We start from the raw sequence: 71,131 nt of genomic DNA on the forward strand, positions 1-71,131 counted from the left end.
AATCCTGTCATGTAATTAAATAATTAGGATTGGTGTTACAAACACTAAATGCACACTTTGAGGAGGAGTTCATCCTATGGTTTGTGATTTTGGAGACTAACATGTTTGCAAGTTTATCTTTTGTAGTCTCTTTTCGGAGTTAACACTCTTAGAGAATGTTGCTCACGCTCAATGTGAATTAACAACTCTATAAGAGTGATTAGATAAAGTAGTGTGCTTTCATGCATATTGAGCTAGGCCTTATTGAACTTAAATTTCTATATCTAAGTTCATAGGTTATGTGCTCATACATTTGTTCACCTTGGCATACCCAAGTACCTCTCACTTTTCTTTTCAAGTGGTACAAACAAGGTAACTAAGTGACCCCCGGAGGTAAGCAAGGTTCTAAAAACTCTTTCATTTGGTATGCAAGGTTCCAAAAACTCTTTCATTTGGTATATTTATTATTTCTTTATTCTTTAGAGCTACCTCTGTGTATGATATGATCTAAGCTTTCTTGGTCTAAATACCTAGTTGTGTACTTAATTTTCACATTATCATTTTCGTACACACACTTGTGGAAAGTTTAGCACATGTCATGCAAGTTTCATGTTTTGTGATCCACCTTAGTAATCATTCAAGTGGTATCTTCATTGATATCATACACATGGATCATGACTCATGGAACTAACTCCCTAGGCTACTAACTTTTCCCTTTGAGCTATATTATTTTGCAATGCCTTTTTAGGTGATTTGACTCCAAAGGGGAAGAAATGTGGATCAAAGCAAGTATCTCCCATAGGGGGAGGAATATCTTCCAATGGGGGAGAAATATGGGGAGAAGAAAAGGGGAGAAAATCATGGATTTAGGGGGAGGTCAAGTCGACATTGGATGGTGGTAAGCATCCAAGCAAGTGTAAGTGGTTCAAATTGTCAATTTTTGCAAATTTATGCTTTGCTTTGATTGTGTTGTCATCAATCACCAAAAAGAGGGAGATTGTAACGAACAAGGCCCTATTTAGGCCATTTCGAGTGATTTTGGTGATCGTATGACAACGCAATCAATGGGACTAACGAGTTTGCGAGATCATACTTGTAGGATTTCTTAGGTCACTTGGATGATGTCCAAACCATATCTGAGACGTCCAAAGCGCCGTCGAGACGAGATGTCCAATGCACCGTCGAGTCGAGATGCCCAATGCACCGCCGAGACGAGACGTTCAATGCACCGTCGAGACGAAGCGTCCAACCCACCGCAGAGATATCAAGTCGCAGTAAAAAAGCAGAGACGAAGCCTTGTGCTGAAAATCTGGGTTCCCCTCCTCACTTCGTCTAGCACAACCACGTCGCCAGCATCGCCATCTCGTCCCTGACTACTTCGTCTACTCCAGCAACAGCAGGCGTTGGCACCTTCTACCTCGCCTTCTTCTACGCTTGCGACCGCCATGGAGGCCTTCTCTGCTGGTCCCCCTCGGCGACAGCATCTGGTTGTGCATCCTCCCTTGCATGTCCGGTATTGGCAACACCGGTGCGTGCCCATCGTCCCCGATGCGTTCTCGAGCCTGGCAAACTCGGGCATGTGTCGCCCGATGGCCTAACTGCATCGACTTCAGCGTCGCCCCCCTCTACGACTGCCTCAACGCGTTGCTATCTTTGTCTCCGGCGTCTTCTCCATTACGCCACCACCATGGCGCCTCCTCGTGCGCCCACGGCTTCATGTGCAGCTATCTCGTCTTCGGCTACCTCGACAGCTCTACGTTGACCACGGCTATCCTATGCACGGCATCTTCAACCATGGCTCCTCGCCCTCAAGCTCGGCTACCTCGACATCGGCACAAAGGGCTACCATCCGCATGAGTTACTCGCCGGTTTTCTCTCCAGTCACAGCATCCGCACCGCACCGACGTTATGACTGCGGGGGGATGTTAGTCCGTTGGCTTCTGCTTTCGGCTTCTTCTCCAGTCTCAGCATTTGCGGTGCTCCCGCTGTGACTGCGGGGGAGTATTAGAGTATATTTGGTAGTTGTAGATATACGTATCGTAAACTGCTATATGTATCCCGGGGAGCCTTGCCCCCCAAGTCTTGTACTCTTATATATACCGGCCGAGGCCTCAATGCAATACATCCACAACATTACACCAATCCTATTATTCTACAGTGTCCAAATGACCGCTGCAACGAGTTGGACAAGTGGAACAAGAAATAGGAAATTTCCAGTGGGGTCGGATAATCCGAATGTGCAGGGTCGGATAAACACTTCAAAGCAGCTAGATTATCCGACGCCTTGAAAACACAAGTCGGAATTTGACTCGTAGCATTCTGCAGAGAGGCTGTCACTTGGCTTGGAAAATTGTCAGTTGGTTAGGATTATCTGAATGGGTCAAATGAGCACGTCGAACGAATACTCGGATGATGTACCAGAGAGCATGTTTCTCAAATGGAAAACTCTCTGTTGGACCGGATGATCCGACACGAATGCTTCTGAGCGTCGGACTAATGCTTAGGTGCAATGATCAGTGAACGTTGCAAATGGAATTCAAATTTGGCACTGCTCCGGATGATCCGACGCATTGATCAAGTATGGGTCGGATAAACACGTCGGATCAATGACATCAGCAAAGGGCAACGGTCACTGGGGAACCATAGTGGGATCGGATTATCCGAACATACCTAGTCGGATTATCCGACGCCCTACGCAGAAAAAAGATCAACGGCTCTAAAACGGCTAATTCACATTGAGGGCTATATATATGGGTTCCCCCCGGTCATTTGAAGTTTGCTGGAGTTCAGTGAAGACCTGGACACATTGAAGAACATCTCCAAGCCAACCCAAGAGCAAAGTGATCAAATCCTTTAGGTTTAGCACATCCTTATAAGTGAGAGTGCTAGGATAGCTCATGAGTGAGTGTACTAGCAAGGTGTTGTACCTTGTGGCTGGTTCTTGAGTGAGCCAACAAGAAGATCTCGGTAAGCTGGCCATCCTTGGAGTCTTGGTGACTCGCCGGCACGTCTTCGACCCTCCGGCTTGGTGTGGAGCGGCGACGACAAGCTTTGTGCGGGGGACGTGGAGACCCCCTTTCTTGGTGGAGAAACTCCTTAGTGGCACCCGGGTCCAAGGTGACCGTGAGTGTTCATGGAAGAGACTTGGTGGTCGAGAAGCAATACTCTTTGTGAGTGCTTCAACAACATGGATGTAGGTGTGCCTTTATGGCTAACCGAACCACGGGATAAATCCTCGTGTCACAAGAGTTTGCTTTCTCTCATCCCTCTTTAAGCTTCCGCATTTACTTATTGCAATTCTTGTTTGCCTTTACTTTCTAGAGTAGAATCTTGATAGGATTGGCTATAGGTTGCATAACTCTTTTGGGGTGAGGGTTTTCACACTAGTTGAACACTAGTTGCACATCTAGGTAGCATAATCTTAGTTTAATTTATGTGCAAGTAGTTGGAGCTTGAGGTTAAGGTTTTTAGTTTGCCTAATTCACCCCCTTCCCCTCTTAGGCTACGAGCACCCGATTCCTTTCATACTCGGGACCATGTTGGGACACCAGTGAACATATGTTGAACCCTCACCATGGTTCTGTGGGGTGCACATCTATAGATTTCAGGCCTCCAATAGTAAACAAGGGAAATCTCGGAGCATCCTATACAATGTGACTGTCAGCCTTAGAGATGCTCCAATATAAGAAAATATAGAAAGAGTAAGGGAAAGTGGAGAAATAAATCTCCCCTGTAAACCAACATTAAATACAAAAGAAAGAAAACAAGAAGCTATTTTACCAGACATGATATACTACTAACACGTGGCTCTAATTTCCCGATTGTTGTGTCCGCGTCACAGTTTACAGTCAGCAAAGACACCTTGTGCGCCTCACCTCCTTTCTCCCTGATCTGCCCACACAGATTGTCCAGCAGGATTGTGGTGTTTGAGTTGATGTCCAAATTAATATGCTTTGGGATATGATTCCGACTCCAGGTGTTCATGAACAGGATCTGAAGACCATCCATATCTGAAGGTGGCTTCAGTTGCTCTTGAATTGTCACATAGAAAACATGAGTGGAATGTGGTAACACATTGCATTCATTTACGCAGATGTACCTCTCCGAGCTGTTTGGGATAATAAGAAAGAAAATTTCATCTTCTGTCTTGTTGATTAGGCTTACTGTGCACTGGATGGGTTTATTTGGTTTGAATACTAAGTGGAGCTCCTTGGGATACACCTCAACCAACTCAGTGCGAATGTACCCATGGCTTCTCTGCAATTAAGAACCCATACAGTTAAAGCAGCATACAAGATAGACCACAACGACAATTACAAAAAAACTACTGTTAATCTGTAATTTGCGATACATCCTCGTAAACCTTTAGTTCTCAGCGACTATGAGAGACAATCTATAGTTTTATGAAATTTACTCAAACTTTATGTGGTAGCCATAATTTTCCTGTGAAGCCAACAGTGATAATTAGGTATATAATTTGCCATTCAGACAAGGGTGCTGACATCAGGCAGTCCTATTGCAGGTATATGCAACTCCTCCTTTTTTGTCATTCCTTTTGTTCTATGAAGGGTTTACCATCATAGTTAGGATAGACAAATGACATCAGACATCAAAGAGCAACTTTGAGGACTTGTTCAACTTGATGTGCCCCATATTGCCAGGCGACAATATTTGGTTTTAAGACAAAATATAATTACAGAGAAGGTTGGACTATTTGAGAACATATTCATTTTCTGTCGACGTAGTATGAATAAAAGGATTAAAAGAAAGTCGATTAGATTATTTGACTGTAAACAATGTCCCTATGCCCCTTTACCTCCTGAAATGAAGTGTCATCGAATAAATATTTTTGTGCAGTGATAGCATAGCTAGCTACAGCTTCTCATGCCAATGCTGATGATGTGACAAGAAAAATTCAAATTTAGGATTATATGTTCTGAGCTTTACTTAGCACTAGAAGCATAGATTAATTTATTTTCTTTTGCAGAAACGTTAAAAACAATGGTGGACTTGGAGTCACTCATGGCACAGGAGGTGGGCTTAAAGGCTTGTATTTATTAGAGTATATTTGGTAGTTGTAGATATACATGTCGTAAACTGCCATATGTATCCCGGGGAGCCTTGCCCCCCAAGTCTTGTACTCTTATATATACTGGCCGAGGCCTCAATGCAATATATCCACAACATTACACCAATCCTATTATTCTACATGGTATCACGAGTTTAGAGTTTGAGATCCTAGGCAACCTTCCGCTGCCCTAACCCTAGCGCCGCCGGCGCCCCTCCTCTCGCGCCGCCGCCTTCACCCTGTTTCCCACGGCGCCCCTCCAGGGCGCCCCCTCGTCAGCCTTCTAGCGCGCCCCCGGGGAGGTCGCTCATGACCTCCGCCGGGGGCAGCGCCCTCCTCGATTTCCATGGCGGATCCTATTAGTCCGCCGCCTCAGTAGTGTCTAGCAGCAGCAGATAGGGATTACCTCATCATCCGCCATGGAGACGTCAATGACAACTCCGCACCGCGCTGTCGTGGTGGCAGTCGCGGCCTCCAAGAGATGCTCACGCTCTACCCGGCGCTGTCGTGGTGGCAGCAGGGGCCCGTGCGCGGCTCATGCACCTCATCGCCGGTGGATTCCCTGCAGGCCCCTCCGATTCCCCCCCCCCCCCCCCCCCGTCGCCGTCATCGCCGGCAGAGATCCGCTCGCCCCGGCAGGATCTGCCGCCGCCGCCCCTGGCGGGATCCGTCGCCGGCCGTAGCCGCCTGCGGGCGGGATCCGCCCCAAGCCGCGGCTCTCCGCCCGCCTTGGCGGGATCCGTCGCCGGGCGCCGCCGCCTCCGGGCGAGATCCGCCCCAAGCCGCCGCTTGCTGCCCGCCCTGGCGGGACTCGCTGCCAAGTGCCGCCGCCTTCAGGCGAGATCCTCTGCCGCTCCAGGTGGGGAGCCGCCCGATCTGGCGGGATCTGCCCTGGCACCTCCACCATCCACCGCTCCTCTTTTCCTTCGTTTTCCCCCTCTCACACTATGGTGTGTTTCACCGTGGTGGGCAGATAGGGGAGAGGGTAAGGGAGGGGGGTTGGGCAGATAGGGGAGAGGGTAAGGGAGGGGGGTTCTGTGCTACGCGCACCCGGAGGTCCACACGAGATGTTGCTGCTGATTAGTTTTTTTGGTAATTTCTCTAATTTTTTACTCGATCACTGATCGTGATTGCGTCGCCCACCGCCTGTCGACCACATGCCTCTTCTTCGACATCGTCACCGGCCGTTCTTCTTCAACACCCGTTTCGCCCGGGCTGGCGTGCGGTGCGCGTCGGTGCACCACCCGCAGCGCCGCCAGGCCCCTCCGCGACACGGTCTCCAAGCCGATCGTCCCTGACTTCTCCACCATGTTTCCGATCTGTGCGGCATCATCGTCCGTCGTCTCGTGTGTGCACCCTCGGTCTGATCATCCGATCAGCATACACGCACGGATCTGGGATGGCTGTTCTCAGTACGCGTGCATCTTCCCTGAACATGGAGGGCTGCCGCTGTGCCGTCTCTTCGAGAAGCAGCGGTTCCACACATGGTCTTCTCCGCTGTTGCTTCTTCACTGCCGTCGAACATCCCCGACCTCATCGTCGACTCGTCACTGTGCGCCTCGCCGTCTCTTTCGAGCACCGCCGCTGCGTCATCCGGATCATTCGGCCTTGTGCTGAAAATCTGGGTTCCCCTCCTCACTTCGTCTAGCACAACCACGTCGCCAGCATCGCCATCTCGTCCCTGACTACTTCGTCTACTCCAGCAACAGCAGGCGTTGGCACCTTCTACCTCGCCTTCTTCTACGCTTGCGACCGCCATGGAGGCCTTCTCTGCTGGTCCCCCTCGGCGACAGCATCTGGTTGTGCATCCTCCCTTGCATGTCCGGTATTGGCAACACCGGTGCGTGCCCATCGTCCCCGATGCGTTCTCGAGCCTGGCAAACTCGGGCATGTGTCGCCCGATGGCCTAACTGCATCGACTTCAGCGTCGCCCCCCTCTACGACTGCCTCAACGCATTGCTATCTTTGTCTCCGGCGTCTTCTCCATTACGCCACCACCATGGCGCCTCCTCGTGCGCCCACGGCTTCATGTGCAGCTATCTCGTCTTCGGCTACCTCGACAGCTCTACGTTGACCACGGCTATCCTATGCACGGCATCTTCAACCATGGCTCCTCGCCCTCAAGCTCGGCTACCTCGACATCGGCACAAAGGGCTACCATCCGCATGAGTTACTCGCCGGTTTTCTCTCCAGTCACAGCATCCGCACCGCACCGACGTTATGACTGCGGGGGGATGTTAGTCCGTTGGCTTCTGCTTTCGGCTTCTTCTCCAGTCTCAGCATTTGCGGTGCTCCCGCTGTGACTGCGGGGGAGTATTAGAGTATATTTGGTAGTTGTAGATATACGTATCGTAAACTGCCATATGTATCCCGGGGAGCCTTGCCCCCCAAGTCTTGTACTCTTATATATACCGGCCGAGGCCTCAATGCAATACATCCACAACATTACACCAATCCTATTATTCTACAGTATTATTGTAAGAGTATATTGGGTTGCAGATGAGGTGGTGCAGGTGAAGAAAGAAAAACATGATAAGTTTTGTATGGCTTAGGACATGGTTTTCTAGGAAGGGAAGTCTCAAAGAAGTACTTGAAAGGCTAGGCATGGTGTGGAATCTCGGTGGCATTTATTTAGCTGGAATACATTTGACATCCTACAAAATTGTGTTTGTGGGACCATGCTATTTCTCATGATTGAACGTACCTCTGCCACTGACAATGTATTCATGCCAGTTCTGAAAAACTCCTTGCTACATACTCTTACTACTATACTGCGTGGAGAGGGAAGGCTGGGAGCAACCGGGTGCTCCCAGAGCAACACGTGGCTTTGGGGAGGGAAAGCTGAGACCAGCCACGGAGAGAGAGACGCCCGACGCGGGCCATGCATTCGCCGCGCCGACCTGCCGCAGCCACAGCGCCTCAGCTGCGCGTTGGGGCCACTGGGGTCCCCCAAACCCATCTCCACGCGCGCGCCAACCTGCCGCACCACCTTGCCTGCGCATGGGTCCCCGCGCACCGCCGCCCCTCTGACCCCGTCGTTCGCTCCGCCCCGCCGCCGATGGGGGATCCGATTGGCGGCGTCCCAGTGGAGGATTGGTCTGCTCCGTCGCCGCCATCCCCATCCTGCTCCATCCCGATCGTCGTCCACCGAGGTCCACGCCCCCTTCCCATTCCCCCTCCTGCTCCATCCCAGTCGCCACTGGCCTCGGCCTTGGTGGATCCCGGCGTAGAGGCGGGGGATCCGACCGGTGGCGGATCTCGCCAGCAACGTGGAGGAGGAGGCGCGCGGGCCGTGGATCCAACCGTTAGTGGCGGCATCTAGTGGACCTGCGCTGGATTTCTATTTAGTCCCTGGAGGCAGTGAGTTCTTGCGGCGGCGGCGAGGCGGAGGCACGGGGGCGGCGGCCTGGAGGCAGAGGTGCCGGGCGGTGGGTTTGGGTTGACACCTATCCAGCACCACCACGCATCTGTGGAGTGGAACCTACAGACGTACTTGCCTCGACCTATCATCATCAAGGTCCTTCACGGGAGCAACCTCCTGCTGCAGCTTACGTCTCCAGTCGTGCTAGCCAAGGTTATCTTCCTCAATTCATCTAATCAGGCCTAAACCACCTTTATCACATTTGCTCATCACGAGTTCAGTGCCAATTCTGGGTACAGGTAGCCCTCTCTCTCTCCACAAATGGTGTAGTAGTTCTGTAGTTGATTGAAATCCTTTTTGTATACTCTTTTGTTTCCCCAAATTGATCTGCAATTCCTAACTGCAGCATTTTGTGAGCTCATGATTTGCTACAGGTCTGTCAAGCATATGTGATAGAGAGCATGCTGCATGCAGCGATTCCCAATGAGGCATCTCTGTGGGTGATGAATACATTGAATAGCAAAAGGATAGATGATAACCTACATCTATTTCATCATTCATCTTAATACATTGAATAGCAAAAGGAAAGGTGATAACCTACATCTATTTCATCGCTTTTGCCAATGTTGCATATCTTATTACAACATGATACAAATATGTTCATCTACCTATTTCTATGGTTCTGAAATCAGTTTCTTTTTAATTAACTCTGCAATCTTGTGGTCGGTACGCCTGGAATGCTTCCGCTGCCGTTAGCTGCTTCGCTTCGGTCTCAAGAGCGGGTTTGTCGTGCTGCTCCCGCTGGTTCGGTCGCCGTTGTCTGACAGCTCCTCCTGTCTGGATTTGGTTGGGCCTCTTGCTCTGCCTGCTCTGTTCTTCGTTTCTTATTTTCTGCTTATTTGGTGTTTGTTCCTGATGGTGCGCGTGCTATATCTAGTTGGTCTGCTTGTGGGACGCCTTGCCCGTGCCGAACTTCTGCTGCAGGTTATAAGGTGTGTGCTCTTTCCATTGTTGAGGTCTCGACTGTGCAACCTGCAGATATGTGCTCAGTATGCCTGTCATTGCAATGTTCCCGGTCCTTCAGACTGCTCTGCCTATTCTTTGTTTCCCTGCTGTGTGGTCTGTTTGGTTTGGCCCCTTGTGACCCTTGTGCTTGATCTGTTCTTGCCGTTCCCAGCAAAAAAATATGGTAGATTGGTAAAGGGTTAGCATGCATTGTCCATTACAGTTTGGCACTTGCCTTTAACAGGTGGCAGGACCTACAAGGCCTACAACACTATTTTGTGAGGGTGTTGCATAATGAAGCACCACTCAGAACAATGATCCGAAACATGGTTCAGAGAACAGCTCTGCAGCAACTTCACACACAAAGACTTAGAAACCAGCTTCCAGATCTTTTTGGTTGTTTATTTTGGCAACAAAACCTGAATCATAACGCTGCAGCAAACTGCCTGTGTTACACAATTTCTCAACTGAGGATACCGCTGCAGAAAAACATTAGCTTTGTGTGTGTTTAGTTGACCAAAATTGGTATTGCACCTGCAATTCACAATATGTCTGTTCTGTGGTACCACATCTGGCCTCATCATAGCAGCTATGCTTATTGGATGTGGCTAGGAACTTCTGAATGAAAATGTATTGTAGTCACCGAACTGCATGGTGCATATGATCCTGTAAACTAAACCCGAATCATATATGCACAGGTATTCCTTTTGAAATATAATGATCATCTCTGCTGTTGTTTATGCCAAGTGCTATACTTGAGTACTGTGGCCAGTTTTCTTTCATTTTGTATAACCTTTCGTTTTGTGGATAGGTATTTCGTTCTGTGTCATAAACTACAGATTGGTATGCATGGCGTCAAAAATAATCTACTGACATAGAAATTCAAATCTTTATATCCATACGACCATACAGCCAGATCAACTCGATTACCCATTCCAGGGCAAACAAAACGTTGCTAAACATTCTGGATAATCAAACAAACACCTACAGAAACTGAATGGCACACAAACAAAAAGAACCATATTAGTTTTCATCCATGACGTCCAGGGACAGCTCTTCCATCGCAGCAGTGGCAGTCCAAACATTCTCTTCGGCCCAAACCGCAACTCCATGAGCAAGTATTCCAATAGACGTTCTCGAAGAACCGCCAATGGCATCGATGGTGATCTGTTCGAGCATTTTTTGAACCACGGCCAGGTGATCCACTGAGCGAACCCAACCAGACTTGAGCAGGAGGTTGTTCCTACGAAGATTTTCATTCTCCTTCGCCAGAAGCTCTGCAGCATTCATAGAAGGATTATTCACCACAATACCGAAATCATGCTTTGCTGCAGTAATCAATGCACTCGCAGCGGCCTCCTCTGCTGCATCCTTCGTCGTTGATGCATGGCCTATTGCCTCCAGAAAAGTAAATTCATCAAACTCATCAGGTAATGGAACGATCACAAAACCCGTGGCCACATAGAGACTGTGAACTCTGCTGAATGAATAGAAAGGACTCGAACCCTCTAAAGCCTTGACCACATCATTCAAAATACAACGGCAGCAAACATGAGAACAGAGAACTCCTAAAAGAATACAAGAACGCGTTACTTCCAGAACACTAACATAGCATAATATCGTCTCGACTTCGAATTGGAAAAGGATAAGTTCAGTGTACACACCGCCGGCTAACGCCATGGCCTCAACACAAAAATGCACACCCTATCTTCAGAGACAATTCCAATGGCTGGGCCTCAAAAAAGAAGCCCTCTCTTCTGTCCTGCAAACTGGAGGGCACTCTCTATTAAAGCACAGGCCCTGCCATGGCACCAGCGAAATCATAGACGGTAACCGCCCTGCTCCACACCGCCCCCTGTCTCATCGCCGGCAGGGAACCGAACTCCTTCGTGTTACATAGCAGAAACAGCAAAGGCAACATGTAGAAGCGGCCCAGTACACAAGCATACACAAAGCCCAACCCACAAGCGACCTCAAAAGAACCCAGTCCACAACGCTATTCCAATTCAGACAAAATATCAAACTGCAGCCCGCTGCCAGGCGCGGCGTAGCGCGCTGTTGACCTAGTTCTTCTACATCAAACATCTCAATTATTTGCTGTATATCTGGTCTCTTTGCTGGGTTCAAGTCCATGCAATCTATGCTTATCTTAGCACAAACTCTTATTTGTTCCAACACTGCTTGTGTCGTTGATGACATCCCTAACCTCTTTCTCCAGATTTCAAGTACCTATGAGATTAAAACGACCAGTTATAATTTATGAAATGGAGCAACATGTTTCCAAACAGGAATTTGAACAATATATAGTGTTCTACTATAAAGTATTCCATATTTCTGGTGAGAAAACTAATGGCAACATATTTATTTCTGGTAAGTGAGAAAACTAATGGTAATATCTTAAGCAATGGGAAATCTGGTGGACGAGCAGGGTGAATCCAGGCCTCATTGGTGAGTGGTGACACGTGGCATCAGTGAAAATTTTTGTACTGTTTTGTAATTTTCTTATTCAAAATGAATTACTTATGGATTTCTAGATATTAAAAGGTTTTTTTATATTTTTGGAAAATACATAAATAGGCAAAAGCACCTTTGAAACTAGCTAGAGGGCCAAATTTGTTCAGTTCCATTGTTCGATGCTCAATGAAATTTGGTTTGCAGGTTCCATGGTGAAAATCAGACTCTGACAAAGAAAAAATGGAGTTCTTTGAATAAAGATGGCTAAATGTTGTGAAATTTGATTTCATGATTAATCTAGTAATGTGTATCTTACATAGTAAATCTACATGATTCTCCAAATATTTAGTCAAACAAAGTTCGATGGATAGGAATCCGATAAAATTTTGAATTGCGGGGATTGCCATTTATAAATGTCTAAGTTCCCCTAATTTTTTCAGTAGTGCAAAGTCATCTTAGAACACATGTCAAGTTTTCTCTGAAAGAAAAAAATTGTTGTACTTTCGAACTTCAAAAATTTTCGAACTTCAAAAAATACGATTTGACATTATGCAACAAATCCTGTACACTCAGGATGTTCTACAAACAGTATAACTATGTAATTCTTTTATAGGAAATTCATTTAAAGTTAATAAAAATAACATGGCAAAGTCATGGAAAATGGTTATACCTGCTCAACTTCAGAATATCCCTTCTGTCCTGTCAGTATCTCTTGGACAATAACACCAAGACTATATAGGTCACACTTGAATGTCATCACATGATTATAGGATTCTGGTGCCAAATATCCCCTGCACCGTAATTTGTATAGACTAATAATTAGATATGTATAGCCTCGCGTGTATAGTTTCCATACATATATATATATATGTGCATTTTTCGTTGGGGATTCCCTGGAATTAAACGTCGCATCTTCCTATGATTCCTTGTGCGCGATATCCAATCAATTCGAATTCAGGTTAAAGAGGGTCTTTATCCTCGTCGTATCCTTTATATGAAAATCTTGGGCCAGGGGGTCATTCTCTTAACTCGTACTGATGAGAAGTTTTTTACTCCACGAGAAATTGAACAAAAATCTGCCAAATTGGCCTATTTCTTGCGCGTGCCAATTGAAGTATTTTGAATACCAATTGCAATTTTTTTGCAATTGTAAGGGGACTTTCGAGTATTTATCTAAAGAAAAGAACAAACGAGGATAAGAGAAAATTACTTCTAATTTGTTTTGTCGAAGTAAGATAGCAAGGTTGAGATTGTTTGATTAGTCATCATATCTTGAAGCGGGCAAGAATAAAGGATTCGCGATATGAAATTCCATTACTGGAATATTTTGAGTTACTTCCTCCATCCAAATATCCAAGGCCCATTAAAAAATCTAAAAAATCTAAGAATGCAAGGCCTATTCCCATTTTCCCTCGGAGTCAGACGACGCTGGACGCTTCGTTTCTCGCCACGGCAGTAACTCCACCACCCGCGCGTGCACCAAGGCTTGGCAACAGATCAGATGTGCCCAAGAATGCAGAGCCGATCCCAGCTGCCGTCGTCTCATTTAAGGTGGGATTAAGCCCCGTCGTCTCAACCGAGGAAGTAAATACTCTTCTCTCCTTGCTAATTCCTCCTTGGTCTTTGAGCCATCAACAAATAGGCCTTGGATAGTTGGATGGAGGGAGTATTACTATAACTTATAACCATAAGGTAATCCCTCAAAAGTCAGTGAGGGGTTAGAAACAGTAAAGTACATACAGGTTTAGTAATGAGAGAATCTAAATTTTTAGATATTTTTCCTCATAAAAGGAATCGTAATAAGGACTTGAAATTGGTGGAAATGATCAAGCAGTACTTTCTTCGGATTCCGGTCTAGAGTATGTTCCCATTCAATTGTTAAAGAAATGGCTATCGAGAACGAATTAACCCTTTATTCTTTTTTTCTTTTTAAGTATACCCTTCCATGGGAAAGAAGAATAGGACAAAAGATATGGAATGCATTACAAAAAAAAGGATGAGGTCACCCCCCTATTATGGTGTGTGGTGCTTACCCTAATCATATCTCTCTACATGGTACCTTTAGTCCAGGACAAATCTAATCCCAGACCTTCCTTCTGCTACCCTGCATCATGATTCCCACCCCTGCGATGCCCTAGGTCGACGTCTCCTCTGTGGCCCACTGCCCGTCGGCCCCTACCCCCTATTACTTGCGCCGCCTCCCCTCGCCGCCCCTCCTCCATGTCGACCGAATCCTCCGCCGACTCTGCTGTGCTGGGTGCTAGCCATGGCACCATACTCACCTCCGATCTGGGCACCATGGCTGCTGCTGGAGGTGGCTTCGCCCCTGCTGCACCACTGCCGATCATCGTACACCACAGTCTGTGAAGCGCACATCCTTGTCACACGTTGGAGATAAAGAACTCTAACTACTCCAAGTGGGCATATTACAATCCCATGTGCGGCAAGTTTGGCCTCAAGCCACACATCGACGGCTCACTTCCTACGCGCCCCACTGATCCCTAGTGGGATCAAGCCGACTGCTATGTTCGCAATTGGATCTTCAGCTCCATCGACGACTCCGTCCAGGACATCACCAGGGAAGGCGACGACTAGACTACTCACGATCTATGGCTCCCCATTGAGGGTCTCTTCCGTGCCAACAAGGAGATGCGGGCCATCTTCCTCAACCACGAGTTCGACTCCATACAGCAAGGCAACTCTTCCATCTCTGAGTTCTGCCAGCGCATGAAGATGGTGACTGACTCCCTCCGCGACATCGGCCACGGAGTTCCAGACTCGCAACTCATCCTCAACCTCCTTCGTGGTGTCGACCCTCGCTTCACCACCATCGTTGACGACATCGCCAACTCCACAGGCTTCCCCACCTTCGCCCAGGCTCGCGACATCCTTGTTCTCAAGGAATTGTGCCTGGCGAACTCGGACAAGGTGGCCTCCAGCACCGCCTGCTCGCTTCCTCCGGCTCCTTGTCCAGCAGCTGCACCAGCCTAGGATGCCGCTCCTCCTCCAGTGATCCTGCTCCCGGCTCTGCCTGCGGTGCTTACGCGGCGCAACAGCGGTGATGGCAACGGAGGCATGCAACGGCGGCAATTGCAGCGGCAGTGGCAACTTCGGTGGCAACGACGGCGGCAAGCGCAACGAGGGCAAGGGGCACTAGTAGGCCGGCGGCGCCTGCAACCCTATAGATAGCCAAGGCCCAACATGCCTTGGTTCTACTTCAACCTGGAGCTGCAGTGTGGCAAGCGGCAGGCGGCTGGCACGACTCGGCTCTTAGGCTGCTCGGCGCAGCACCCCAAGCCCACCACGGCATTTGCCCTATGCAGGTGTCGTCCCCAGCCCAATCCTGGGATCAGGCTGGGCTCATTGTTGTGCTCAACCAGATGGCACTCCAGCAGTCTAGCTGGGTGATGGGACTCCGGCACCTCCAATCACATGTCCTCGATGGATGGTATACTCCTCTCATGCCTACCCACTTCTCATTCTTTCATCACCGTAGGCAACGGTCATCCTTGTCACATGCCATGGCAATTCCGTTCTCTCCACCAGCACATCAAACTTTGCTCTTAACAATGTTCTAGTTGTTCCATCACTCATCTATAACCTACTTTCTGTTACACTATTTACATGTGATAATAACGGTTCCATAGAGTTTGACGCCATTGGTTTTTCTGTCAAGAATATCCAGACCAGACGCGTGATGCTTAGCTGCAATAGTGACGGTGACCTCTACACCTTCCCAGCCGCCACTTCCACTGCTCCACACGCTAGTCTCGCCGTCACATCCACCCTTTGGCATCATCGCCTTGGTCATCTCAGCTCGGCAACTTTAGAAACTCTTCAGAATAATTCTTCTATAAGTTGTGATAAGACAGCTCATACTATTTGGCATTCATGTCAGTTAGGAAAACATGTGCGTCTCCATTTTTCGAACTCTAGTTCACGGAGTAGTGTTCCCTTTGAGCTTGTTCATTGTGATGTTTGGACCTCTCCTGTCGCAAGCATATTTGGTTATCGGAGGTATCTAGTCATTCTAGATGATTATACTCATTATTGCTGGACTTTTCCTCTTGCCCACAAATCAGATGTCCTCTCTAACATTACCAATTTTTGCCCCTCCATCCAAACTCAGTTCGGTCTCCCTATTAGAACTTCCAAGCAGATAACAGCACAACGTTTGTCAACAGTCTGACTTTTCTGTTCTCCTCGTTGGGTATCCACTTACGGTTGTCTTGCCCTTACACTTCTCCACAGAACGGGAAAGCCGAACGTGTTCTATGCACCCTGAACAACATCAGCCGCACCCTACTCATCCATGCGCACATGCCTCAACACTACTAGGCTGAGGCTCTTGCCAAAGCCACCTATCTCCTAGATAGGTGGCCCTGCACCTTGATCCAGAATGCCATCCCCTATGAGCTGTTGTACCGCAAGGCCCTCGACTATATTCACTTTCGCGTTTTCGGCTGCCTTTGCTACCTGAACCTCGGCACCTCACAAATTCACTCCACGTTCCACCGCCTGTGTCTTTCTCGGTTACCCGACATCTCACAAAGGCTATTGCTGCCTTATCTCTAGACAAGGCGTGTTATTATCTCTCGTCATGTCGTATTCGACGAGACGTGCTTTCCTTTCGGTTCGCACGCCCCCTGTAACGAACATGGCACCATTGATGCCATTTCGAGTGATTTTGGTGATCGAATGACAACACAACACTTGGACTAATATGATTGTTAAGATGATCATTCTCAGGCTTTTAGGTTCAAGTGATGACAAAGAGAAAGAGAAGATAGGCGTAGCAAGGCCTGATGGACTGCCCCTACGGGGGTTCCGCTGTAATGACGTCAGCATCCAGGAGAAGATTCTTTCAGCACCAGTTGAACCGGTGAGGCATCGGTGCATTGCATCGGTTCAACCGGTGGTCTCTGCGTCAGCTGTCAGGACTTCAACGGCTACTTCATGTTGTGAGTGACCGGATGAACCGACGCTACCCTGCCAAGAGGCATCGGTTCTTCCGGTGGTAGCAGATTTTCAGCTGACCGTTGGAGCAACGGCTACAAGACTTGGTGGCCTATATATACGCCTCACCCCGGCCATTTGAAGTGTGCTGGAGTTGCTGAACATCCCAAACACACCCAAGAACATCTCCAACCACCATAGAGCTTCATTGTACATCATATAGGCTTAAGCACACTTGTGAGAGTGCTTAGTGCTTGTTTAGGGATTAGTTCTTGCGAGAGCTCCCTTGAGAGAAGTCTTGCTGCGGCAAGCAACTTGTGATCCGTCGTGTGACCCTCCGTCTTGGTGTGGAGTGGCAACGACACTTTGTGCGGGGGAAGAGGAGGCCCCCTCCTTGGTGGAGAAGCTCCGTAGTGGATTTCGGCCGGGTGACCGAGAGAGACGGTGGCGGTGCTCTAGACTCGGTGTCTTGTGCGCACTTGCCTTTGCTTGCCGGCATCGCTTTGGTGGCGTAGTGCAAGACGTTGATCGGAAGAGCCTCGGTGTCCCGTGGACGTAGGCGTTTGTGCCGAACCACGTTACATGACCGTGTCTACTCGGGAGTTTGCATCACTCTTGCACTTATCTCTTTACTTACCTTATTACGTTTCCGCATTTACTCTTTCTTGTGTGCCTTTACTTTCCTAGTTAATTTGATTAGGATTGGCTATAGGTTGCAAGTTTTTAGGGGTAAGTAGAGAGTTGCATAGATAAACCTTAGTCATAACTAGCATGTGTAGGACGTGTTAGGTTTATCGTTTGCAAGTAGATTGAGCCCTAGGTTAAAAAGCGATTAGCGACCCTATTCACCCCCTCCCCCTCTAGGGTCGGACACCCCGGTGATCCTTACACCCCCTTCTCCTCTTCTAGCCTCAACTTCTTCCTCGCTGGTCGTGTTGCGCCGGTGCCTTGTACTGCTGCAATAGCCGCCTTCCCCATAGAAGCTCCATCGCTTGCTAATGTTGAGCGACCACGCTCGTCGCCCTAGCTTCTTGATGAGCCGCCTAAGGATCTCGCGATCCTCTACCATGGCCTGGTGCTATTCAGCCCTTCGACCTCGCTGCATGGCTTCTTCACCTCCGGGGCGGGTCAGGTGAACCCCTTCCCCCCTCCCCCACATGCTTAGCAGCACTTTCGAGTGGGTCAGGTGGACCCCCACACGCCCAGCAGCCACGGCCGGGCCACACCCTGCTGCCGTCGATGTTCCTCTGCTGCCGATCCACAGTAGCATCCAGCTCGTGTACAGCCGACGCATGAGGGATGCTGCTGCTGCGGGTCACGCGACATCTCCTACTACACCCGCACCAGTCGCCTATCGGCTTGCGACTCGGTCGCAGACCGGCTCTCTTCATCAGGTTCATCTGATGATCCTATCTACGACGATCACCCTCATCTCATCGGCAACCACAGTGGATTGACAGACCCCACTAGCATGCTGCGGTGGCGGAGGAGTTCCAGGCCCACGTCGACAATGGCACTTGGTGACTTGTCCCACAGCCTCCTAGTACTATCGTCGTGAGGGGCAAGTGGATCTTCAAGCATAAGTTCCACTTTGACGACACCCTTTTAGGGGAGAGGGAGGTGTATTTTGATGATTATCAAAACTTATAGGTAATGAAGATTGATTGGTAATCTACTGGAGCACTTCCATCACCAAAATATTAATTTTTTAGTATTTGACAGAGGGATGAGTAATTTGTTGGAGATGCTCTACCAGGCTAGACCATCGATATTGCTGGCCACGTGGAGCTGAGACACAATAAAAAAAAAGAAAAAAACCTTTTTCCAGCGCTCCTCGATTCCTACATCCGACAGCTCCAGGAAACGTTGCTCTGTGATTGCGGCAAGCAGGCCATAAGCTAGCGCCGAAACAGCTGCTAGCGTAGCAAGGTTCGCAGGATTTTACGACGCCACCTCGGCCCAGGCAGACCATATGGTTACCTGTTGGAGGAGGCGCCGCGTGCCAGCCCACTTGATGAGTCGTCCAATGGCAACTTGCCCGGAAACAGCGCCAGCGGAACATGTGCCACCGGTGTCTGGCCCTGGCCAACTGGTTGCTGCTGCGTCCTGCATACCGTCGACGACTTTGCCAAGTCTTCGCAATGAAATTTCAAGATCTATTTTCATGACAGGAAGCGACAACGAAGCACGACTCGACCCAGAACAAATCAGAAAGAGAAATTATGAAGGCATAATAATGCAGGAAGGAGCCATGAGCCATCCATCAGCATAGCTGGCTCATTGGCATTGCTTCTCCTTCCACATCCAGGTCAAGGTCTCCCCTGCCTTCACCCTCTCCAGCAGGCTCAACCTCCATTGCTAGAAGCAGCAGGTGCGTGCAAGTTTCATCCTTGTGTTAGCTCGTGTATGAGCCGAGTTTCAGTTTCAGATTCTTGTTCTTTTCGTGCGAATTAGCCATTCTGGATTCCCAGAGTCAGATTCTGATGTGCTGTGAGGTGTTTTCGGTCGGAGTGTCTCCCCTCTGAAAGCCCTGTCGTCTGTGCCTGCCAAGCTACCACAGCTAGGCTCTGTATGTAGATCCATGTATCCAAAATGATATTCCCCCTTACCATTTCCGCCTTGATTTGCTGAAGACAATTTTCTAGTGTTTGTTAGAATATCTTAGAAGAAGGAAATCATGGTTCGTCCGGTTCGATCTGCATGTTACGCTTCTTATATAAGTTACGGTAACACTCATTCGATCTGCAAATGCTTAGCAATTTTTCCGAATTTAGCATTTTAACCTACCTTTGATGTCTCTTTTGGCTTTGTTTGGTAATAGAACACCCAGCTCCACGTTAGATCTGAAGTTGTCAGGTTAAGTTCATTTCTCGTAAATAAAAAGTTTTTTTAGTGGGACGGTACGAGAAGCGCCTACCAATTTCTTTATTTAAATATATAAAAAAGGAAAAATACAAAACGGAATTTGTAAATGCTGCAAGCCTGCAAGCCCAAATAGGGCCCACAATAACTCACCCAAACATTTCCTATGTACATCGGCTCTGGAGCTATAATACCTAGTTCTATGAATTTTAAGGCTCAACTCTACCAAAATTACATGCATTGACCTTTTATTTTGTGATATAATTTTTTTTTGAAAAATCCAAAACCTTGCGGTTCGGCGTATATTAATAAGAAGAAGAGAATTGACCCTGTTTATAGATAAACCGGGCCCAAAAACCACACAATAGAAACTACAAAACATACCACTACAACACCTACAACTAGCAACATCTGCCGGTTGGATTGGGACATCAACCGGGACTCACTCGACTTTGTCTGGTCGGATTGGGACATCGAAAAGCCACACCAACCTACCAACTTATACTCCGCACGGTCGGATTGGGACATCGACACGAGTCACCACAACTCTCCACTCGGTCAGATTGGGACATCGACACGAGCCACCTATATCTACACTCTGCCTGGTCGGATTGGGACCTTGACCAGAGTCGCCGCGAACTCTGCCCGGTCGGATTGGGACATCGACACGAGCCACCACAACCCACAAGACAACCCAAAACAAGAGAGAAAGGAAGGAAAAAGAAGTGAAAGCCCTTTCGGAAGCCGCCAACGCCGAAGGATGCCTCCAAGTCGAAAAAGGCCGACATCGCCTTCAAGACGCCGAAGACGTCGTCGATGCCAGCCCAAGAAGGGTTGGGCTTACACCCGCCACATCTGACATGGGAGACCGACGCCCAAGACACTGTCCATGTCCACAGACAGGAGCAATGTCCGAGCCAGAGATGCTCGACAACGCCTTCAGGAAGGAAAATGACGCCAATGGCGCCATCGACGCCGTCCCAAGGAGGGATGGGTTTTCACCCGCATCATCACCACGGTGAAAAGACGGCTGGCCTCACCAGACCACCACCATGTGTTGCTGGCGAGCCTCCGCACGGCCGTAGCCCACGACGCCACCACGGCGACACTAGCGTACGCCCGAGCAAAATTGACGTCGACACATGCCACCATGGCGCCGCCGACACACCGCAATACATGCTGACCAGGCGCAGTCGAGAGCGCAGTCGCGAGCGGGGCGTCGAGCAACACTGAAGCCGCAGGCACCAAGTCGTGCATCCCCCAAACGCCGACATCCACGCCCCAGCGACGCGCCAACACAGGGGCTGCCGCCGCCGCACCCCGCCGCGAGCGCCGCCGCACCGCGCCAGGCCATGGGCACCGCAGCCGAGGCGCAGCAGCGCCTGGGCGCGCGCCCCGCGCCCGGCCACGAGCGCTGCCGCTGCCGTCGCGCCCCGCCGTGCCGAGCCCCAGGGAGGGCAGATCGGCGACCAGGGAGCCACCCCAGCAGCCCAGCCGCAGAAGCCGTCGCCACCGCGGAAGGTGCCGCCGCCGCCGCGCCGAGGCCCAGGGATGGCGGATCCGGCGGCCAAGGCCCGCCGCGCCGTGACGAGTCCCACCATGCCGAGGCCCAAGGAGGGCGGATCTGGTGGCCGAAGGCGCAGATCCGGCCGCACCGGAGGTGAAACCGGCCGCAGGAAGCTAGGGATGGTCGCTGGCGCCATGGATGGGGCAGCAACCGAGAGAGGGCGAGGGGAGGAAGGAAGAGAAAAAGGAGGAGTTGGAGCCCCGCGCTGCCCTCCTTGCAGCCGCACGGACTTCCGGCGGCTTCTTGGGCGGCGGCGAGATGGGGATGTGAGGGGTGGGGGGCAGAGTGAGGGCCGCGGTGCTCGGGGAGGCGGGCTCCGCCCGAGCCTCCCCTAGGAGGAGCGACGCGGATTCCCTAGGATTTTTGTGTTGCAGGGAAAGGGAAGTTTGTGATATAATTTCAAAGTATAAATAAATTAGAAATCTTCTCCAGAGGAGATTCAACAATTTCTTCTGGACTGAGGTGAGAGAAAGCAATTTTGAGTGATATGTTTCGGGCTGTCCTCTACGACTGGACTGGGCTGGGCCGGGCTCACCTCCCCCCGAAGGGTCCACAGTACCGACCCTTCGTCTTCTTCCCTCAAACAGGCATGTCTTGCCGTCTTGCGCCGCCGGCCATAATGGAACCCGCGGTCGAGAGGCCAGCCTCAAGCCGCCGTTACGCCGCCGGTGAACTGATAGATATGCGCAGCCTTCACTCCCTGTGCCGCGCCTGCGTGCTGCGCAGGGATGGCCAGTTAGTTGCTGTAACAGCCCGTGAAAATGGTTCCCGGCTAGTTAGATCCATCCGATTCTTGCCCTTTATTTTCTTTATTAGCAACAATCTCTTCTGTCATCACTCCATCTTTAATCTTGATGCTTGCCTCGACTGTATTTTCATCCCTTCTTACTTGATGCTGCAGAGTTTTGCTGACCTGAGCGCTTGGAGCCCTGGATTGTTGCCCCCTTTTTTAGTCCGCCGGTGAGTCTCCAGCATGTGAGCTTCTAGATCTATCATACGTATCTCCATTTACGACAGCAATTGTGTTGAACTTTCAGATCATAGTTTCCTGCCTACTAGTTGACCTGATGAATTTCTTGGACAATTGCAGCCGTGTTCCTAGGGCCTATTGACTCATGAGTCATGACAGTTCATTTCTTAATGGGAAAAAATGGATCTGCCTTGCTGATTCTTTTGTTCATTTCAATCTTCCTTCAGTGGTGTAAATCGCGCGCGTTTCATTTCAATCTTCCTTCAGTGGGGTAATCGCGTGGACTGACACCTGTGTAACTAGGCTGGCCTAGGCGCCCACCTAGAGGAACCATTTATAGTAGAGTCAAGAGTGTAGTTTCAGAAAATAAGTGTTATTTTGATTTAAAGGAGAAATTGCCTAGCATCTATTTTGATAGTGTCGAGCAAGTCGTATTTTGTAGTCAATGCATTCCATCTTTCACATTTAACTCCATTAAATACAATTTCATTTCTACTAGCTACTTGTTACGATAACTATAGCTGAGCTACTTTATTGGATATTAGGAAAATTTAAAAAATGACTTACACTGTATTTGCCATCAGGTTTGAGCTTGCAAGTTACGCTATCCTGATTGCTTTGCATATAAAGATATATGCCCTATATGATGCCACAAACATAGCAAATATGATGCCACAAAAGTAGCACAACCTGGATTAGAGAATTCAAGAGATACCATGATAGTTTTGTCCAGCTTTTATGCTTGCCTGACCTATATTTCATTACTCTCAAAGATATTTTGAACTGAACATTTTTCATTATACTCCCTCCATTCATCTATGCAAGGCCCCTTAGGAGTTAGGATTTCTGAAAAATTCAGATTTGGAAGGCCTATTCCCTCTAAAACGCTTCGAGGTCAATGCCGCTGTTACTTTGTCGCTCGCTTGCCTCGGGACTAAAAGAGGACTGCGACTTCAACCGGATCTGCTGCTTCGTCCTCTTTTTATTCCCGTACCGCAGCGAGCGGGAGGCCGATGTGTTTAGCGATCGGGGCGGGTTTTAGCGCTGCACTTTGGATCCCGGCCGCCGAACTCAATTAAGGCAGGCCATCAGAAATGGGGAGGAAGTAAATGGGCCTCTCTCCATGCTAATTGTTCCTTGGTCTTTGAGTCAATGATAAATGGGCCTTGGATAGTTGAATGGAGGGAGTACAATTTATTGATGATATTAAGGCTGATTAGCTAAACTCCTGTATGTAATGATTTTCAGTAAAAAGGGTTCTACTTTAGAGGTTGCATTAGAGAATTACATTAGCCACTCATTGCCTATTAGATCTCAGATGATGAAGCCTGGTTATACATTTTCTGCTGTACTGACACATTGTACTCTGTTGATTGATATGGTTCTATTCAGTATCACCACGCCTTGAGTTTTTGCAAAAATAAGAAAGCGAACAAGCTACACATTCACACCGTAAAAATTAGAATTAAATATCAAAGAAGCCGCAAGTTATCCAGGAAAACTACCAGTTATAAATAACAGTATTCAAGAAAAATGCTATCTGGACTTGCAAGTTAAACTTACATTTCAATGAAAATTTTCTTTGTATGCTGTAACATGATTGATTTCATTTTCTTCAGCAGACATGGCAGAAGCTGTACTCCTTGCTCTCACAAAGATCGGTAGCGTTTTAGCTGATGAAACGGCCAAGACCATGCTGGCCAAACTGTCTGAAAAGGTTAATAATCTGAGAGATCTGGAAGACAAGATCGAGCAAATAAGGATGCAACTGACTGCCATGAACAACGTTATACGGAAGATTGGTACAGTATACATAACTGATGAAGTTGTCAGGGGTTGGATTGGGGAAGTGCGAAAGCTGGCCTACTGTGTTGAGGATGTAATGGACAAGTACTCATATCACACACTTCAAATGGAGGAAGAATGGTTTCTGAAGAAGTATTTCATAAAAGGATCACATTATGTCTTGGTTTTTAGTCAAATTGCAGATGAGGTGGTCAAGATCGAAAAGGAGATCAAGAATGTTATAGAACTTAAAGAGCAGTGGTTGCAGCCATCACAGCTTGTTCCTGACCAGTTTATTGAGATGGAAAGACAACGGTCCCAAGACAGCTTCCCTCTACTTGTCAAAGATGAAGATCTTGTTGGGATTGAAGATAACAGGAGAACACTCACCGAATGGCTGTATTCTGACGAGCTTGACAGCACGGTGATAACGATATCAGGTATGGGCGGACTTGGAAAAACCACCCTTGTTACAAATGTTTATGAACGTGAAAAAATCAACTTTTCTGCTCCTGCATGGATGGTTGTGTCCCAGACCTACACTATGGATGCTCTGCTTAGGAAGTTACTCATGAAGGTTGGTGATGAACAACAGAATATTGACAAACTGGATGTGCATGATTTGAAAGAAAAAATAAAGCAAAAGCTCAAAAATAGGAAATGCTTGATTGTATTGGACGATGTCTGGGACCAAGATGTGTACTTTCAAATGTCTGATGCATTCCAAAATCTCCAGGCAAGCCGCATCATAATCACAACAAGGAAGAATCATGTGGCTGCTCTTGCTCACCCAACACGTCGCCTTGATCTCCCGCCTCTGAGCAACATTCATGCGTTTGATCTCTTCTGCAGAAGGACTTTTTATAACAAGAAGGACCACACATGCCCCAATGACCTTGTGAAGATTGCTACTTCTATAGTAGATAGGTGCCAGGGATTGCCACTAGCAATTGTATCAATTGCCAGCCTATTATCTTCAAGGCCACGGACATATTACATATGGAATCAGTTGTACAATCAGCTTCGAAGTGAGCTATCAAAAAATGATCATGTCCGAGCAATTTTGAACCTGAGCTACCATGATCTATCAGGAGATATCAGAAATTGCTTCTTGTACTGCAGCCTCTTCCCTGAAGATTACCCAATCTCACGTGAGAGCTTGGTGAGGCTTTGGGTTGCAGAAGGCTTTGTGGTGAGCAAAGAAAACAATACATCGGAGGAGGTAGCTGAGGGAAACCTTATGGAACTAATCCACCGCAATATGCTGGTAACAATGGAAACTGATGAGCAGGGAAGGGTGAGTACATGTACAATGCATGATATCGTGCGAGATCTTGCCCTTGCTGTTGCAAAAGATGAGAGGTTTGGCACTGCAAATAATTATAGAGCAATGATACTGATGGATAAGGATAAGGATGTTCGACGCCTATCGTCTTATGGGTGGAAAGACAATGCATCACTAAAAGTTAAACTTCCACGTCTTCGAACTCTAGTGTCACTTGGGACAATTTCATCCTCCCCAGACATGTTATTGTCAATTTTGTGTGAATCCAGTTACCTAACTGTTCTTGAGCTACAAGATTCTGAAATTACTGAAGTGCCAGCATCTATAGGGACTCTGTTCAACCTACGTTACATCGGCTTGCGCCGTACCAAGGTCAGATCACTCCCTGATTCTGTTGAGAAGCTCTTGAACCTTCAGACTCTAGACATCAAGCAAACAAAAATAGAGAGACTGCCACGAGGGATCTCTAAGATTAAGAAGCTACGACACCTTTTAGCTGACAGATATGCTGATGAGAAGCAGCCGCAGTTTCGGTACTTCATTGGGATGCAAGCACCTAAAGATCTGTCGAACTTGGAGGAACTGCAGACTCTTGAGACTGTGGAAGCCAGCAAGGATTTGGCTCAACAACTGAAGAAACTGATGCAGCTAAGGACTGTGTGGATTGACAACATTTGTGCTTCTGATTGTGCCAATATATTTGCCGCCCTATCAAATATGCCACTACTTTCCAGCTTGCTTCTTTCTGCAAAGGATGAAAATGAGGCACTTTGCTTTGAGGCTCTCAAACCAAGGTCGACAGAACTTCGTAGGTTGATTATCAGAGGGCAGTGGGCTAAGGGAACACTACAGTGCCCAATATTTCGAGGCCAGGGGACACATCTCAGGTATTTAGCCTTAAGTTGGTGTGAACTTGGGGAAGATCCACTGGAGATGCTCGCACCACACTTGCCAAACCTCACAAACCTGAGACTTAACAACATTCGTAGTGCAAAGACTTTGGTTCTTCCTGAAGGATCATTTCCCCACCTTAAGATGCTTGTGTTGAAGCACATGCCTAATGTCAACCAGCTGGTGATAGGGAAAGGTGCCCTCCCTTGCATTGAAGGTCTGTACATTGTGTCGCTGTTGGAGCTAGATAAGGTCCCTCAAGGCATCGAATTGCTTCGCTCCCTGAAGAAGCTCTGGCTGGTGAACCTGCACAAGGGCTTTCTACCTCAGTGGAACAAGAGCGAGATGCGCCATAAGATGCAGCATGTCCTAGAGATTCGTATTTAGGCGTGGTGGATTGGTTCCTTCTGCATTACTATTCTTCTATGGATCTAGTACTTGCAACCATCTCCAACATACTGTTACTGAGTCATTGACATCTTCGACTGTGCTCCACATTTCAATCTGGATCAAATTACTGGTGACTATAGCAGTGCTTAAAAATTGTGAAATGTTTATGTTTGTTGTCTTTGGGAAGCTCGCCCAAGTATTTGTACTGCTTATTCAGTTGCTCTCTGTTTTATTTTATTGTAAGAACAAGTGCCATTTGAATTTGATTCAATTATGTCAATGACGCATTCAATATTTCATCTCCATGCTATGGGGAATCTCTCAATCTGTTCTATAGAATCCAAAGATCACGACTTCTAGTGAGTTTGGGTGAAGAGAAAACTTGTAACTTCCAAATAGCACTGAATGGAGGGGGCCTGCACCGTGCGGCAATCTTAGGTCGATGGCTTGCACATGCTGGTAGCGGTCACAACTGCAGGCTGCAGGTGGCGACTGGCGGGTGGCGGCAATGGTGACATGGTGTGATGTTGCTTGGCTTGCAACAGTTCGGGAGACATAGGCGACGACGGTTTGCTCATTTTTAGTAATTAGTGGGGTATACACCATCTGCCGATACCAAACTCTATCCCTTCAGGGAAGAACTCTATGAGCAAGCACTTTATAAAGTGAAGAATAGAGTCACGTAAGTCGAAGACCTATACCTGCCTCTATAGGAACGAACAACACAACATAGCCTTTTTTCCCAAGCAAATTGGGATAGACTAGAGATGAAACACGAAAGAAATAAGTTCAAGGTTCAGGCACATTGATAACTAGTCTCCAAGCGCTCCTATCCAAAACTATCTCTTTAGAGATATTCCAATCCTTAAGGTATCTCTTAACCGACTCATCTCACGTCAGTTTAGGTCTACCTCTACCCCTCTTTACATTATCGACCCGCTCAAGAACCTCATTACGCACCGGCATCTCAGGAGGCCTTCATTGGACATGTGCAAACCATCTCAGCCGATGCTGGGTAAGTTTCTCCTCAATTGGTGCCACCCCGACCCTATCCCGAATAACTTCGTTCCGGACTCTATCCCTCTTTGTGTGCCCGCAAAACCACCGCAACATCCGCATCTCTACAACACTCAGTTGCTGGATATGTCGCTGGATAGTAACGAATGCTGGACAGGAACGAGCAACAAAAAAGAAGAAATCAGTAATTGATACGACGATTGATCAATCACAGTAAGAAAGAAAGAGCATGCGTTTACCTAAGTATTGGCGTGGATCTTCTTCGGTCGAGTCCGGATTTTCCTTAATTATTAAAAAGAGTAAAATGCACTGTATGTTCTTAAACTAGTTGAGCTGTTCTGTCCAGGTCCATCAACTTTGAAAATATATTTTTAGGTTCAGGATCTATTTAAGTGAGTTACTTGAGGTCCAAAACTTGCCACGCCATCGCCCGCATCCGATGTGGACGTGCCACGGTGGCAGCTAGAGGGCGCCCTCGCTGGTCCACGCAGGGCGTGCGTCAACCTGGCACCTGGCCCGGTGAGCGCGAGCGTGGCGTACGCGAGCGCGCCGCCGGGCAGAGCTCGCCGGCGCCCTTCGCCCCCTTCCCTTGTTGCGCGGCGGTCGTGGGCTGGACGGGCTGAGCGGCGCGCACGGTGGCAAGCCGGGCTCCACGCCGCGCGGGGCTCCGGCGTTCCGCGGCGGGCGGTGGCGCGGCCTGCAGCATCCGGGCGGAGGCGGCTCGCAGAGACCGCGGAGCGGCGGCGGCGCGCGGGTGAGTGGGAGGAGGTGGAGAAGGAGCAGGGGCGGCCACGAGTGAGCCGAGCGAGGCGCCGTGCCACTGAGTTCAAGCTCGTCCGATCCCAATCGCAGCGGAGCAGGGGCCTCGCGGCGGAGCAGAGCACCTAGAAGACTGCGCGCCGCCTCCTTCCTCTTCCCTCGCAGCGGCCTCGGCTCGGCTCCGGCCGTGGCGCCGCTCCTTCCTCCTCCCTCGCAGCGGCCCCGGCTCGGCTCCGGCTGCGGCGGTGGAGCTCCAGCTCGAGCGCCGGCGAGCCATGGGGGCGTGCGGCGGGGCAGAGGACGCTCTGCTCCGAGCACCTCGCCGGCTCCCCCTCCGTACGGCGCCAAGGACCCGCCGGCCTCAAATTGACCACGCAAACGGCATGGGCATGCTAAGAGACTCACCCCAAAGCAGCACAACACGACAGCAGGGCCCCAAATCGACTGGAACACGGTCGACCACGACGGAGGCGGCGGCGGAAAGCTGAACGTCGACGAGCTTTGTGTTCCGGCCAACCTGCTGCACAAATCGACCAACGGTCAAGCCAGAGATCACTACGGCATCAAGACGAGCATGAGACAAAAGCAAGGAGGAAGAGAACGCGGCCAGAGAAAGCGGGCCACAGCAAGGCGGTCCGCGGTAGTGCGCCGGCCGGCCGTGAGGAAGAACGGGGCGGGTAAGCGGCTCCGGTACTGCGGGGCGCAATTGAGCGGTGCAAGAGGTGCACAAGGATGAGGAGAACACATTGACATAGCCAATTTGGATGGAGGGTGAACGGAGTGGCTGGATTATGCCGGCGCGGTGGAGCTCGGCTAGGCCGCCGGTGTGCGCGGGGGAGCTCCGGCCGGCCGCCGCGGGCTTGCGCGCAGACGAGCTCTGCCCAGCAGCCGCGAGCGTGCGTGCCGAGGAGCTCCGCCACGTCCACCGTGGGCGCAGGCAAGCTCCGCCCGGAGTCCGCCCGGCCGGCGCGAGCGCGCTCCGGGGGAGCTCCGCCCTAGCCGCCATGGGTGCGTGTGGAGGGCAGCTGCGCCCCGGCTGCCGCAGGTGCAGGCAAAGGCAAGCTCGGCTCGGCCGCCGGTACGCGCGAGGGAGCTCCGGCCAGCCGGCACGGGCGCGGGCGCAGGCGAGCTCTGCCCGGCGGCACGCTCGCGCTCACCGGGCCAGGTGCCACCGTGGCACGTCCACGTCGGATGCGGGCGATGGCGTGGAAAGTTTTGGACCTCAAGTGACTCACTTAAATAGATTCTGGACCTAAAAATATATTTTCAAAGTTCATGGACCTGAACAGAACAGCTCAACTAGTTTAAGAACCTACAGTGCATTTTACTCTATGAAAAAACTAACTACAAGTAAGAACATCTCCAGGCTGAATTTGGTTGAGCCGTGCGCCTCCTCCGTCTAGGGCCAGTGTTTATTGACGTTGCTTTTCTTTAAAATTCAACCCCTTTTCCCCTCTTTCATAAATGCAAAGTGTGTCATATCATCTTCTAAAATTTCAACTTAAAAATCCACCTATACATAGAGAAATTAAAAAGACAAATTGTACTAGGGGTTAATTTGAACAAAAGAGTATAGTTTGGTTGATAAAATGAACCAAACAATAGTTTAGCGGTTATATCCGGACTTTGGATATAGTTAAGGGAGTATATTAGACTTTTTTGACCCAAAAAAATCATTGGCACTAGCAAGGGTACATGATGAGGTGATTTATTGGTTGATATATAAGATTGTTTTCTCCGATCGGATTGCTATGCATACCAAGCACTCCCAAGAAAATGCCACCCCACTCCCCCCGCTCGCAATAAGTTCATGCTGTGTCCGCGTCTCACCACTCCTGCTGTGCAGCACGAAACGATCCGCCACGATGGCGGTAGCAAGTAGCTTGCTTGTGGCTACCATGGTGGGTGTGGAGGGCCTCAGCCCTCGGGTAGTAGATTTCATAGGGTACTTGTCGCGGTTTTCATTGGCAAAAATTGGATTTGGGAAGAAAGGTAGGAGGATGGAGATGATGTAGCAGGGCTACATGTCAGTGAGATGGAGATAGAAATGTAGCGGGGTATTCTAGTCTATATGGAAATATCAGATCATGCAGGTGGATCTATATGCATAATAAATGATGTACATGTACAGAATGACATATTTGAAGTAGAGATAATTATTGAGCGCGTTGGGTCAAGCTCAAGACACGCGCGCCCTACTGTGGTCCCGTTGGAAATATTTGGGCTGCTTCAGCGCATGTGTTTTTATGTATTTTACTTCTTTAAAATGCAACAGCTTTCTTCTCGAGTGTCCTTTTTGAAATCCGTTTGTACCAGTGCATTTTTCTTACCCTAAGATATATGATGGTCAGGTGTTGATTGGTTGGTAGGCTTAGTCCCTAGCTAGTCTAGGACCAATCCAAGCTATCCTTCACCAGGCTAATAAATCAATGCAAGTTATGCTGGTGTTACATTTATGTCTATATAAGGCCCTGTTTAGTTCCAAAAAAATTTTGCACAGTGCCCGTCACATCGAATTTTCAGACACATGCATGTAGCATTAAATGCAGTTGAAAAAAAACTAATTACACAGTCTAACTGATTAGCACGAGCTAAATCTTTTAAGCCTAATTAGTCCATAATTAGATATTATTTGTCAAGTAACAATGAAATGTGCTACAGTACCAAAACCCAAATTTTTTCACCAACTAAACACACTCTAAGTTGATACATTATCGTCCCTTCATAAGCTGTTACATTGTTTTATCGTCTTCTACCTTCACATCTTTGAGGAATAGAAGACAGGGCTGCCGCACACAGCGCGCGCATGCCTCTGCGAGCCACCGGCCTCCACGCCAGTGATCTTATTGCTCCCCTGTGAGCATCAATTACCATAACATTTTCTAATTTATAAGTATGTGTGTACACGTGAATTGTCCCCCGACTATCTCCTGATACAGCCCATTCTTGTCTTGCAATAAACTTCACTGCAAGATAACGACGCTTGCCCTCTGTTATAATGTGGAATGTATCAAATGCATTTGACTGCCAATGACATGAACAGAAGTTAACAATTTCGATATGAACAAACTGTTAGAAGCTCAACTTTCACTCTCATTGAGCTGAGAGGATGACACTCAGTGTTGGGGCAATTTTCTGGGGTTTTTCATTCACTCAAACACAATGCCATAGCTTCCAACGGGAGGGGTGGAAACACATTTATACACAGCTGCAAGGCAGCCAGCACTAAGGCATATTCTACTCCTAGTCTAAGATGTCAAATGAAAGGACTAACTGTTGTCCTATCTAGATGCTAAAGCAGTCCAAGATGCTGTCCTCTAGAGCAGCAATGGTGCTAGTGCGTGCTGCAGAAAATGAGATGCTGCAGCCCCACACAGGACTACAAGTACAGCCCCACAAAGACCACAAGTACAGGACTTATTCCCTTCACAAACAAAGTAGTACAACTATATGAATGGGTCATATATATTCAGTGTCTTATGTACCCTACTGTATCTCCACGACACTTATAGAAATAAATAAAATGCTACTGCACAAGTCAAATTTTCTAGAATAAGCTATTTGCATCCACAAAAGCAGCTATATTGACAGCTACATTTGAAGGTGTAAGCTTCATTTTATCCACAGTTTCTTCATGATCGTATTGCTACAGTTCAAATATAGCTTCATTTTTAATAGCTCACTCTATTTTGGTTATATCAACGATGCCGAAACAATCGTTATTCAGCCACGTACCTGGAGGTTTTTCTTTGAAATGCAAACTCCTTTGGCATGTTCGGTCAAAATCCTGTCATGTAATTAAATAATTAGGATTGGTGGTACAAACACTAAATGCACATTTTTAGGGGGAGTTCATCCTATGGTTTGTGATTTTGGAGACTAACCTGTTTGCAAGTTTATCTTTTGTAGTCTCTTTTGGGAGTTAACACTCTTAGAGAATGTTTCTCACGCTCAATGTGAATTAACAACTCTATAAGAGTGATTAGATAAAGTAGTGTGCTTTCATGCATATTGAGCTAGGCCTTATTGAACTTAAATTTCCATATCTAAGTTCATAGGTTATGTGCTCATACATTTGTTCACCTTGGCATACCCAAGTACCTCTCACTCTTCTTTTCAAGTGGTACAACCAAGGTAACTAAGTGACCCCCGGAGGTAAGCAAGGTTCTAAAAACTCTTTCATTTGGTATGCAAGGTTCTAAAAACTCTTTCATTTGGTATATTTATTATTTCTTTATTCTTTAGAGCTACCTCCGTGTATGATATGATTTAAGCTTTCTTGGTCTAAATACCTAGTTGTGCACTTGATTTTCACATTATCATTTTCATACACACACTTGTGGAAAGTTTAGCTCATGTCATGCAAGTTTCATGTTGTGTGATCCACCTTAGTAATCATTCAAGTGGTATCTTCATTGATATCATACACATGGATCATGACTCATGGAACTAACTCCCTAGGCTACTAATTTTTCCCTTTGAGCTATATTATTTTGCAAGGCCTTTTTAGGTGATTTGACTCCAAAGAGGAAGAAATGTGGATCAAAGCAAGTATCTCCCATAGGGGGAGAAGTATCTTCCAATGGGGGAGAAATATGGGGAGAAGAAAAGGGGGAAAATCATGGATTTAGGGGGAGGTCAAGTCGACATTGGATGGTGGTAAGCATCCAAGTAAGTGTAAGTAGTTCAAATTGTCAATTTTTGTAAATTTATGCTTGCTTTGATTGTGTTGTCATCAATCACCAAAAAGAGGGAGATTGTAACGAACATGGCCCTATTTAGGCCATTTCGAGTGATTTTGGTGATCGTATGACAACACAATCAATGGGACTAACGAGTTTGCGAGATCATACTTGTAGGATTTCTTAGGTCCCTTGGATGACGTCCAAACCATATCCGAGGCGTCCAAAGCGCCGTCGAGACGAGATGTCCAATGCACCGTCGAGTCGAGATGCCCAATGCACCGCCGAGACGAGACGTTCAATGCATCGTCGAGACGAAGCGTCCAACCCACTGCAGAGATATCAAGTCGCAGTGAAAAAGCAGAGACAAATGACCGCTGTAACGAGTTGGACAAGTGGAACAAGAAATATGAAATTTCCAGTGGGGTCGGATAATCCGAATGTGCAGGGTCGGATAAACACTTCAAAGCAGCCGGATTATCCGACGCCATGAAAACATAGGTCGGAATTTGACTCGTAGCATTCTGCAGAGAGGCTGTCACTTGGCTTGGAAAATTGTCAGTTGGTTCGGATTATCCGAATGGGTCAAATGAGCACGTCGGACAAATACTCGGATGATGTACCAGAGAGCATGTTTCTCAGATGGAAAACTCTTTGTTGGACCGGATGATCCGACACGAATGCTTATGAGCGTCGGACTAATGCTTAGGTGCAATGATCAATGAACGTTGCAAATGGAATTCAAATTTGGCACTGCTCCGGATGATCCGACGCATTGATCAAGTATGGGTCGGATAAACACGTCGGATCAATGACGTCAGCAAAGGGCAACGGTCACTGGGGAACCATAGTGGCATCAGTTTATCCGAACATACCTAGTCGGATTATCCGACGCCCTCGCAGAAAAAAGATCAACGGCTCTAAAACGGCTAGTTTACTTTGAGGGCTATATATATGGTTTCCCCCCGGTCATTTGAAGCTTGCTGGAGTTCAGTGAAGACCTGGACACATTGAAGAATATCTCCAAGCCAACCCAAGAGAAAAGTGATCAAATCCTTTAGGTTTACCACATCCTTATAAGTGAGAGTGCTAGGATAGCTCATGAGTGAGTGTAGTAGCAAGGTGTTGTACCTTGTGGCTGGTTCTTGAGTGAGCCAACAAGAAGATCTCGGTGAGTCGGCCATCTTTGAGTCTTGGTGACTAGCCGGCACATCTTCGACCCTCCGGCTTGGTGTGGAGCGGCGACGACAAGCTTTGTGCGGGGGACGTGGAGACCCCCTTTCTTGGTGGAGAAACTCCTTAGTGGAACCCGGGGCCAAGGTGACTGTGAGTGTTCACGGAAGAGACTTGGTGGCCGAGAAGCAATACTCTTTGTGAGTGCTTCAACAATATGGATGTAGGTGTGCCTTTGTGGCTAACCGAACCACGGGATAAATCTTCGTGTCACAAGAGTTTGCTTTCTCTCATCCCTCTTTAACCTTCCGCATTTACTTATTGCAATCCTTGTTTGCCTTTATTTTCTAGAGTAGAATCTTGATAGGATTGGCTATAAGTTGCATAACTCTTTTGGGGTGAGGGTTTTCACACTAGTTGCACATCTAGATAGCATGATCTTAGTTTAATTTATATGCAAGTAGTTGGAGCTTGAGGTTAAGGTTTTTAGTTTGCCTAATTCATCCCCATCCCCTCTTAGGCTACGAGCACCCGATTCCTTTCAAACTCGGGACCATGTTGAGACACCAGTGAACATATGTTGAACCCTCACCATGGTTCTGTGGGGTGCACATCTATAGATTTCAGGCCTCCAATAGTAAACAAGGGAAATCTCGGAGCATCCTATACAATGTGACTGTCAGCCTTAGAGATGCTCCAATATAAGAAAATATAGAAAGAGTAAGGGAAAGTGGAGAAATAAATCTCCCCTGTAAACCAACATTAAATACAAAAGAAAGAAAACAAGAAGCTATTTTACCAGACATGATATACTACTAACACGTGGCTCTAATTTCCCGATTGTTGTGTCCGGGTCACAGTTTACAGTCATCAAAGACACCTTGTGCGCCTCACCTCCTTTCTCCCTGATCTGCCCACACAGATTGTCCAGCAGGATTGTGGTGTTTGAGTTGATGTCCAAATTAATATGCTTTGGGATATGATTCCGACTCCAGGTGTTCATGAACAGGATCTGAAGACCATCCATATCTGAGGGTGGCTTCAGTTGCTCTTGAATTGTCACATAGAAAACATGAGTGGAATGTGGTAACACATTGCATTCATTTACGCAGATGTACCTCTCCGAGCTGTTTGGGATAATAAGAAAGAAAATTTCATCTTCTGTCTTGTTGATTAGGCTTACTGTGCACTGGATGGGTTTATTTGGTTTGAATACTAAGTGGAGCTCCTTGGGATACCCATGGCTTCTCTGCAATTAAGAACCCATACAGTTAAAGCAGCATACAAGATAGACCACAACGACAATTACAAAAAAACTACTGTTGATCTGTAATTTGCGATACATCCTCGTAAACCTTTAGTTCTCAGCGACTTTGAGAGACAATCTATAGTTTTATGAAATTTACTCAAACTTTATGTGGTAGCCATAATTTTCCTGTGAAGCCAACAGTGATAATTAGGTATATAATTTGCCATTCAGACAAGGGTGCTGGCATCAGGCAGTCCTATTGCAGGTATATGCAGCAACTCCTTATTTGTCATTCCTTTTGTTCTATGAAGGGTTTACCATCATAGTTAGGATAGACAAATGACATCAGACATCAAAGAGCAACTTTGAGGACTTGTTCAACTTGATGTGCCCCATATTGCCAGGCGACAATATTTGGTTTTAAGACAAAATATAATTCCAGAGAAGGTTGGACTATTTGAGAACATATTCATTTTCTGTCGACGTAGTATGAATAAAAGGATTAAAAGAAAGTCGATAAGATTATTTGACTGTAAACAATGTCCCTATGCCCCTTTACCTCCTGAAATGAAGTGTCATCGAATAAATATTTTTGTGCAGTGATAGCATAGCTAGCTACAGCTTCTCATGCCAATGGTGATGATGTGACAAGAAAATTTCAAATTTAGGATTATATTTCTGAGCTTTGCTTAGCACTAGAAGCATAGATTAATTTATTTTCTTTTGCAGAAACGTTAAAAACATTGGTGGACTTGGAGTCACTCATGGCACAGGAGGTGGGCATAAAGGCTGGTATTTATTAGAGTATATTTGGTAGTTGTAGATATACATGTGCCATATGTATCCCGGGGAGCCTTGCCCCCCAAGTCTTGTACTCTTATATATACCAGCCGAGGCCTCAATGCAATATATCCACAACATTACACCAATCCTATTATTCTACATGGTATCACGAGTTTAGGGTTTGAGATCCTAAGCAACCTTCCCCTGCCCTAATCCTAGCACTGCCGGCGCCCCTCCTCTCACGCTGCCGCCTTCCCCCTATTTCCCACGGCGCCCCTCTAGGGCGCCCCCTCGCCGGCCTTCTAGCGCGCCCCTGGGGAGGTCGCTCATGACCTCCGCCGGGGGCAGCACCCTCCTCGATTTCCATGGCGGATCCTATTAGTCCGCCGCCTCAGTAGTGTCAAGCAGCAGATCGGAATTACCTCATCATCCGCCATGGAGACGTCGACGACAACTCCGCACCGCGCTACCGTGGTGGCAGTCGCGGCCTCCAAGAGATGCTCATGCTCTACCCCGCGCTGTCGTGGTGGCAGCAGGGGATCGTGCGTGGCTCATGCACCTCATCGCCGGCGGACTCCCTGGAGGCCCCTCCGATTCCCCCCTGTCGCCGTCATCGCCTGCGGAGATCCTCTCGCCCCGGCAGGATCTGCCGCCGCCGCCCCTGGCGGGATCCGTCGCCGGCTGTAACCGCCTGCGGGCGGGATCCGCCCCAAGCCGCGGCTCTCCGCCTGCCCTGGCGGGATCCGTCGCCGGGCGCTGCCGCCTCCGGGCGAGATCTGCCCCAAGCCGCCACTCGCTGCCCGCCCTGGCGGGACCTGCTGCCGGGTGCCGCCGCCTTCAGGCGAGATCCTCTGCCGCTCCAGGCGGGGGGCCGCCCGATCCGGCGGGATCTGCCCTGGTACCTCCACCATCCACCGCTCCTCTGTTCCTTCCTTTCCCCCCTCTCACGCTATGGTGTGTTTCACCATGGTGGGCAGATAGGGGACAGGGTAAGGGAAGGGGGGGGTTCTGTGCTACGCACACCCGGAGGTCCACAATGAGATGTTGCTGCTGATTAATTTTTTGGTAATTTCTGTGATTTTTTACTCGATCACTGATCAAGATTGCGTCGCCCATCGCCCGTCGACCGCATGCCTCTTCTTCGACATCGTCACCGGCCGTTCTTCTTCAACACCCATGTCGCCTGGGCTGGCGTGCAGTGCGCGTCGGTGCACCACCCGCATTGCCGCCAGGCCCCTCCGCGACACGGTCTCCAAGTCAATCGTCCCCGACTTCTCCGCCATGTTTCTGATCTGCGCGGCATCGTCGTCTGTCGTCTTGTGTGTGTGCACCCTCGGTCTGATCAGCCAATCAGCATACACGCACGGATTTGGGATGGGTGTTCTCAGTACGCGTGCATCTTACCCGAGCATGGAGGGCTGCTACTGTGTCGTCTCTTCGAGCAGCAGCGGTTCCACACGTGGTCTTCTCCGCTGTTGCTTCTTCACCGCAGCCGAACATCCCCGACCTCATCGTCGACTCGTCACTGTGCGCCCCACGCATGGTCTTCATCAAGTTGTACGAGTTCTTCACCCTCTCTTTCGAGCACCGCCGCCGCATCACCCGGATCATTCGGCCTTGTGCTGAAAATCTGGGTTCCCCTCCTCGCTTCATCTAGCACAACCACGTCGCCAGCATCGCCATCTCGTTCCTGACTACTTCGTCTACTCCAGCAACAGCAGGCGTTGGCACCTTCTACCTCACCTTCTTCTGCGCCTGCGACCGCCATGGAGGCCTTCTCTGCTGGTCCCCCTCGGCGACGGCGTCTGGTTGTGCATCCTCCCTTGCATGTCCGGTATTGGCAACACCGGTGCGTGCCCATCATCTCCGATGCGTTCCCGAGCCTGGCAAACTCAGGCATGTGTCGCCCGATGGCCTGACTGCATCGACTTCGGCGTCGCCCCCCTCTACGACTGCCTCGACGCATCGCCATCTTTGTCTCCGGCGTCTTCTCCATTACGCCACCACCATGGCGCCTCCTTGTGCGCCCAAGGCTTCATGTGCGGCTACCTCGTATTCGGCTACCTCGACAGCTCTACATCGACCACAGCTATCCTATGCACGGCATCTTCAACCATGGCTCCTCGCCCTCAAGCTCGGCTACATCGACATCGGCACAAAGGGCTACCATCCGCATGAGTTACCCGCCAGTTTTCTCTCCAGTCGCAGCATCCACACCGCACCGACGTTATGACTGCGGGGGATGTTAGTCCGTTGGCTTCTGCTTTCGGCTTCTTCTCCAGTCTCATCGTTTGCGGTGCTCCCACTGTGACTGCGGGGGATTATTAGAGTATATTTGGTAGTTGTAGATATACGTATCGTAAACTGCCATATGTATCCCGGGGAGCCTTGCCCCCCAAGTCTTGTACTTTTATATATACCGGCCTCAATGCAATACATCCACAACATTACACCAATCCTATTATTCTACAGTATTATTGTAAGAGTATATTGGGTTGCAGATGAGGTGGTGCAGGTGAAGAAAGAAAAACATGATAAGTTTTGTATGGCTTAGGACATGGTTTTCAAGGGAAGTCTCAAAGAAGTACTTGAAAGGCTAGGCATGGTGTGGAATCTCGGTGGCATTTATTTAGCTGGAATACATTAAAATCCTACAAAATTGTGTTTGTGGGACCATGCTATTTCTCATGATTGAACGTACCTCTACCACTGACAATGTATTCATGCCAGTTCTGAAAAACTCCTTGCTACATTCTTCTACATCAAACATCTCAATTATTTGCTGTATATCTGGTCTCTTTGCTGGGTTCAAGTCCATGCAATCTATGCTTATCTTAGCACAAACTCTTATTTGTTCCAACACTGCATGTGTCGTTGATGACATCCCTAACCTCTTTCTCCAGATTTCAAGTACCTATGAGATTAAAACGACCAGTTATAATTTATGAAATGGAGCAACATGTTTCCAAACAGGAATTTGAACAATATATAGTGTTCTACTATAAAGTATTCCATATTTCTGGTGAGAAAACTAATGGCAACATATTTATTTCTGGTAAGTGAGAAAACTAATGGTAATATCTTAAGCAATGGGAAATCTGGTGGACGAGCAGGGTGAATCCAGGCCTCATTGGTGAGTGGTGACACGTGGCATCAGTGAAAATTTTGGTACTGTTTTGTAATTTTCTTATTCAAAATGAATTACTTATGGATTTCTAGATATAAAAACTTTTTTTATATTTTTGGAAAATACAAAAATAGGCAAAAGCACCTTTGAAACTAGCTAGAGGGCCAAATTTGTTCAGTTCCATTGTTCGATGCTCAATGAAATTTGGTTTGCAGGTTCCATGGCGAAAATCAGACTCTGACAAAGAAAAATGGAGTTCTTTGAATAAAGATGGCTAAATGTTGTGAAATTTGATTTCATGATTAATCTAGTAATGTGTATCTTACATAGTAAATCTACATGATTCTCCGAATATTTAGTCAAACAAAGTTCGATAGATAGGAATCCGATAAAATTTTGAATTGCGGGGATTGCCGTTTATAAATGTCTAAGTTCCCCTAATTTTTTCAGTAGTGCAAAGTCATCTTAGAACACATGTCAAGTTTTCTCCGAAAGAAAAAATTGTTGTACTTTCGAACTTCAAAAAATACGATTTGACATTATGCAACAAATCCTGTACACTCAGGATGTTCTACAAACAGTATAACTATGTAATTCTTTTATAGGAAATTCATTTAAAGTTAATAAAAATAACATGGCAAAGTCATGGAAACTGGTAATACCTGCTCAACTTCAGAATATCCCTTCTGTCCTGTCAGTATCTCTTGGACAATAACACCAAGACTATATAGGTCACACTTGAATGTCATCACATGATTATAGGATTCTGGTGCCAAATATCCCCTGCACCGTAATTTGTATAGACTAATAATTAGATATGTATAGCCTCGCGTGTATAGTTTCCATACGTGTGTGTGTGCATTTTTCGTTGGCGATTTCCTGGAATTAAACGTCGCATCTTCCTATGATTCTTTGTGCGGGATATCTAATCAATTCGAATTCAGGTTGAAGAGGGTCTTTATCCTCGTCGTATCCTTTATATGAAAATCTGGGGCCAGGGGGTCATTCCCTTGACTCGTACTGATGAGAAGTTTTTTACTCCACGAGAAATTGAACAAAAATATGCCAAATTGGCCTATTTCTTGCGCGTGCCAATTGAAGTATTTTGAATACCAATTGCAAAAATTGCAATTGTAAGGGGACTTTCGAGTATTTATCTAAAGAAAAGAACAAACGAGGATAAGAGAAAATTGATTCTAATTTGTTTTGTCCAAGTAAGATAGCAAGGTTGAGATTGTTTGATTAGTCATCATATCTTGAAGCGGGCAAGAATAAAAGAATAAAGGATTCGCGGTATGGAATTCCATTACTGGAATATTTTGAGTTACTTCCTCCATCCAAATATCCAAGGCCCAATAGAAAATCTGAAAAATCCAAGAACGCAAGCCCTATTCCCATTTTCCCTCGGAGTCAGACGACGCTGGACGCTTCGTTTATCGCCACGGCAGTAACTCCACCACCCGCGCGTGCACCAAGGCTTGGCAACAGATCAGATGTGCCACCCGCGCGTGCACCCAAGACTTGGCAACGGATCAGATGTGCCCAAGAATGCAGAGCCGATCCCAGCTGCCAGACTCATTTAAGGTGGGATTAAGCCCCGTCGTCTCAAACGAGGAGGAAGTAAATACTCTTCTCTCCTTGCTAATTCCTCCTTAGTCTTTGAGCCATCAACAAATGGGCCTTGGATAGTTGGATGGAGTATTACTATAACTTATAACCATAAGGTAATCCCTCAAAAGTCAGTGAGGGGATAGAAACACTAAAGTACATACAGGTTTAGTAATGAGAGAATCTAAATTTTTAGATATTTTTCCTCATAAAAGGAATCGTAATAAGGACTTGAAATTGGTGGAAATGATCAAGCAGTACTTTCTTCGGATTCCGGTCTAGAGTATGTTCCCATTCAATTGTTAAAGAAATGGCTATCGAGAACGAATTAACCCTTTATTCTTTTTTCTTTTTAAGTATACCCTTCCATGGGAAAGAAGAATAGGACAAAAGATATGGAATGCATTACAAAAAAAAGGATGAGGTCACCCCCCTATTACGGTGCGTGGTGCTTACCCTAATCATATCTCTCTACATGGTACCTTTAGTCGAGGACAAATCTAATCCCAGGCCTTCCTTCTGCTACCCTGCATCATGATTCCCACCCCTGCGATGCCCTAGGCCGACGTCTCCTCTGCGGCCCACTGCCCATCGCCCCCTGCCCCCTATTACTTGCGCCGCCTCCCCTCGCCGCCCCTCCTCCATGTCGACCGAATCCTCCGTCGACTCTGCTGTGCTGGGTGCCAGCCATGGCACCATACTCACCTCCGATCTAGGCAACATGGCTGCTGCTGGAAGGTGGCTTCGTCCCTGCTGCACCACTACCGATCATCGTACACCACAGTCTGTGAAGCGCACATCCTTGTCACACGTTGGAGATAAAGAACTCTAACTACTCCAAGTGGGCATATTACAATCCCATGTGCGGCAAGTTTGGCCTCAAGCCACACATCGACGGCTCACTTCCTACGCGCCCCACTGATCCCTAGTGGGATCAAGCCGACTGCCATGTTCGTAATTGGATCTTCAGCTCCGTCGACGACTCCGTCCAGGACATCACCAGGGAAGGAGATGACCAGACTACCCACGATCTGTGGCTCGCCATTGAGGGTCTCTTCCGTGCCAACAAGGAGATGCGACTCCATACAGCAAGGCAACTCTTCCATCTCTGAGTTCTGCCAGCGCATGAAGATGGTGACTGACTCCCTCCGCGACATCGGCCACGGTGTTCCAGACTCGCAACTCATCCTCAACCTCCTTCGTGGTGTCGACCCTCGCTTCACCACCATCGTTGACGACATCGCCAACTCCATCGGCTTCCCCACCTTCGCCCAGGCTCGCGACATCCTTGTCCTCAAGGAATTGTGCCTGGCAAACTCGGACAAGGTGGCCTCCAGCTCCACCTGCTCGCTTCCTCTGGCTCCTTGTCCAGCAGCTGCACCAGCCTAGGATGCCGCTCCTCCTCCAGTGATCCTGCTCCCGGCTCTGCCTGCGGTGCTTACGCGGCACAACAGTGGTGATGGCAACGGAGGCATGCAATGGCAGCAATTGCAGCGGCAGTGGCAACTTCGGTGGCAACGACGGCGGCAAGCGCAACGAGGGCAAGGGACACTAGCAGGCCGGCGTCACCCCTAGCCCTATAGACAGCCAAGGACCAACATGCCTTGGTTCTACTTCAACCTGGGGCTGCAGTGTGGCAAGCGGCAGGCGGCTAGCACGGCTTGGCTCTTAGGCTGCTCGGCGCAGCACCCCAAGCCCACCACGGCATTTGCCCTATGCAGGTGTCGTCCCCAGCCCAATCATAGGATCAGGCTGGGCTCATTGTTGTGCTCAACCAGATGGCACTCCAGCAGTCTAGCTAGGTGATGGGACTCCGGCACCTCCAATCACATGTCCTCGATGGATGGTATACTCCGCTCATGCCTACCCACTTCTCATTCTTTCATCACCGTAGGCAACGGTCATCCTTGTCACATGCCGTGGCAATTCCGTTCTCTCCACCAGCACATCAAACTTTGCTCTTAACAATGTTCTAGTTGTTCCATCACTCATCTATAACCTACTTTTTGTTACACTATTTACATGTGATAATAACGGTTCCATAGAGTTTGACGCCATTGGTTTTTCTGTCAAGAATATCCAGACTTGACGCGTGATGCTTAGCTGCAATATTGACGGTGACCTCTACACCTTCCCAGCTGCCACTTCCACTGCTCCACATGCCAGTCTCGCCGTCACATCCACCCTTTGGCATCATCGCCTTGGTCATCTCGGCTTGGCAACTTTAGAAACTCTTCAGAATAATTCTTCTATAAGTTGTGATAAGACAGCTCATACTATTTGGCATTCATGTCAGTTAGGGAAACATGTGCGTCTCCATTTTTCGAACTCTAGTTCACGGAGTAGTGTTCCCTTTGAGCTTGTTCATTGTGATGTTTGGACCTCTCCTGTCGCAAGCATATTTGGTTATCGGTGGTATCTAGTCATTCTAGATGATTATACTCATTATTGCTGGACTTTTCCTCTTGCCCACAAATCAGATGTCCTCTCTAACGTTACCAATTTTTGCCCCTCCATCCAAACTCAGTTCGGTCTCCCTATTAGAACTTCCAAGCAGATAACAGCACAACGTTTATCAACAGTCTGACTTTTCTGTTCTCCTCGTTGGGTATCCACTTACGGTTGTCTTGCCCTTACACTTCTCCACAGAACGGGAAAGCCGAACGTGTTCTATGCACCCTGAACAACATCAGCCGCACCCTACTCATCCATGCGCACATGCCTCAACCCTACTAGGCCGAGGCCCTTGCCACAGCCACCTATCTCCTAAATAGGTGGCCCTGCACCTTGATCCAGAATGCCATCCTCTATGAGCTGTTGTACCGCAAGGCCCTCGACTATGTTCACTTTCGCGTTTTCGGCTGCCATTGCTACCTGAACCTCGGCACCTCACAAACTCACTCCACGTTCCACCGCCTGTGTCTTTCTCGGTTACCCGACATCTCACAAAGGCTATTGCTGCCTTATCTCTAGACAAGGCGTGTTATTATCTCTCGTCATGTCATATTCGACGAGACGTGCTTTCCTTTCGGTTCACACATCCCCTTCTCCTCTTCTAGCCTCAACTTCTTCCTTGCTGGTCGAGTTGCGCCGGTGCCTTGTACTGCTGCAATAGCCCCCTTCCCCATAGAAGCTCCATGGCTTGGTAATGTTGAGCGACCGCGCTTGTCGCCCTAGCTTCTTGATGAGCCGCCTAAGGATCTCGCGATCCTCTTCCATGGCCTGGTGCTATTCAGCCCTTCGACCTCGCTGCATGGCTTCTTCACCTCCGGGGCGGGTCAGGTGAACCCCTTCCCCCCTCCCCCACACGCTTAGCAGCACCTTCGAGTGGGTCAGGTGGACCCCCACACGCCCAGCAGCCACGGCCGGGCCACACCCTGCTGCCGTCGACGTTCCTCTGCTGCCGATCCACAGTAGCATCCAGCTCGTGTACAGCCGACGCACGAGGGATGCTGCTGCTGCGGGTCATGCGACATCTCCTGCTACACCCGCACCAGTCGCCTATCGGCTTGCGACTCGGCCACAGACCGGCTCTCTTCATCAGGTTCATCTGATGATCCTATCTACGACGATCACCGTCATCTCGTCGGCAACCACAGTGGATTGGCAGACCCCCACTAGCGTGCTGCGGTGGCGGAGGAGTTCCAGGCCCTCGTCGACAATGGCACTTGGTGACTTGTCCCGCAGCCTCCTAGTACTATTGTCGTGAGGGGCAAGTGGATCTTCAAGCATAAGTTCCACTCTGACGGCACCCTTTTAGGGGAGAGGGAGGTGTGTTTTGATGATTATCAAAAACTTATAGGTAATGAAGATTGATTGGTAATCTGCTGGAGCACCTCCATCATCAAAATATTAATTTTTTAGTATTTGACAGAGGGATGAGTAATTTGTTGGAGATGCTCTACCAGGCTAGACCATCGATATTGCTGGCCACGTGGAGCTGAGACACAATGAAAAAAAGAAAAAAAAACTTTTTCCAGCGCTCCTCGATTCCTACATCCGACAGCTCCAGGAAACGTTGCTCTGTGATTACGGCAAGCAGGCCATAAGCTAGCGCCGAAACAGCTGCTAGCGTAGCAAGGTTCGCAGGATTTTACGACGCCACCTCGGCCCAGGCAGACCATATGGTTACCTGTTGGAGGAGGCGCCGCGTGCCAGCCCACTTGATGAGTCGTCCAATGGCAACTTGCCCGGAAACAGCGCCAGCGGAACATGTGCCACCGGTGTCTGGCCCTGGCCAACTGGTTGCTGCTGCGTCCTGCATACCGTCGACGACTTTGCCAAGTCTTCGCAATGAAATTTCAAGATCTATTTTCATGAGAGGAAGCGACAACGAAGCACGACTCGACCCAGAACAAATCAGAGAGAGAAATTATGAAGGCATAATAATGCAGGAAGGAGCCATGAGCCATCCATCAGCATAGCTGGCTCATTGGCATTGCTTCTCCTTCCACATCCAGGTCAAGGTCTCCCCTGCCTTCACCCTCTCCAGCAGGCTCAACCTCCATTGCTAGAAGCAGCAGGTGCGTGCAAGTTTCATCCTTGTGTTAGCTCGTGTATGAGCCGAGTTTCAGTTTCAGATTCTTGTTCTTTTCGTGCGAATTAGCCATTCTGGATTCCCAGAGTCAGATTCTGATGTGCTGTGAGGTGTTTTCGGTCGGAGTGTCTCCCCTCTGAAAGCCCTGTCGTCTGTGCCTGCCAAGCTACCACAGCTAGGCTCTGTATGTAGATCCATGTATCCAAAATGATATTCCCCCTTACCATTTCCGCCTTGATTTGCTGAAGACAATTTTCTAGTGTTTGTTAGAATATCTTAGAAGAAGGAAATCATGGTTCGTCCGGTTCGATCTGCATGTTACGCTTCTTATATAAGTTACGGTAACACTCATTCGATCTGCAAATGCTTAGCAATTTTTCCGAATTTAGCACTTTAACCTACCTTTGATGTCTCTTTTGGCTTTGTTTGGTAATAGAACACCCAGCTCCACGTTAGATCTGAAGTTGTCAGGTTAAGTTCATTTCTCGTAAATAAAAAGTTTTTTTAGTGGGACGGTACGAGAAGCGCCTACCAATTTCTTTATTTAAATATATAAAAAAGGAAAAATACAAAACGGAATTTGTAAATGCTGCAAGCCTGCAAGCCCAAATAGAGCCCACAATAACTCACCCAAACATTTCCTATGTACATCGGCTCTGGAGCTATAATACCTAGTTCTATGAATTTTAAGGCTCAACTCTACCAAAATTACATGCATTGACCTTTTATTTTGTGATATAATTTTTTTTGAAAAATCCAAAACCTTGCGGTTCGGCGTATATTAATAAGAAGAAGAGAATTGACCCTGTTTATAGGTAAACCGGGCCCAAAAACCACACAATAGAAACTACAAAACATACCACTACAACACCTACAACTAGCAACATCTGCCGGTTGGATTGGGACATCAACCGGGACTCACTCGACTTTGTCTGGTCGGATTGGGACATCGAAAAGCCACACCAACCTACCAACTTATACTCCGCATGGTCGGATTGGGACATCGACACGAGTCACCACAACTCTCCGCTCGGTCAGATTGGGACATCGACACGAGCCACCTATATCTACACTCTGCCTGGTCGGATTGGGACCTTGACCAGAGCCGCCGCGAACTCTGCCCGGTCGGATTGGGACATCGACACGAGCCACCACAACCCACAAGACAACCCAAAACAAGAGAGAAAGGAAGGAAAAAGAAGTGAAAGCCCTTTCGGAAGCCGCCAACGCCGAAGGATGCCTCCAAGTCGAAAAAGGCCGACATCGCCTTCAAGACGCCGAAGACGTCGTCGATGCTAGCCCAAGAAGGGTTGGGCTTACACCCGCCACATCTGACATGGGAGACCGACGCCCAAGACACTGTCCATGTCCACAGACAGGAGCAATGTCCGAGCCAGAGATGCTCGACAACGCCTTCAGGAAGGAAAATGACGCCAATGGCGCCATCGACGCCGTCCCAAGGAGGGATGGGTTTTCACCCGCATCATCACCGCGGTGAAAAGACGGCTGGCCTTACCAGACCACCACCATGTGTTGCTGGCGAGCCTCCGCACGGCCGTAGCCCACGACGCCACCACGGCGACACTAGCGTACGCCCGAGCAAAATTGACGTCGACACATGCCACCATGGCGCCGCCGACACACCGCAATACATGCTGACCAGGCGCAGTCGAGAGCGCAGTCGCGAGCGGGGCGTCGAGCAACACTGAAGCCGCAGGCACCAAGTCGTGCATCCCCCAAACGCCGACATCCACGCCCCAGCGACGCGCCAACACAGGGGCTGCCGCCGCCGCACCCCGCCGCGAGCGCCGCCGCACCGCGCCAGGCCATGGGCACCGCAGCCGAGGCGCAGCAGCGCCTGGGCGCGCGCCCCGCGCCCGGCCACGAGCGCTGCCGCTGCCGTCGCGCCCCGCCGTGCCGAGCCCCAGGGAGGGCAGATCGGCGACCAGGGAGCCACCCCAGCAGCCCAGCCGCAGAAGCCGTCGCCACCGCGGAAGGTGCCGCCGCCGCCGCGCCGAGGCCCAGGGATGGCGGATCCGGCGGCCAAGGCCCGCCGCGCCGTGACGAGTCCCACCATGCCGAGGCCCAAGGAGGGCGGATCTGGTGGCCGAAGGCGCAGATCCGGCCGCAGGAAGCTAGGGATGGTCGCTGGCACCATGGATGGGGCAGCAACCGAGAGAGGGCGAGGGGAGGAAGGAAGAGAAAAAGGAGGAGTTGGAGCCCCGCGCTGCCCTCCTTGCAGCCGCACGGACTTCCGGCGGCTTCTTGGGCGGCGGCGAGACGGGGATGTGAGGGGTGGGGGGCAGAGTGAGGGCCGCGGTGCTCGGGGAGGCGGGCTCCGCCCGAGCCTCCCCTAGGAGGAGCGACGCGGATTCCCTAGGATTTTTGTGTTGCAGGGAAAGGGAAATTTGTGATACAATTTGAAAGTATAAATAAACTAGAAATCTTCTCCAGAGGAGATTCAACAATTTCTTCTGGACTGAGGTGAGAGAAAGCAATTTTGAGTGATATGTTTCGGGCTGTCCTCTACGACTGGACTGGGCTGGGCCGGGCTCACCTCCCCCCGAAGGGTCCACAGTACCGACCCTTCGTCTTCTTCCCTCAAACAGGCATGTCTTGCCGTCTTGCGCCGCCGGCCATAATGGAACCCGCGGTCGAGAGGCCAGCCTCAAGCCGCCGTTACGCCGCCGGTGAACTGATAGATATGCGCAGCCTTCACTCCCTGTGCCGCGCCTGCGTGCTGCGCAGGGATGGCCAGTTAGTTGCTGTAACAGCCCGTGAAAATGGTTCCCGGCTAGTTAGATCCATCCGATTCTTGCCCTTTATTTTCTTTATTAGCAACAATCTCTTCTGTCATCACTCCATCTTTAATCTTGATGCTTGCCTCGACTGTATTTTCATCCCTTCTTACTTGATGCTGCAGAGTTTTGCTGACCTGAGCGCTTGGAGCCCTGGATTGTTGCCCCCTTTTTTAGTCCGCCGGTGAGTCTCCAGCATGTGAGCTTCTAGATCTATCATACGTATCTCCATTTACGACAGCAATTGTGTTGAACTTTCAGATCATAGTTTCCTGCCTACTAGTTGACCTGATGAATTTCTTGGACAATTGCAGCCGTGTTCCTAGGGCCTATTGACTCATGAGTCATGACAGTTCATTTCTTAATGGGAAAAAATGGATCTGCCTTGCTGATTCTTTTGTTCATTTCAATCTTCCTTCAGTGGTGTAAATCGCGCGCGTTTCATTTCAATCTTCCTTCAGTGGGGTAATCGCGTGCGTTTAGCCACATCTTGCACCAGTAAAAGGATTTTGATGTTTAGTGTTTCCCTATAAAAAGTCGACTGACACCTGTGTAACTAGGCTGGCCTAGGCGCCCACCTAGAGGAACCATTTATAGTAGAGTCAAGAGTGTAGTTTCAGAAAATAAGTGTTATTTTGATTTAAAGGAGAAATTGCCTAGCATCTATTTTGATAGTGTCGAGCAAGTCGTATTTTGTAGTCAATGCATTCCATCTTTCACATTTAACTCCATTAAATACAATTTCATTTCTACTAGCTACTTGTTACGATAACTATAGCTGAGCTACTTTATTGGATATTAGGAAAATTTAAAAAATGACTTACACTGTATTTGCCATCAGGTTTGAGCTTGCAAGTTACGCTATCCTGATTGCTTTGCATATAAAGATATATGCCCTATATGATGCCACAAACATAGCAAATATGATGCCACAAAAGTAGCACAACCTGGATTAGAGAATTCAAGAGATACCATGATAGTTTTGTCCAGCTTTTATGCTTGCCTGACCTATATTTCATTACTCTCAAAGATATTTTGAACTGAACATTTTTCATTATACTCCCTCCATTCATCTATGCAAGGCCCCTTAGGAGTTAGGATTTCTGAAAAATTCAGATTTGGAAGGCCTATTCCCTCTAAAACGCTTCGAGGTCAATGCCGCTGTTACTTTGTCGCTCGCTTGCCTCGGGACTAAAAGAGGACTACGACTTCAACCGGATCTGCTGCTTCGTCCTCTTTTTATTCCCGTACCGCAGCGAGCGGGAGGCCGATGTGTTTAGCGATCGGGGCGGGTTTTAGCGCTGCACTTTGGATCCTGGCCGCCGGACTCAATTAAGGCAGGCCATCAGAAATGGGGAGGAAGTAAATGGGCCTCTCTCCATGCTAATTGTTCCTTGGTCTTTGAGTCAATGATAAATGGGCCTTGGATAGTTGAATGGAGGGAGTACAATTTATTGATGATATTAAGGCTGATTAGCTAAACTCCTGTATGTAATGATTTTCAGTAAAAAGGGTTCTACTTTAGAGGTTGCATTAGAGAATTACATTAGCCACTCATTGCCTATTAGATCTCAGATGATGAAGCCTGGTTATACATTTTCTGCTGTACTGACACATTGTACTCTGTTGATTGATATGGTTCTATTCAGTATCACCACGCCTTGAGTTTTTGCAAAAATAAGAAAGCGAACAAGCTACACATTCACACCGTAAAAATTAGAATTAAATATCAAAGAAGCCGCAAGTTATCCAGGAAAACTACCAGTTATAAATAACAGTATTCAAGAAAAATGCTATCTGGACTTGCAAGTTAAACTTACATTTCAATGAAAATTTTCTTTGTATGCTGTAACATGATTGATTTCATTTTCTTCAGCAGACATGGCAGAAGCTGTACTCCTTGCTCTCACAAAGATCGGTAGCGTTTTAGCTGATGAAACGGCCAAGACCATGCTGGCCAAACTGTCTGAAAAGGTTAATAATCTGAGAGATCTGGAAGACAAGATCGAGCAAATAAGGATGCAACTGACTGCCATGAACAACGTTATACGGAAGATTGGTACAGTATACCTAACTGATGAAGTTGTCAGGGGTTGGATTGGGGAAGTGCGAAAGCTGGCCTACCGTGTTGAGGATGTAATGGACAAGTACTCATATCACACACTTCAAATGGAGGAAGAATGGTTTCTGAAGAAGTATTTCATAAAAGGATCACATTATGTCTTGGTTTTTAGTCAAATTGCAGATGAGGTGGTCAAGATCGAAAAGGAGATCAAGAATGTTATAGAACTTAAAGAGCAGTGGTTGCAGCCATCACAGCTTGTTCCTAACCAGTTTATTGAGATGGAAAGACAACGGTCCCAAGACAGCTTCCCTCTACTTGTCAAAGATGAAGATCTTGTTGGGATTGAAGATAACAGGAGAACACTCACCGAATGGCTGTATTCTGACGAGCTTGACAGCACGGTGATAACGATATCAGGTATGGGCGGACTTGGAAAAACCACCCTTGTTACAAATGTTTATGAACGTGAAAAAATAAACTTTTCTGCTCCTGCATGGATGGTTGTGTCCCAGACCTACACTATGGATGCTCTGCTTAGGAAGTTACTCATGAAGGTTGGTGATGAACAACAGAATATTGACAAACTGGATGTGCATGATTTGAAAGAAAAAATAAAGCAAAAGCTCAAAAATAGGAAATGCTTGATTGTATTGGACGATGTCTGGGACCAAGATGTGTACTTTCAAATGTCTGATGCATTCCAAAATCTCCAGGCAAGCCGCATCATAATCACGACAAGGAAGAATCATGTGGCTGCTCTTGCTCACCCAACACGTCGCCTTGATCTCCAGCCTCTGAGCAACATTCATGCGTTTGATCTCTTCTGCAGAAGGACTTTTTATAACAAGAAGGACCACACATGCCCCAATGACCTTGTGAAGATTGCTACTTCTATAGTAGATAGGTGCCAGGGATTGCCACTAGCAATTGTATCAATTGCCAGCCTATTATCTTCAAGGCCACGGACATATTACATATGGAATCAGTTGTACAATCAGCTTCGAAGTGAGCTATCAAAAAATGATCATGTCCGAGCAATTTTGAACCTGAGCTACCATGATCTATCAGGAGATATCAGAAATTGCTTCTTGTACTGCAGCCTCTTCCCTGAAGATTACCCAATCTCACGTGAGAGCTTGGTGAGGCTTTGGGTTGCAGAAGGCTTTGTGGTGAGCAAAGAAAACAATACATCGGAGGAGGTAGCTGAGGGAAACCTCATGGAACTAATCCACCGCAATATGCTGGTAACAATGGAAACTGATGAGCAGGGAAGGGCGAGTACATGTACAATGCATGATATCGTGCGAGATCTTGCCCTTGCTGTTGCAAAAGATGAGAGGTTTGGCACTGCAAATAATTATAGAGCAATGATACTGATGGATAAGGATAAGGATGTTCGACGCCTATCGTCTTATGGGTGGAAAGACAATGCATCACTAAAAGTTAAACTTCCACGTCTTCGAACTCTAGTGTCACTTGGGACAATTTCATCCTCCCCAGACATGTTATTGTCAATTTTGTGTGAATCCAGTTACCTAACTGTTCTTGAGCTACAAGATTCTGAAATTACTGAAGTGCCAGCATCTATAGGGACTCTGTTCAACCTACGTTACATCGGCTTGCGCCGTACCAAGGTCAGATCACTCCCTGATTCTGTTGAGAAGCTCTTGAACCTTCAGACTCTAGACATCAAGCAAACAAAAATAGAGAGACTGCCACGAGGGATCTCTAAGATTAAGAAGCTACGACACCTTTTAGCTGACAGATATGCTGATGAGAAGCAGTCGCAGTTTCGGTACTTCATTGGGATGCAAGCACCTAAAGATCTGTCGAACTTGGAGGAACTGCAGACTCATGAGACTGTGGAAGCCAGCAAGGATTTGGCTCAACAACTGAAGAAACTGATGCAGCTAAGGACTGTGTGGATTGACAACATTTGTGCTCCTGATTGTGCCAATATATTTGCCGCCCTATCAAATATGCCACTACTTTCCAGCTTGCTTCTTTCTGCAAAGGATGAAAATGAGGCACTTTGCTTTGAGGCTCTCAAACCAAGGTCGACAGAACTTCATAGGTTGATTATCAGAGGGCAGTGGGCTAAGGGAACACTACAGTGCCCAATATTTCGAGGCCATGGGACACATCTCAGGTATTTAGCCTTAAGTTGGTGTGAACTTGGGGAAGATCCACTGGAGATGCTCGCACCACACTTGCCAAACCTCACAAACCTGAGACTTAACAACATACGTAGTGCAAAGACTTTGGTTCTTCCTGAAGGATCGTTTCCCCACCTTAAGATGCTTGTGTTGAAGCACATGCCTAATGTCAACCAGCTGGTGATAGGGAAAGGTGCCCTCCCTTGCATTGAAGGTCTGTACATTGTGTCGCTGGTGGAGCTAGATAAGGTCCCTCAAGGCATCGAATTGCTTCGTTCCCTGAAGAAGCTCTGGCTGGTGAACCTGCACAAGGGCTTTCTACCTCAGTGGAACAAGAGCGAGATGCACCATAAGATGCAGCATGTCCTAGAGATTCGTATTTAGGCGTGGTGGATTGGTTCCTTCTGCATTACTATTCTTCTATGGATCTAGTACTTGCAACCATCTCCAACATACTGTTACTGAGTCATTGACATCTTCGACTGTGCTCCACATTTCAATCTGGATCAAATTACTGGTGACTATAGCAGTGCTTAAAAATTGTGAAATGTTTATGTTTGTTGTCTTTGGGAAGCTCGCCCAAGTATTTGTACTGCTTATTCAGTTGCTCTCTGTTTTATTTTATTGTAAGAACAAGTGCCATTTGAATTTGATTCAATTATGTCAATGACGCATTCAATATTTCATCTCCATGCTATGGGGAATCTCTCAATCTGTTCTATAGAATCCAAAGATCACGACTTCTAGTGAGTTTGGGTGAAGAGAAAACTTGTAACTTCCAAATAGCACTGAATGGAGGGGGCCTGCACCGTGCGGCAATCTTAGGTCGATGGCTTGCACATGCTGGTAGCGGTCACAACTGCAGGCTGCAGGTGGCGACTGGCGGGTGGCGGCAATGGTGACATGGTGTGATGTTGCTTGGCTTGCAACAGTTCGGGAGACATAGGCGACGACGGTTTGCTCATTTTTAGTAATTAGTGGGGTATACACCATCTGCCGATACCAAACTCTATCCCTTCAGGGAAGAACTCTATGAGCAAGCACTTTATAAAGTGAAGAATAGAGTCACGTAAGTCGAAGACCTATACCTGCCTCTATAGGAACGAACAATACAACATAGCCTTTTTTCCCAAGCAAGTTGGGATAGACTAGAGATGAAACACGAAAGAAATAAGTTCAAAGTTCAGGCACATTGATAGCTAGTCTCCAAGCGCTCCTATCCAAAACTATCTCTTTAAAGATATTCCAATCCTTAAGGTATCTCTTAACCGACTCATCTCACGTCAGTTTAGGTCTACCTCTACCCCTCTTTACATTATCGACCCGCTCAAGAACCCCATTACGCACCGGCATCTCAGGAGGCCTTCGTTGGACATGTGCAAACCATCTCAGCCGATGCTGGGTAAGTTTCTCCTCAATTGGTGCCACCCCGACCCTATCCCGAATAACTTCGTTCCGGACTCTATCCCTCTTTGTGTGCCCGCAAAACCACCGCAACATCCGCATCTCTACTACACTCAGTTGCTGGACATGTCGCTGGACAGTAACGAATGCTGGACAGGAACGAGCAACAAAAAAGAAGAAATCAGTAATTGATACGACGATTGATCAATCACACTAAGAAAGAAAGAGCATGCGTTTACCTAACTAAGTATTGGCGTGGATCTTCTTCGGTCGAGTCCGGATTTTCCTTAATTATTAAAAAGAGTAAAATGCACTGTATGTTCTTAAACTAGTTGAGCTGTTCTGTCCAGGTCCATCAACTTTGAAAATACATTTTTAGGTCCAGGATCTATTTAAGTGAGTTACTTGAGGTCCAAAACTTGCCACGCCATCGCCCGCATCCGATGTGGACGTGCCACGGTGGCAGCTAGAGGGCGCCCTCGCTGGTCCACGCAGGGCGTGCGTCAACCTGGCACCTGGCCCGGTGAGCGCGAGCGTGGCGTACGCGAGCGCGCCGCCGGGCAGAGCTCGCCGGCGCCCTTCGCCCCCTTCCCTTGTTGCGCGGCGGTCGTGGGCTGGACGGGCTGAGCGGCGCGCGCGGTGGCAAGCCGGGCTCCACGCCGCGCGGGGCTCCGGCGTTCCGCGGCGGGTGGTGGCGCGGCCTGCAGCATCCGGGCGGAGGCGGCTCGCAGAGGCCGCGGAGCGGCGGCGGCGCGCGGGTGAGTGGGAGGAGGTGGAGAAGGAGCAGGGGCGGCCACGAGCGAGCCGAGCGAGGCGCCGTGCCACTGAGTTCAAGCTCGTCCGATCCCATTCGCAGCGGAGCAGGGGCCTCGCGGCGGAGTAGAGCTCCTAGAAGACTGCGCGCCGCCTCCTTCCTCTTCCCTCGCAGCGGCCTCGGCTCGGCTCCGGCCGTGGCGCCGCCCCTTCCTCCTCCCTCGCAGCGGCCCCGGCTCGGCTCCGGCTGCGGCGGCGGAGCTCCAGCTCGAGCGCCGGCGAGCCATGGGGGCGTGCGGCGGGGCAGAGGACGCTCTGCTCCGAGCACCTCGCCGGCTCCCCCTCCGTACGGCGCCAAGGACCCGCCGGCCTCAAATTGACCACGCAAACGGCATGGGCATGCTAAGAGACTCACCCCAAAGCAGCACAACACGACAGCAGGGCCCCAAATCGACTGGAACACGGTCGACCACGACGGAGGCGGCGGCGGAAAGCTGAACGTCGATGAGCTTCGTGTTCCGGCCAACCTGCTGCACAAATCGACCAACGGTCAAGCCAGAGATCACTACGGCATCAAGACGAGCATGAGACAAAATCAAGGAGGAAGAGAACGCGGCCGGAGAAAGCGGGCCACAGCAAGGCGGTCCGCGGCAGTGCGCCGGCCGGCCGCGAGGAAGAACGGGGCGGGTAAGCGGCTCCGGTACTGCGGGGCGCAATTGAGCGGTGCAAGAGGTGCACAAGGATGAGGAGAACACATTGACATAGCCAATTTGGATGGAGGGTGAACGGAGTGGCTGGATTATGCCGGCGCGGTGGAGCTCGGCTAGGCCGCCGGTGTGCGCGGGGGAGCTCCGGCCGGCCGCCGCGGGCTCGGGCGCAGACGAGCTCTGCCCAGCAGCTGCGAGCGTGCGTGCTGAGGAGCTCCGCCACGTCCACCGTGGGCGCAGGCAAGCTCCGCCCGGAGTCCGCCCGGCCGGCGCGAGCGCGCTCCGGGGGAGCTCCGCCCTCGCCGCCATGGGTGCGTGTGGAGGGCAGCTGCGCCCCGGCCGCCGCAGGTGCAGGCAAAGGCAAGCTCGGCTCGGCCGCCGGTACGCGCGAGGGAGCTCCGGCCGGCCGCCACGGGCGCAGGCGCAGGCGAGCTCTGCCCGGCGGCACGCTCGCGCTCACCGGGCCAGGTGCCACCGTGGCACGTCCACGTCGGATGCGGGCGATGGCGTGGCAAGTTTTGGACCTCAAGTGACTCACTTAAATAGATTCTGGACCTAAAAATATATTTTCAAAGTTCATGGACCTGAACAGAACAGCTCAACTAGTTTAAGAACCTACAGTGCATTTTACTCTATGAAAAAACTAACTACAAGTAAGAACATCTCCAGGCTGAATTTGGTTGAGCCGTGCGCCTCCTCCGTCTAGGGCCAGTGTTTATTGACGTTGCTTTTCTTTAAAATTCAACCCATTTTCCCCTCTTTCATAAATGCAAAGTGTGTCATATCATCTTCTAAAATTTCAACTTAAAAATCCACCTATACATAGAGAAATTAAAAAGACAAATTGTACTAGGGGTTAATTTGAACGAAAGAGTATAATTTGGTTGGTAAAATGAACCAAACAATAGTTTAGCGGTTATATCCGGACTTTGGCTATAGTTAAGGGAGTATATTAGACTTTTTCGTCCCAAAAAAATCATTGGCACTAGCAAGAGTACATGATGAGGTGATTTATTGGTTGATATATAAGATTGTTTTCTCCGATCGGATTGCTATGCATACCAAGCACTCCCAAGAAAATGCCACCCCCCCTCCCCCCGCTCGCAATAAGTTCATGCTGTGTCCGCGTCTCACCACTCCTGCTGTGCAGCACGAAACTCCGCCACGATGGCGGTAGCAAGGAGCTTGCTTGTGGCTACCATGGTGGGTGTGGAGGGCCTCAGCCCTCGGGTAGTAGATTTCGTAGGGTACTTGTCGCGGTTTTCATTGGCAAAAATTGGATTTGGGAAGAAAGGTAGGAGGATGGGGATGATGTAGCAGGGCTACATGTCAGTGAGATGGAGATAGAAATGTAGCGGGGTATTCTAGTCTATATGGAAATATCAGATCATGCAGGTGGGTCTATATGCATAATAAATGATGTACATGTACAGAATGACATATTTCAAGTAGAGAAATAATTATTGAGCGCGTTGGGTCAAGCTCAAGACACGCGCGCCCTACTGTGGTCCCGTTGGAAATATTTGGGCTGCTTCAGCGCATGTGTTTTTATGTATTTTACTTCTTTAAAATGCAACAGCTTTCTTCTCGAGTGTCCTTTTTGAAATCCGTTTGTACCAGTGCATTTTTCTTACCCTAAGATATATGGTGGTCAGGTGTTGATTGGTTGGTAGGCTTAGTCCCTAGCTAGTCTAGGACCAATCCAAGCTATCCTTCACCAGGCTAATAAATCAATGCAAGTTTATGCTGGTGTTACATTTATGTTTATATAAGGCCCTGTTTAGTCCCAAAAAATTTTGCACAGTGCCCGTCACATCGAATTTTCGTACACGTGCATGGTGCATTAAATGCAGTTGAAAAAAAAAACTAATTACACAGTCTAACTGATTAGCACGAGCTAAATCTTTTAAACCTAATTAGTCCATAATTAGATATTATTTGTCAAGTAACAACGAAATGTGCTACAGTACCAAAACCCAAACTTTTTCACCAACTAAACACACTCTAAGTTGATACATTATCGTCCCTTCATAAGCTGTTACATTGTTTATGCTGGAGTTGACAATATAGAATTTGTCACATGTTCTCCATATAAATTAATACAAATAAGTTGATGCAAATTCAGTGCTACTAGAAGCACTATATCATGTAGCGTAAGTTGCACAACTTTCAGTGTTTGTGATTAATACTATTAAAGACTAATGGCCGAAAAGTGGTACTTCCCTTCCTGGATCAACTAACCATATACATGACATACAACATACTTTTATTAGAGGGGATGGTGGGTAATTATTAGTTTGCATCCCAAACTACAAATACATTTCTCTGGCAAATTGTTAGTTTGTTCAATATTTCATATGAACCACCATGACGTTTAGAAAAATGCAACAAAATGAGATCCATCTATGCATATGTTTATGGTTTTTTAGAAAATGAACATCAATATTTTTTATTATATTGTTGAACCACTACACTGATTTAGTACTGGCTGCTGCAGCTGGTACCGCCTAGCCAGTGCTAAATGGAGGACCTAGTATCGCTTGCAGCAACCAGTAGTAAACGCATCACCCCAGAAAACGTGAAAAAATATTCTTTAATCTTCATTAACCCTCTCAAAAAATGAGAGTCGTTCGGTTTAGCTTGGACTTGTGATATAGATTTTGAGCTCAAATATTTATTTGAGTAAAGACTGCCATGTGCCTTCACTGTTTAGCAAATTTACTATCATTTGTTTAAAAGAAACTTATTATGAATTGAGGTCAATGACTCCAAGACCCTCTTGATCTTTTGCGAGGCAGAGGATGTCCCATTTAGCTACGTAGTATTTTTTCTTATCTGAACTATCCGACCAGAAGAAACGCGATCTGTAGTGATTAAGTTTCTAAAGAACCCCTTTTGGTATCTCAAAAAAGGACATCATAAACATGGGTAGGCTACTAAGCACTGAGATTAGGAGAAATAATCTACCTCCGTAAGACAAATGCTTAGCTTTTCAACATGTTAGCTTCTTTTCAAAATGTTCTTCAACTTTCCTCCAATCATTATTAAGGAGTTGTCGATGATGCATTGGGATCCCAAAATATCTAAAGGGATACTAACCAGCATTGCATCTAAAGAGTTCAATATAATCTTCTTCAAACTGTTTCGCTTGTCCATAGCAAAAGATTTCACTTTTGTGAAAGTTCATCTTAAGACCAGACATATGTTCGAAGACACTTAGCAAAAGCTTCATATTTTTTGCTTGTTCGATGTCATGGTCTAGAACAAGGATGGTATCATCTGCATATTGCAAAATTGACAAGCCATCATCCACTAGGTGTGTATAACACCCGTGATTTGTCTGTCATCCTTAGCTCTTTTAATCAAAATTGCTAACATATCTGCAACTATATTGAACAGGACGGGTGACATAGGGTCGCCTTGTCTAATCCCTCTCTTAGTTTGGAAGTAATGGCCGTCATCATTGACCTTGACCCCAACACTACCCCCCTTAATCATTCCTTCAACCCATCTACACCATTTAGGTGAGAACCCTTTGATTCTTAGTGTTTGTTGAAGGAATGACCATTTTACTTTTTTGTAGGACTTTTCCAAAGTCAATTTTGAAAATAACCCCATCTTGTTTCTTAGTGTGTAGCTCATGAATGGTTTCGTGGAGTATGACCACCCCTTCCATGATATTTCTGCCTGGCATAAAAGCAGTTTGGGAGGGACTTACCACTGTTCGAGCTATCCTATTCAACCTGTTGGTGCAGACTTTTGTGAAAATCTTGAAGCATAAATTGAGGACACAAATCGATCTATATTGTTGTATCTGTTTTGCCTCCACTGTCTTTGGAAGTAATGTAATCACTACAAAGTTGAGACTATAAAGGGGTAGATGTTTCTCATGGAAACCTTTGAAGAGTGCCATAAGATCTTCCTTTATTATTTCCCAAAAAACTTGAAAAAATTCTGCTGGGAAACCATCAGGACTGGGTGCCTTGTTGTGTCCTCTTTCATCTCTATTTTAGTGAAGGCAGATATTAGGGTATCATTCTCTACATCTATTACAAATATCATCTATCCGACTCTCCACAAGTGATATATCAATCTCATCTAGTTGACCAAACAAGTTCTTGTAGTAATTTGGGATATACTTTTTGAGTTCAAGGTCTCCCACAATTACACCATCTTCTTGTTCTAATATGAAGATGTGTTGCTTGTAGTGCATGCCATTGGCCACTAGATGAAAGAAGCGAGTATTGTCATCTCCCTGAAGAAGGGATTTTATCTTCGCCCTCTCATACCATTTAATCTTTTCTTATCTCAGAGATAAATTAATCTCTCCTTTAGATAATACTTTAAATTAATCTCATTATTTCTGCCTTTTTATCTAACTTGTCTAAACAAGCGATAAGTCTTTTCTTTTCTTGTTTATATGCTCTAGTTGTATGCTTGGCCCATCCTCTTAGGTATTGCCTAAGGCATCTAATTTTATTTTGCCATCTTTGCATTGATGTGGTGCCATGAGATTCCTGCCGCCAAATATCTGTGAACATGTCCAAGAACCCATCTCTAATCAACCAGCCTCTCTCAAATTTGAAGGAAGATTGTCTATCCTGGAGAGTAGAAGAGCCAGTGTTTAAGACAAGGGGAGTGTGGTCAGAAATGTTTCTATCCCTAGCTTCAACCGTTGACAGAGGGTATTTATCTTCCCATTCCATACTAACAAGTACCCTATCAAGTTTCTGAAAGGTCGGCTCATCTCCTGGACCAGCCCAAGTGTATTGACGACCCGACATAACGATCTCTTTGAGGTCCAAGGTTTCAATTACCGAATTAAAGAGGTAGGGCAATTTAGTGTCAAAGTTATCTATACTCTTGGCATTTGGGTGTTGCATAATATCAAAGTCTCCACCTATGATATAAGGAAGAGATTCCCATGAGTAGGTGTGAGCCATCTCCACTAAAATGGCCTCTTTATTGTTATGTTGTGCCGGTCCATAGACAACATAAAGTGCAAACTTGAAGCCCTCAGACTTATCTCTAAGATGAACTTCACATAAAAGTCACCCTCATCTATAGCACCAATGTCAAAATAGTTCAGGTCAGCCCCCAAAAGGATGCCTCCTAAACGATCGTGTGGGGCCATACTATGCCAAATAAAATCTCGGCCCCCACAAAAGTTTTTAAGAGTAGCATCTGAGAAGTCATCTCTACCTATCTTTGAAAGAGCAATTAAATTAATTTGCTCTTCTTTGACCATCTCTGATAAATATCTATGTTTAGCGAAGTCTGTAAGACCTCTGCTGTTCCAGAAGACTCCTTTCATTAGAGACGAAGCTTAGAGGAGGTTCTTGGATTTTTGGGAGGTTTGCCATTTTTAATCTTAGTGGCAGAAGTGGACTTTTCTTTCTAGGAATGGGATTGAGATCACTGAATACGTGGTCATACTCCTGTTCAAGCGAGTCCTCATTTATATCTCCACAAACATGGTTAAGGACCGCCTCACGTCTCTCCTCACCCTTCTCATCACTAAAATCTTTGATGTTAGAGGTACTTTTATTTTTGACATTACTCTTATATTTGTTCTCTACTTTCTTCTTAGCAGGCACCACTAACCTATCAATTTCTATGTTTTTTATAGCTATGGTGGATGATCTAATGACATTATCATCTCTACCCAAAGAAACGGTAATGTTATTTTAGTTAGAAGAAAAGCGAGAATCTGAAAAAGACGCAAAGGATTGGTTACCTTCTAGGTTCCATGTCACAGTCATGCATGTGTTCATCATATTTTGCCTGCCCAGGGTTGCTGCGCCTCATGGTTGTATTTTTAGTAGGCACATGCTTCTTTATCTTCTTCGAAGTCTTGGTCATGCCTACATTGATCTCAGTTGCAAGGAGATAGAACCTTGCTACTTCGGTAGCAGAAGCAGTGATTGCTCCCTGCTCATGCTGACTCTCTGCCTCGGTTGATAGTGCGACCCCTCCAACTTCAGTAGGTGTTGACGGCCATTATTCCATGTTTTGACCGTCGGAATAAATTGAGCTCTTGCACTATGTTCCATGCATATTTTGTTTAATTCTAATAAGTTCCACAAGTTTTGGATGAGTTGTGCTTGCAGGAATCCACAGTCCAAAGATGGTCGAAATCAGAGAAGATTCAGGCCGCCCGGCACATTCCGTGCCGACCGGCCTGACACCTCCACATACATGGGTCCAATATTTTTACTGGAGCAATGTAACATGTTCATAAGGCTCCAAAATGAGGCGAACATCTCAAATCCTGTCGGTGGACCTGGAAGGCACGAGGATCAAGCCAAAGACCTACATGCCAGTGCCCAGAACATCCGATGGGGAAACTACCCATTCCAGAGGCAATGTGGAGTATTGATTTGCAATATTGGCAAAATGGAGGGCTGAGAGGCTCCGGAGGCAGGTCACCCGGCCTACCCCAGGCCGCCCGGCCCAAGAAATCAGAATCCGAGGAAACCACGCAAAGAACCGTCGTCCAGGAGTGATCAGGAGCCGTCCACGGATGGTCGGTGGCCAGGTGGCACAATCCTTGGCCGGCCGGCCTAGGATGGGCCGCCTGGCCCCACCTTGCACCCTCCCGACTCCCGACTTCGCGTGGAAGTTAAGCACCGCCTCTACAGTTGTGTGCACCAGGCGCTACCTGAATTACCGGCCTTCTACCGACCTTGGAAGACTATAAATAGCACCCTCTCCCTCACTTGTAAATACGCACTCAAAGGAGCAATTCTCTATTCTCATTTCTAGAGTAGGTTAGTAGTTGGGAGTTAGTGTCGAGTCGAGGTTGTCTCGGGGATTCGGAGTCGTCATCGGAGCTCGGTATAAGCTCTTGCATCTTTTCCTTTGACTATTTTAATATAAGTAATCTTCTTTATTTACTTGAGTCAGCTTACTTTCCACAAGTTATTTATCTTCCCAAGTACTAGTACTTGTCTGTGGGAGTAGTTTACCTCTTGTTCAGTTTAAGTTATCCTCCTTGCCTTGTCAAAGCTTGTCTTACGGGTTTCCTCGCCCGTACTAGTGTAACTCAAGTTAGTTAGTTAGGTTGAGGGGATTTCACTTGAAGGCCTCAAGAGAAATCCTAGTATCGAAAGCAGACGTGGTGTCTGACTCAGTACTAGCTAGGAAGGTGTTCCACCCCACGGTACCGCAGTGGTAGGCGGCAAGTGGTGACAGCCTTGTCCGTCCCTCGTAGTCCACCACGTTCGGGTGTTTTCATAGCAATAGTGCCGAAGGACGTCGGGCTCCCTTCTCATCCCTGTCTGAGCCTTCTCTTAGGCCGTCGAAGTAAGCTACTGGTTCCGACATCAAGATAGAAGCTTAGATTAGTTCTAGTGAGGCTAGCTCAGTAGTTTAGAAGTTTTTCAGGAGTCCTTTCTCGCTCGTTGTCCTCCCAGGTGCTACCTCTCTAAGGTATAGAATCTCCTGTGTGTCAAATGGTCATAGACTAGCCATTTATCATACCCGTTATCTGGCTTACCCCTACTGAATTAGTTGGTCGATAGATTCAGTAAAGGTTGCCACTATAATTCACCCAACTTCAATCCAAATCCTCAGAGAATTGGGCGAATTGTGAGACGCCGTGTCGTCCCACCCCAGAAGAAACCCACTTGGAACCCTTGTTTATCCGTCTCAGCACCACCCATGGCCAAGACTCTCAGGCAGTACACGGCCCCGTCCAGTAGCCACATCATTACTGGACTGAATAATGACCATGACAATGATGGCTTTGAGCTCAAATCGGGACTGGTGAACATGGTTAAAGCGAGTCCATTCTGTGGGAATGCATCAGAAGATGCCAACGCTCACCTCCAGAATTTCCTGGAAGTGAGCAGCACTATCAACCCAGAGGTACCACGATGGATAATGTCCGTCTTCGGCTGTTCTCATTCTCCTTGCTAGGCAAGGCAAAGATGTGGTTCTACACCAACAAGGCAGACTTCACCACATGGGATGCCTGCTCCAATGCATTCCTAACAAAATACTTCCCGGTGGGCAAAACCAATGCCCTCCGGAGCAAAATCTCTGGATTTCAGCAGCTGCCGGATGAAGCCATTCCGGAAGCTTGGGAGAGATTCCAGGAGTGTCAGACCCGGGGCAGCGGGATTGCTCACAGGCATAGAATGTTCTAGAATAAAGGATAGCACATGGATGTATCTTACCTCTCTTGTAACTACCCGAATAGGAGTAGGACTAGCTGCAGTACAAGAAAACTACCCGATCATGTTGTAGTAGGACTCCAATTGTACTTGTCTAGGACTTTCCATGTAACCCTATCCCCCCAGATATATAAGGGCGGGCAGGGACTCTCTCAAAACATCGTCAACACCTAAGGCAATACAAACCACCACACAAGACGTAGGGTATTACGCAACTCGCGGCCCGAACCTGTCTAAATGTTTGTGTTCCTTGCACCATCGAGTTCCAGAGCAGTCGATCCCTACCTACAAACCTTACTGCTAAGGGTATCCCTGAGTAGGCTTGGCGGTAAACACCGACAAGGAGTACATTGCAACATGTCCCCACCATGGCATGGAAGTGTGGCTGATCATTCAGAGTTTCTTCCATGGCCTGAACATGCCAGCCCAGTACCACATTGATGAAGCATCAGGTGGCTCATTCCTTTCGCTTAGCGTCAACGCAGCGAAAGCGCTGGTAGAGAAGATTACTTCCAACCAGAGTTGGAAAGGTGAAAGGCAGCAACATCCCCGCAAGGGAATTCATCATATCGATAGTGTTGATATGCTTGCTGCCAAGATGGATCTTCTCATGAAGAGACTGGAGTCTCCGCACCAGGAGGCCAACCAGGTTATGGATTCTCGCATGACATGCGAGACTTGTGGAGAAACTGGACATACAGGCAACTCTTGCCCAATTACCCAGGAGGAAGCACATTTCGTTGGAGCGAACAACTCTAATAATTCAGGCTTCCATCCTCAGTAGGGTTGGAATTCCAAGCCCAACCTCCCCTTCGGTCAACAACAAGGTATGGACTTTAATAACAATTTTCAGCCTACTTTAAATTACCTAGTTTATGGCTAGAAGCAGATTAATGCTAACATTTGTAAGAAGTTTCTTGCCAATGATAAAATCTTAGAATCTTTGGCCGGACAACTAGAGGGCAAAAACTCTGTTATTAAAAACCAGTTGAGCTTCAATAAAATGATAGAAACTCAGGTAGCTCAACTAGCCTCATCTTGTCCTAACAATAACTCGGGAAAACTCCCTGGCAACCAGAAGTTTCTCCTAAGGAAAATATTAGTGCGGTAACTATGCAGACAAGTAAGTCCACGTAGGAACCACCATATCCCAAAGATGCAGGATCTCGGCGAAAAGCCGTACCCGCCAGCAATACATCTGTTTGAGATGAAGATCAGGAGGAGGCCGAAGAATCCAACACAACTGCTGCCTAGGAGGAAACCGTGGAACCCCCTAGAACTCCATGGGAGTTTCATGACACTACTGCCTTACCGTTTCCGGAACGGATAAGGAAGCCGGTGGCCGACGAACAATTCGGCAAGTTCATCGAGGTAATAAAGAAGTTGTATGTCAATATACCGCTTCTTGACACTATGCAGGTCCCAACCTATGCCAAGTACATCAAGGATATACTTGGAAACAAGAGAAACCTGCCCACCACCAAGGTCGTGCAACTCACAGAGGAGTGTAGCACAGCTATACTCGATCCTCTCCTGGAGAAGAAGAAAGTTCCAGAATGTCCCACGATCACATGTTCAATCGGGAGCCAACACTTTTTGCACGCTCTTTGCGATCTGGGAGCAAGCGTTAGTGTCATGCCTAAGGTAGTTTACGATAAACAAAATTATCATGAGCTTGCCCCTACTGCCATGTGCTTACAGCTAGCAGACCAAACGGTCTGTTACCCCGTGGAAATGGCAGAGAACGTCCCAGTAAAAATCCAAAAGTTCTTTATTCCCGTTGATTTTGTCGTCCTCGACATGGAAGTTGACGCCAAGACGCCTCTCATTTTGGGAAGGCTGTTCTTGAGTACCGCAAACTCACACATTGATGTTGGAGCTGGAGAAATCCAACTCAACATCAATGGGCAGACGGAGAAGTTCGCCTTCAGACCGAAGGTCGAACAATGTTCCCAGGAATGCCAGACGAAGAATCCTTCATAGAGAATTTGAGGAATCGGAGGCGAAAGCGATCAAAACGAAACCCGCCACCAAGAAGGAATGGTGGAGAAAAGTGTCTTTGTCAAGAACTCCATCCGGCGACGACAACAAAACCCAAGGTATGGAGAGTCCTACTCCGGACTTAAAATCCGAGCTATTGCCATGAGAACCATGGTACGTATCCATTCTTGCATTTGCATATTGGATAGTTTTAAATTCTTGCATTGTTTTCCTTTCCGAATCATGGCATGTTTAAATTTCTAAATCAACATTTTATTTTCTAAATTTTGCATCAATAGAAGTTTGCATACAAAAAAATGACCGAATTGTAGGCCGGCCAGCCCCACCTCTCCTCATTTGGTCAGGGGGCAGTAGGAATCCGAGACCTTGAGTGAATCAGAAGCAAAGGGAGGAGGCCGACACCTTTCACAAGGGGGAGACAGGCCGGCCGGCCTCATCATGGTGGCCCGGCATCCCTCCATCGCTCGTGTCCCATCGTCACCAACTGGAGCACTCATACCTGCATGTCTATGATCTAGGCAACGACGTGGATGAAGGACGGCCGCGGGAGGTGCCGCCCGGTGCCCTACAGGCCGGCCGGCCCTGGTCCTGCGCACCTCTATAAAAGGCCACCACGCCGTCGTCATTCGTTGCACCGTCGCTCTAAGTACGTAGGTCACTCTCCTGAGCACACTTTCTCTCTTCCTCCCACTTAGTTTTCTTGCTTAATGAAGCTCATATGAGTTAATTAAGCTAATTAACTCAAGTGCTGGCCCCACTAAAACATAGTCGTAGTGCTGGGATTAGTTCAGCACTAATCAAATAAAATTAGTAGTAACCCTCTCAGAAAAAAAAAATGAAAACCACAAAAATATTTCCCGTTGAATAAATTGAAGCTCTGAACGAAGAACGGTTTGTGGTGGATTAATCCCCACAAGAACGACTAACCACTGACCCCTCCGATTATTTTTTCCTGCATATTCTTTGCACTAATCTTTTGCAGGAATCATGTCGGTCTGGGGGAACATCCGGAACAAGGTGAAAAAGCTCGGTTTGTCATCCCGATCCCGGAGTTCGCGAGCGTCATTAGCCTCTCGGGATGACATGTCGGTGGACTTAGTCTGCCGACCGTCACGATCCTAGGAAGAAGAGGAGGAAGCCCCGGCCTCTCCAGCAATCCCGAGGCCCTGCCTCAAAATCAGAGTTCTGACTTCGGTCGACCAGATCGTAGTCCGGACTCATTACAAGCAGGATGCCGTCGAACTGCTAAAGAAGCAGTCGTACGGCCACGCCAAGTGGTTCGATACAGAGTTCCTCATGATGACGGGACTCCGCCAGGACATGAACCGCACATTCATGGCTGCGGGATGGTCGCGCTCCAACATCACCGAACCAGGTTTGCACCTTCTCACCATGGAATTTTTATCGACGCTGCATGTTGAAACTGTTGGAAAAGAAACTAAAATCCACTTCCGCTTTTTCAATGAGTTTCTGAAATGCCAATTAGAGACTTCAGTAATGCACTGGGCTTTAGTAAGAAATGTACCTTAGAAGCTAATGCATTAGCAGATGAACTTGATTATGACCGTAGTGCTTAGTGGAACGAAATCTCAGATGAACCAGTGAGTAGTAAGAGCAGCATAGTTTCTATCCATAATCCAACTCTGAGAGTTCTAGTCAAGTACCTCGCTATGGTAGTCTTTTCTTGAGTAGACCTCAGGCTGTGTAGCTCTTCGGAGCTCATGTGCCTGTTCGCTATGGCATAGAAGATTCACTACTCACCTGTCATGGGCATGGTCGCACACTGGCAAAAAATGATCATGTCCAAATCTCCCATCGACATAACCTCACTGATCACCCGCATTGCGCGGTATGTCGGTGTTTTGGAGAATGCATAAGTCACATGTCTGCCCACGATGGATGAGTACCGAACCTTCATCGGTCTGGACCACTTTGTTCATGCACACATGATGCGTGAAGGTCCCAAGAATTCGGTGTTCATGTGCTATCCAGGGTATGAGAAGGAGTTCGAGTTGCCATGCCCAAAACTCTCGCTCTACTCCGTGAAACGTCTGACCCTCCAGATGGAAAAGGAGCCAGCACGTCACAACACAGCTGGTCCTATGACACGTGGTAGAACTCGGTGTGACGCACAGTTGGCCGAGGGTGGGACATCACGGCAAGCAGGAGTTTCCCGTCAGGCAGGCACATCCCGCCAGGCAGGAACTTCTCGCCAGCCAGGAGGTTCACGACAGGCCCGTGCTTCTCAGGAAGCCAGACCATCACACGCTACACCCTCACCAGATGCCTCAGCACAACCTCACCCAGACACGGCACATATGAGTTACGAGGAGGCCTATGGGTATTACACCCAGGGTACCCAGACCTCGTACCAGCCTGAGGGTAACACGGGGTATGGTCATGACCAGGGGTTTTACTACCCCTCAGGCATGGGAGCTTCCCATGGCCCACAGGTCGGCCCGTCCGCATCAGCACATTTTGAGTACGACAACCCGCTCACACGGGGGCTGACAGACCTCACTGCCCGAGTCAATGCCATGGAGTTACGACAGGAGGAGATAGAACACAACCTTGATCACCACACCAGCCTCACACAGGAGAGTTTGGGGGATGTTATCCTCCATGTCCTATGATTGGCACCACGGTGCGTACTACCCCCCGCCACATCCAGACCAGTAGCCTGGGCTTCGTTGAAGCTTGGGGTAGAGATCGTCAATGCCCAGGTAAGTCATCATACCTGTCCGTTCAACTTTGCCTTGATGTTAGTAGTAGTTAAAAAAAGGAATTGCTATGCTTAGAATAAATGTGTGGAAATCCGTGCAAGCTCTTATCTTGTAAATAATGAATAGTTACTCTGTTTGAGCTTTGCATGTGCCCCGTGTACAATATTTTACTCATCTAGTACTAGAGCTAGTTGGCACATAATAGACACATGCTAAATCTGTTTGCGTGGGAGCGTTAACATGATTTCTAAGTCTAAGTTGTTGTGGGATTCGAGACGGCCTACATTGGAATTAAAATTGTATACCTTAGTAAGGAAAATTCTCAGAATAAAATTTGAAACATGGTAAAAGGTTTCCTATTGGTTTACATGTCCCATCCAGAGCCATAATGTCATATCTTATATGGCCACCATAGGCTATCTTGATTTACTTTGAGCTTTGTCGAATGGTGAGTTCGCTTGAGGAAAGGTACTTGTCATCTGCCGGTCTTTCTCCTTTGCGTACCCATTTCTTTGCTAGCCTCAAAATGTCTAGTATGACAATCACCTACTCCGGGTATTGTCATCCACCTTCGCTAGACAATTCCACCACAACTCCAGCCCAAAATCTCCACTGTGTGCCTATTCATTCCAGCAAAAGGGTCAAAGTTCTTCAAAATTTCCCTTTGAAAGTATTCAATTCAGGAAGGACATGGAGTAATCTTCTTTAAAAAAAAGAAAGAGAGAAGAGATGGTGAAAAGAAGTACCCATGATCCTTAGCAAAAAGAGTTTAAAAGAGGAGTTCAAATAAAATGACCCAAAAATATTTCCAAAATTGTGAGTCCATTTCTCCCTCTCCCCTGAACATTTGTGATTCCATAAGATTGGAATTTGATCAAGTACCCACCTCTTGCGAACCACTCTTCGGCTCAGCAATATAGGTAGTCAAGGTATGTCACACTCTTCCTACCCAAAACTGCAGATATCAGCCTTAGAATAGGAAGATGTTGGTCAAGTTTCGACCATGGTGAGGATCAGACACCATGAGCGATTGAGAGCACCTTCAGGGAACCTTAACCATATTTATGCATACTTGTGAAATATTCCAAGAATGAACCTAAACAAGGAAAACATGAAAATATTCCGATGAAGGTTGTTCAGTCCTCCAACCGCTCAAGACAAATGATGGAATGTGAAATAAGCCCAATCAATCAGAACAAATAGGTATCAGCAAACTTACTCGACCTACATACAGATAGAGTAATATGCTGTGCGCAGGGAACCTGCAGAGGGCAAACATTGTCGCAACTCCTGATCCCCCAAGCCTCAGTATTAAGCTTTGCTCGAGGATGAGCAAAAGTTTAAGCTTGCGTGGGTGTTGACGGCCATTATTCCACATTTTGACCGTCAACTTCAAGGGAATAAATTGAGTTCTTGCACCATGTTCCATGCATATTTTGTTTAATTCTAATAAGTTCCACAAGTTTTGTATGAGTTGTGTGTGCAGGAATCCGCTGTCCAAAAATGGTCGAAATCAGAGAAGATTCAGGCCGCCCGGCACATTTCGTGCCGACCGGCCTAACACCTTCACATACATTGGTCCAATATTTTTACTGGAGCAATGTGACACATTCATAAGGCTCCAAAATGAAGCGAACATTTCAAATCCTGTCAGTGCACCCGGAAGGCACGAGGATCAAGCCAAACACCCACATGCCAGTGCCCAGAACATCAGATAGGGAAACTACCCATTCCAGAGGCAATGTGGACTATTGATTTGCAACGTCGGCGAAATGGAGGGTAGAGAGGCTCCGGAGGCAGGCCGCCCATCCTACCCCAGGCCGCCCGGCCCATGAAATCAGAATCCGAGGAAACCACCCAAACAACCGACATCCAGGAGTGATCAGGAGCCGTCCACGGAAGGTCGGTGGCCAGGTGGCACAATCCTAGGCCGGCCGGCCCAGGATGGGCCGTCCAGCCCCACCTTGCTGCCTCTCGGCTCCCGGCTTCGCGTGGAAGTTAAGCACTGCCTCTACAGTTGCGTGCACCGGGCGCTACCTGAATTACCGACCTTCTACCGACCTTGGAAGCCTATAAATAGCACCCTCTCCCTCACCTATAAACACACACTCAAAGGAGCAATTCTCTCTTTTCCTTTGACTATTTTAATATAAGTAATCTTCTTTGTTTACTTGAGTCAGCTTACTTTCCGCAAGTTATTTATCTTCCCAAGTACTAGTACTTGTCTACGGGAGTAGTTTACCTCTAGTTCAGTTTAAGTTATCCTTCTTGCCTTGTTGGAGCTTGTCTTACAGGTTTTCTCGCCCGTACTAGTGTAACTCAAGTTAGTTCGCTAGGTTGAGGGGGATTTTTCTTGAAGGCCTCAAGAGAAATCCTAGTATTGTGAGTAGACGTGGTGTCTGACTCAGTACTAGCTAGGAAGTGTGTTCCACCCCACGGTACCGCAGTGGTTGGCGGCAAGTGGTGACAGCCTTGTCCGTCCCTCGTAGTCCACCAAGTTCAGGTGTTTTCATAGTAGTAGTGCCGATGGATGTCGGGCTCCCTTCTCATCCTTGTCTGAGCCCTTCCTTAGGCTGCCAAAGTAAGCTCCTGGTTCCGATATCAAGATAGAAGCTTAGATTGGTTCTAGTGAGGCTAGCTCAGTAGTTTAGAAGTGTTTCAGGAGTCCTTTCTCGCTCGTTGTCCTCCCAGCTGCTACCTCTCTAAGGTATAGAATCTCATGTGTGTCAAACGGTCATAGACTGGCCATTTATCATACACGTTATCTGGCTTACCCCTGCTGAATTAGTTGGTCGATAGATTCAATAAAGGTTGCCACTACAATTTACGATACACTTTA

At 47.8% G+C, this 71,131-nt stretch overlaps 4 protein-coding genes and 1 long non-coding RNA gene across 29 annotated transcripts; 4 read left to right on the forward strand and 1 right to left on the reverse strand.

Annotated features, from left to right (window-relative positions):
- Positions 1-3,538: 3,538 nt before the first annotated feature.
- LOC120686807 lies at positions 3,539-7,805 on the reverse strand. Its single transcript, XM_039969018.1, has 2 exons — positions 7,752-7,805; positions 3,539-4,236 (listed from the first exon to the last, which is right to left on the reverse strand). Exons 1-2 carry the CDS (start codon positions 7,773-7,775, stop codon positions 3,751-3,753), a joined length of 510 nt encoding a protein of 169 aa, XP_039824952.1. The 5' UTR covers positions 7,776-7,805; the 3' UTR covers positions 3,539-3,750.
- Positions 7,806-9,346: 1,541 nt separating this feature from the next.
- On the forward strand, positions 9,347-10,153 carry LOC120686808. Its single transcript, XR_005680381.1, has 2 exons — positions 9,347-9,400; positions 9,658-10,153. It is a non-coding gene; the product is annotated as an uncharacterized LOC120686808 (long non-coding RNA).
- An 8,858-nt stretch (positions 10,154-19,011) lies between these two features.
- On the forward strand, positions 19,012-26,878 carry LOC120685407 (disease resistance protein RPM1-like). 11 transcript variants are annotated; one of them, XM_039967322.1, is made up of 3 exons: positions 19,012-19,194; positions 22,154-22,227; positions 23,842-26,878. In XM_039967322.1, exon 3 carries the CDS (start codon positions 23,847-23,849, stop codon positions 26,568-26,570), a length of 2,724 nt encoding a protein of 907 aa, XP_039823256.1. In that variant the 5' UTR covers positions 19,012-19,194; positions 22,154-22,227; positions 23,842-23,846; the 3' UTR covers positions 26,571-26,878. The 11 variants fall into 11 exon arrangements, with proteins under 11 accessions (XP_039823256.1, XP_039823253.1, XP_039823250.1 ...); XM_039967319.1 differs by having other exon boundaries at positions 23,845-26,878; XM_039967316.1 differs by having other exon boundaries at positions 22,154-22,212.
- An 18,348-nt stretch (positions 26,879-45,226) lies between these two features.
- LOC120685380 (disease resistance protein RPM1-like) lies at positions 45,227-53,219 on the forward strand. 15 transcript variants are annotated; one of them, XM_039967251.1, is made up of 3 exons: positions 45,227-45,494; positions 48,432-48,490; positions 50,183-53,219. In XM_039967251.1, the coding sequence occupies exon 3, from the start codon at positions 50,188-50,190 to the stop codon at positions 52,909-52,911; it is 2,724 nt and encodes a 907-aa protein (XP_039823185.1). In that variant the 5' UTR covers positions 45,227-45,494; positions 48,432-48,490; positions 50,183-50,187; the 3' UTR covers positions 52,912-53,219. The 15 variants fall into 15 exon arrangements, with proteins under 15 accessions (XP_039823185.1, XP_039823194.1, XP_039823190.1 ...); XM_039967260.1 differs by having other exon boundaries at positions 45,277-45,494; positions 48,432-48,505; XM_039967256.1 differs by having other exon boundaries at positions 45,277-45,494; positions 48,432-48,505; positions 50,186-53,219.
- A 9,834-nt stretch (positions 53,220-63,053) lies between these two features.
- LOC120684821 lies at positions 63,054-64,352 on the forward strand. The gene is made up of 2 exons (XM_039966687.1): positions 63,054-63,260; positions 63,966-64,352. Exons 1-2 carry the CDS (start codon positions 63,054-63,056, stop codon positions 64,350-64,352), a joined length of 594 nt encoding a protein of 197 aa, XP_039822621.1.
- Positions 64,353-71,131: the final 6,779 nt, after the last annotated feature.

Source organism: Panicum virgatum, chromosome 8N (assembly GCF_016808335.1).
Source record: "Panicum virgatum strain AP13 chromosome 8N, P.virgatum_v5, whole genome shotgun sequence".
Classification (NCBI taxonomy): Eukaryota; Viridiplantae; Streptophyta; class Magnoliopsida; order Poales; family Poaceae; genus Panicum; species Panicum virgatum.

Excerpts from the sequence above, each read along its gene's own strand:
- LOC120686807 (XM_039969018.1), bottom strand. The coding sequence starts at position 7,775 with ATGAATACATTGTCAGTGGCAGAG. Across the intron at positions 4,237-7,751 it reads ATACATTGTCAGTGGCAGAG|AGAAGCCATGGGTACATTCG; the intron begins GTACGTTCAATC and ends TCTTAATTGCAG.
- LOC120685407 (XM_039967322.1), top strand. The coding sequence starts at position 23,847 with ATGGCAGAAGCTGTACTCCTTGCTCTCACAAAGATCGGTAGCGTTTTA.
- LOC120685380 (XM_039967251.1), top strand. The coding sequence starts at position 50,188 with ATGGCAGAAGCTGTACTCCTTGCTCTCACAAAGATCGGTAGCGTTTTA.
- LOC120684821 (XM_039966687.1), top strand. The coding sequence starts at position 63,054 with ATGGCCAAGACTCTCAGGCAGTACACGGCCCCGTCCAGTAGCCACATC. Across the intron at positions 63,261-63,965 it reads GCAGCACTATCAACCCAGAG|AGTTTCTTCCATGGCCTGAA; the intron begins GTACCACGATGG and ends CTGATCATTCAG.